Here is a 56,860-nt window from a genome sequence, read left to right on the forward strand (position 1 = left end):
GCCAACTACAACTAGGTCTGCAATTGATGTGACAAGTCAACCTCTGGAAATCAGTACAACAGAAATAGTTGTACCAACATCACAAACATCTGTTGCGCAGACCTCCGTTCTGACAATTCCAACTTCTCCACCTGAAGTTAGCACCACTGGGAAAATTACTACAGAAATTATTAACACAGGGGAGACCAGTGTTAGTTTTGGACCTGAGCTAACTACAACTAGGTCTGCAATGGATGTTACAAGTCAACTTCTGGAAAACAGTACAACTCAAATAGTGGTAACAACATCACAAACATCTGTTGAGCAGAGCACAGTTGTGACAAATCCAACATTTCACCCTGAAGTTAGCACTACCAGAAAAAGTACTCTAGAAATTATTAACACAGAGGATACCAGTGTTAGTCTTGGACCTCAGCCAGCCACAACTAGGTCTGCAATTGATGTTACAAGTCAACCTCTGGAAATCAGTACAGCAGAAATAGTGGTAACATCACAAAATCATGTCCACCAAAGCACAGTTGTGATGAATAATACAACTGAGTCTGCTGTTACAAGTCAACCTCAAGAAACAAGTACTTCTGAAAAAAGAACAACCAAATCTGAACTTGAATCTAACACACCCAGTACAGTCTCTGCAGTTGTTACTGTAACAAACACATTGTCTTTGACAAGCACATCTGGGACCACTACCAGTACAACTTCTGGACTGGGGTCAGCTCAAACTTCAGTTGAAAAGACAACAACCCAAGAACCCCAAATTTTTAGCACAACTAAACAGACTACTCCACAGCTTGTCGGTTCTACAAGTACAACGCAGATCACCAGTAAAACTAGTCCAACCACTTTCATCACCACACAGGCATCCACAACCCCTACCACCATGACTAACAAACTTACTACAACTATATTATCTACCACTACTGCTACTCCTGTATATACATCTACAGTAACTTCGATGGGAATAATGAATACTACATTAACAACAAACAAACATATGACAGCATCTAGTGAAGGAAATACCACTTTAGGCACTAAATACACAACTATTACTACAGCTTTTAGGCCTTTAAACTCTACACCATCCTTGATAAACTCCACCACTTTGGCCCTAACAACACAAGGTATGTTGCATTTTACATGACTTGAGACATATGGGTTGATTTACGTAATGAGTTTAGGCTGTCCATTTAGTAAAACTTTTGTTAGTGAATGATCCCTTACAGAGTATTAATTAATTTTTCTAGGTGAGCATCATAGAGTCTTTTTTGTTAAAATAAACTGCATAGTTTTAATAATAAGTTGAACTATAGACAGATATAAAAGATATAAAATTAATACATTCATAAAGCGTATATCAAGCCAAAAAACATTTTTCAAGTTTTGGATGAAACAGGAAATGGTTAAAAAACATTATATTTTTTATACTATCTTAGGGTTATTATTGGAAGAATATCACTTTACTTCCTATTCTGGTGGCAATTATTTCACCAGACACTAAGTAAAAAAAAATACCATTGTGTCCTCACTCGTGCTACTAAAACAATTAATTCCTGTGTTGCTGTTGCAGTTTTTCTCTCTCTCTCATCTGTGATAGCAGTAAAAAATTTAGAAGTATATTAGCAGGAGTTCGATCCCTTTCCCATTTTATTTAAAACTAAGAAAATGCTTTGGCTTGCCATACACTTCACACATTTTTTGTAGTGCAGCTTGTATAAGTATCTGAATTGCTCTTGGGATCAGCCTCTTGCAATCACTGTATGACAAAGCGCAGGTAGAGAGAGGGAGAAACTGAAAATAGAACCAATTAGTTGTGCTACAGTGCTTATGTGCTTATATGGTACCTGGTGATAGAAGGAGAGACGGGTGAGCTGATCTGTTTGCTGATCAGTTTACCAGTCACAGGGAAGATGTACAATAGCTATTAATAGCAAAATAACTATAGCAGAAAAAAAAATTCCTGTAAGCACTGGTTTTAGTGAGGAATGGCTTTCTAGCTAACAAAGATAACAGCATACTTCTGATAGTCTCTCCTTCTAGATAGGATGTCTCTGTTTGCAATTTTAAAATGTGAGCTGATGTGCTTTGACATATAGCCTAATTTTTTAAAAATGCTTCTTTCACAGCAATTGTATGCAATCTACAATGTACCAATGGTTATTGCTACCTAAGTTCTGGCACTACAAACCCTGTGTGCAAATGTAACAGTGGCTTTACACCTGATCCTTCACAGTATTACAGGATGTGCAAAGGTAAGTTTAAATGCATGGACAAATTACTTGTTTTGTTTGTTTGTATATATATCTCATGCAGACAGATTGGAACTTTTTACAACATTGTTTGTGAACTGCTTATTTTTATCAGTGGTTATTCTGATAATTGTCTATTGTTTTATTTTATTTTCTACTATGTTTTGTGCTTGCACTTTTATTTATGTATTTATTCATTTATATTGTTTTTAACATTTGATATTTAGTTAAACTATGTCATGAATATAGCCAATTGAATACCTGTATGAAAATGGTTTAAATTCTTCAAATGTTCAAATGATCTCCTCTTTTGCAGACAAATGGGTGATTGGAGCTGTAGAGGATTTGTGTAAAAAATTTTTCCGTTAAATGTCTGTCCTTTTTGTAATGTATTTAATATAGTATTCAAGCCAAAATAATTATGTCTTACAGATGTCAATGAATGTGATGAAAACTCATCAGGCTGTCAGCAGTTGTGCTCCAACACAATTGGTGGATACACATGCTCCTGTCAGGATGGGTATTCTAAAAACCCAAACAACCAACACCAATGCATTGGTAGGATTTTTTATTTTTACCGTCCCTTTCACTATACAAAAAAGTAATTGTTTAATAAGAGAATCTACTACTGAAAGTACATGACCTTGCGATTCCGACCCCAATCCTTACACCAAACGGTGCAGTTCACAAACAAAGACAGCAATGCTTGCAGCAGTGTGTTGAAAAAATGCACTATAGCACAATGCATAGGTTGCCTATCAAGTGAATTGCAGCGAACAGCACATAATAGGAACAAGGCTGTACAATGGCACTACCTTATATGAACTAACCTACTGTGCTAAATGCTCTATGTTTTATATAGCAAAGTATAACATAATTCATATTAAAATAGATTGATGGTAAATCCTCAAAAGGCTTATTACTTAGCAGCCAAATATTTAATACTAAATGTTTTGAATATTATCAATATGTAATCTTAAAATGGCTAGAATCACACCAATATGATTGAAAAAATAGCATTATCTACCATTGTATTTTTTTTAATGCTTATAAGTCAACATTCAATCCATATACTATCATATCTATCTAATCACAACAATACATTTTGAGCATTTATTCAGATAGCTGGATCCTGATACTTTGTCTAAAAAGTGACAGTCCAAAATGAGCTTACTTAATGGTTTAATACAAAGTATATTTTAGATCTTCAATTTAGATCTTCAGTAGTGCTAAACACGAATTAAGCGTTTGGTTATTATGTACTATTGATAAGTTGAATCTACCATATATATATATATATATATATATATATATAACTATATGATATGTAATTTTTTTTTCAGAGAATGATTATTGTAAGGACTCCCTCTGCAAAAATGGACAGTGTCTGAATACCCTATATAACTATAAATGTCTGTGTAATACTGGATGGGAAGGAACTTTGTGTGATATAGGTAAGGCTCAGCAATCTTTTTTTAATAATTTAGATACTGCGTTTCTTGAAAATATTTTTTTTATATGGTGAAATATTCATCATTTAGAAACATACTAATGATGACAGCAACCAGATGTACTTAGTAAAGTATTTAGAGTAATTGTCTTTTAAATTTGTTTAAAGATGCAATGAGAGAAAAAAAGGAGGTACTCACAAGGGACAGTATAATAAAATGACCAAGGGAAAAAGAACAGGTAGACCTGTTTTGTGCCCAGCCTAAATATATAAATCTCCTAGATAGGGTATAGGAACAGGACAGAAGGCTTTTCAGTGGCACTTAAAGAATACTTTCAAAGTGTATACATTTTTACTGCAACGTCTTCAAATCCTGTAAAGACATTTGAACTGTATGCTTGAGAGTAAGTCTGTCTTCTAAAAAAGCACAAAATATGTGTATAACCAGTTAATATTACTATTACTTATTCCATTAGATATAAATGAATGTGACAGAAACAATCCCTGCAGCTCGCACAGCACTTGTATAAATACCCAGGGCTCCTACACCTGTTTATGCAAGCCTGGGTGGACTGGACCTGTATGCAGCATTGGTAAGTTTTAAAAAAGAACTTGTCTTCTCTGACCTTAAAAATGTTCCCATATTTCCCATGTCCACATATGGTGAAGCAAAAAAGTTCCTAACCCCCTCACTTCCCTGCTTCTCTGTTTATTTGCCTGAAATGAAGGGAAATATCTAGAATTATCATAGAAATGACAGACACAATATGAAACAATTGTCATCCCTCAAGATGACGCTATACAGGATCTCTAACACAGGCTGGGTGACAGATATATTGCATGCTTTCTAAATCCTAGATTAAACCTAAACATGACCACTTCTCAGTTATGTTCCTGTTTAGGGGAAAAAATCTTGCTCATATTCAGTAAAAAATAGGTCATGGATCTTGCAAATCTATAGCATTTGGCTGCACGGTTTGCAAATAAACTGTTGCATGTTAAACTGTTGAATAAACTGCATGAAAGACAGCCTGATTTGTGTCTGTGTAATTGTTGCTTGATACATTTGCTCCTGTTTGGATGATTTTGGCAAGGAAGTTATTATATAGCAAGCACCTGCCTTGCTACAGATATTTTTTTAAAAATTGATTTTTACTTGATATATTTGGACAAAGTTAGCTGAGTTTCACCTTCTTCCCTAAGCTAAATGACTGTTTTACCATTTCTGAACATTCAGTTGGCAAAATGTCTTACACCATTATTACAACTTTGGTATATATGAATATATTATATTAACATATTTGTCATTTTAATAATAAAAATAATTGTATTTATTAATTATATATAATATTTTTATTTTATTTTTTATTTTCTGTTCAAACTGCATTTATTCTTTATTTATTCCTTTCAGATATTGATGAGTGTCTATCTAAGCCGTGTGGCAGTAATGGAATATGTTACAACACCGCAGGAAGTTATGTATGTTCCTGTTATCCTGGATTCACTGGGGTCAACTGTCAAACTAGTAAGTAGATCAAAATAATCAGTCATAATAAATGGACATCTCCTGCTTTGTATATAAAGTTTTATCTCTGCATTGTTGTGATAGTTTTTGTGGGTTTCTCTAATATTTATTTCTACACCAACAGATATCAACGAATGTCTGAGCAACCCCTGTACAAATGGGGCCATGTGCAATGACGGCATCAATTCTTTCTCCTGCACCTGTGCTCGTGGTTTCACTGGCAGGTTCTGTGAAATAAGTGAGTAACACATATTCACACACTTATAATTGTTTACAGCTGAATTGTTTTAGGTGGTAAGGTACCAACTATTTGGCCCCAGATAGGTAAAGCTTATCCAGAATAGATGTGTCCAGCTGTGGGCATGGTTCTATGGTGGCATGCACAAAGCATGGTTTGAGTGGGCCAAGACTTAATTCACCTGTATATTGCTGTCATGTATACAAATTAATTACCATCATGTCTTACATACATTAATGTCTGTTGTTTTTTAATTATAGATATCAATGACTGCACCCCAACTTCATGCAGGAATGGTGGCGTCTGCATTGATCAGATAAATGACTACAATTGCTTCTGTCCTTCCAACTGGCAGGGAAAGTCTTGTACCATTGGTAATAATATACCTAATATTATTATTGTGACGTTTGTTATTATAATCCAGATGGCGACAATGATAAAACAAAATGAATGAGCTCTTGAACACTTTTATGTTTCAGATGTGAATGAATGTGAAACTGGACAAAATCAATGCAGTGTCTATGCAGACTGTACGAACAAAATAGGATCATATGATTGTACATGCAAGACTGGATACATTGGGAATGGATTTACCTGCAGAGGTATGCTACCTGTTTCTTTAATGCATATTTTATTCTTACTTTCTACTTTTATTTATTTATATTTCTTATATTTACCAATAGTTGAAAGTGGCTGTCTTCTCATTTTTTGGCATTTAAATAGATCCATTACTTGGGGCTGGGGACCCTGCAATAACTTTTTTTTCAGATGCATTAACCCATTTTATCTAATCTTACCTATGGCAAATGACTAATCAATACTTTATTTTATTTCAGAAAAAGTATACACAGTATAGTCATGTCCGTAACAAAGTATATCTGTATAGATAAGTTTTAGTCTCAGCATCTCTCTAAATTAGGCAGACATGTACTTCTTGTATGTGTTTATTGTACATGCAGAGGAATGATACTGTTTCACATTGACAATAAAACTAGGAAAGGGGGAAAGGGGGAAAATAGTTATTACAAACTAGGTATATTTGTAAGTTACATTTGTTACTGATTTATTTTCCTTTATTTTTAGAGAACAGACTGTTTGAATATCAGGAAGATTACAAAGTAACCCAGCGCAGACAGGATTTTGTATCACCCTTCATTAATATCCCAATGGGATTTCCATTTGGTGGCTCCTTTTACAACAAATTATATGTAAGTCATGTATTTTTAACCACTGGTATACCACGAGTTTTGAGTCTTTCGTTAGTAAATCAGCCCAATTCTTCACACTTTCTGTTTTAACACAATTATAATGTAGGTTTAGAGCTCTTCTTTAGGATTTGTGATCAATAGTATACAATGGTTAAAAGAAAACTGGAGACTCAGTTCTATCTGGTAACCCATTCTTTAATGCTTGGCTGCCAGTAATGCTAGAATATCTTAGATTTTGTCATCAACTCATATGTACTAAATGTATATAATTTATAGTTTAAATGTAAGTATGTACTAAATTTATAATTAAAACTGAAAATATTTTTTTTTCTTTACCACAGTTCACGGACAATGGTGTAATCATATTTCAGCGTAATTCTTATGACCCCATTTACACAATGCGTTACCCATTAGGCAGTTTCTACAGCAATGACTATTATACTCCTCCCATGATCGCTGTTTTCTGGGCAGATGCTGACTTCTCCCGTATGGGGGAATTGTACTACCAGGTAAGATAAGTCAATATTTTAAGTTAGCAGTGTAATTATAGGGCTTTAACATAGAAGAATCAAATACAGCATTAGGGTATGTTCAGACTTCATTTTTAGGCTTTTATAAGTGATTTACATCATGCATACATTTACAAACCTATGTAAAAATAGTTGAAATGAAAACAAATTGGTCTGTTTTTTTGTGAAAGCTTTGGCAGACTTTAGACATTTATAAGCATTTGTTCAGAGGCTCTATGTATCTTCTGGGGTAGTTTGCCATCCAAATGCCTCCATAGACTGGCTGCTTATAAAAGCACAGTTTTCTTTTATTTGTATATAGATTTTTTTCTAGAGATGAAAGATTTTCTATAATTATACTATATTTCCTATTTAGTAAACATTTGTATGTCCATGCTTTTTTAGTATCAGTTTTTCACCTCTACCCTACAAAAATTGTATAGCATTGATGATAATTTTTTGTGGCTTTGAACTTATTTCTTACTGTTCAAACATCCCTGTGATAGGCAAAGAAACATTGTGTATAACAATTTTGTGTTTTTTTTAAGACTTATGACTTCCAGGCTTCACCAAACCAGTTCAGTGATTTTAAAACTAAACTTGAAACAGAAATAAAATCGTATTTCACCCTCCCAACTTCAAACTTCAAGGCTCTCTGGGCAATAAAGATAACTTGGGAACGAGTTTTACCATATCCTGCATATTTCTTCAGTTCCACAGAGGTAAAATTGTACTGTAATGCATGCAAGATGGTATTATATGTTATAATGGCCACAGATTTCATTTGTTGGATTAAAACATTATACAGAAGTTTATACCACACGACTCTGCTTGGAAATAACGTGGACAGCTTTATATATTTTCTAAACAGTTAGAATATTCACTGTTGACTGCATATTAACATGTTAAACTCCCCATACTTTTGTACAGCACAACAATTCCATAGCACTGCAAAGCAAAAAAAAAGTGACTGGATTTGTAATAAAATATGACTATCTCTGTGTGCATTTCAAGCTATAAGCAAAGAAACAAGGTTTTTCAAACATGACTGTGGCAGAACAGATTTTGCAGACCTCAAACCAACCCAACCAAGCCCCCATACCCAACTTTAACCACCTCCCAACCGAAGGCCTTTTATTACAACACTTTATAAAATACTTATATTTTTTATAATTTATAAATACCATGACAAATTGTTAACAAACTTTGTAATAAACATAACTTAAACAATAACCATTAACATTAATTTAACATTATTTAACATTAACCTTAATCAAACTGGTTGCTGGTCCTCGAAGGCACCCCAATTACACATGTAGTCTGCTTCCACTTTAATATGAATTGCTCCCAGCTGCCAAACCTCACTGCTTGGGAACAATGTAACTTCCTTCTTTCATCATTGACCTCCACCACCATATGTTGTCTAACCAAAACTTTTCCACAAACCATGGATACTCCACACCAAGATGGGTCCCCAATTCCACTGTCAATATGTATCAATGAACACTACCCCTTGAGGACCTTAGCCGCTTGACCTGTATTCCATAAGCCCCATAAATATAACAAAATACTACTTCAAAAAAGGGGGGGGGGTCAGGAAGAGGCACTGCTTTTTCCCGACCTCTCACACCTTAATCCCTTCTTCACCTCTGCCCCCTAAACCCAACCCTTCTAGCTACCAAAACTAACTAATTAAACCTATCCTGTCTGCTCCCTGTCTGCCCAGTTATGATTCTACTATGCTCCCTTCCTATCTCGCTCCAGGCTTGATTTTACCAGCATTAATAATCCTATTTACATGTATATCTTAACAAACATTGTACCTACTTTCTCTTCCTTGCACCTATAACTTTAAGGTGGTTCTACCATTGAGAGATAATGTAAGCTACTGTGCAATATGTCAGCATTATATAATAATAATAATAATTATTATTATTATTATTAATAAACAGGATTTATTTGGTGCCAACATATTACACAGCGCTGATTTTCAAGTTAACAATAATAAATATCATAATTACAATTACTGAATGCATTGTAAAGAATGCTAAAAATGCCTGGATGTAAAGATAATCTTTTGCTCTTAGTAGTATCATTAGCACTAGAAGTGTCACAATTAACTGTAAACATAAGCTGTATTCTGGAAGTGATTCTGAAGTTATTAACCCAGAGGAGAACAATAGCCAGGCAATCTGTATTGTTTAGGATAAGTTAATGAATGGCAGTTTACATCTCAGCAAAATGTCCACTTTAAAGGAGTTTACAATAGCAGATACCAGGTTTGCCTGGCTAGTACAAGAATGTAGGTACTTTATCATTCCCAATCTAGTAACACCAATTGCCTGCATGCCTGTCCTGTTTTATCATTTGTATTTATGTGTTCCTTGTAGACAAGCACCTATCAAGCTGTACTGGTCACAGATGGCATCTACTCCTTCTGCCTTATGCGTTTTGAAGATGGAGGAATGAAATGGAATTATTACTCAATTCCTCCATATTACTTACCCAAGATGGGCTACTTCAGGTATTTCTCTGTTTCAGTAATTATGTCTAACAAAGGTGTATGGAAATGTCAAATACTTTATTAGTGTTTATTATCACAGTGAGGTATACATATTCACTTACAATATTCTCAGTAGTCTGTGTATACAAAATAATTCAATTATTGTAGTAACACTGTCACCAATCAAATTCTATAACAACCAATCAAATTTTATGGGTATATTTATAAAACAACAACCAATATATTAAAAAATAATTTGCAGATAAATGCTTTTCGGACTGTTTGACATAGTTACAGTAGTCCTGTATGCTGAACACTGTTTTTTGGAAAACCCAGATCATGCCTTTCTATAGATCATCTTTCATTCATTTCCTATAGTTTTCCTAAACATATGACTGAATTTAAAATGTATCATGTAATACTGTTTTCAGAAGAACTATAATGAAAACTATTAGAATTAAAATTAAAACTTGGCACACACAACTTGGCACACAAGTTTTTGCCTATTATTTGAAACGTGAACTTTTAAGGAGCAGCAGTGCTGAATAAAATTGCTCAATGAAATAGTAACTAATGGTGATTCCTATTGTGCTTTCTGTGATTGTGTTTTACTTGTAGTGGAGAACCATCATATTCCAGTTTTGATTCCAAATTCCCAGCATACAATGACCCACAAACAGATAATACTGCTAGTATCCATAAAAGATACACTCCTGATCAGTACAAAGGACAATTCACAAGTAAGTTCATTGATTTTTATTTGAAACACACCGATGTGTAACCATCACAAATCTGATGAAGTAACCATTAAATAAAAATGGACACTATTTATGTCATATGTTATTGTGTTGCGTTTACCCCATCTCTTAGATTGTAAGCTCTTTGGGGCAGGGTCCTCTCCTTCTATATCACTGTCTGTATCTGTCTGTCATTTGCAAGCCCTATTTATTGTATGGTACTGTGTAAAATGTTGGTGCTGTATTAATATTGTTTATTTATAATAATAGTAATAATAATATTAATATGTTTAATACTGTTGTGGGAAACAAAGTAATTTTATGTACTGTATGACCTAACTAAAAGTCATGTTTTTATTTTTAATTTTTTTTGTCTGCAGATAAAATTGGGTATTGGGCATATCGCCTGGAATATAATACAGCATTCACTGTGAATTACAAGCAGAAATGTTTGAGCTGGTATTATAATGAAATGAACCCAAATGAAAACCCTTTCTGGATGTATTATTCACGTCCGTGCCCATGCTCATACAGACAGGCCATATTTGATTCTTCCTATAGACGGGCAAGTGATCTACAAAACTATGGCATTCCCCAGAAATACACAGGTCAGTGTCTAGCTGTTAGAAGTAATAGTGCAGAAAATAATAATGATAAAGCAGAAAACTCCAGATCTGAAACCTTACTCCAAGAAACATCACACCGTGCAAACAAGTCTGTCGGTCCAAGTTTTTTTCATCTTTCTTACATTGTACTTTGCTCTTCTGTTTGATTTAGCAGCCTGTTCATAAGAAATAAAAGCAACTCTCTATAATTTTTATAGCCTTGCTAAACATTTCTTTCATAATGTTTAATGTTTCTAAAAGCTGTAAAACCACCTGTATAACAATTATTTGGGAAAGAAGGGTTATTTCATCAACCAAACAACTTGTCTAAAAGTATTATAAGGGTGTGTGTGTATACATATATATCATTTAAGATTTATTTGTAAGAAGTACTGTGATTGCCTCACACTGGGTTCTCCTGATGATCATGGTGCCCTATGGGAAATGCCCCATGGAAGGCTGCTAGGACAGAAATTGGCATGTATGCTCAATTTAGGGTTTAGGGAGTTATGGTGTTTAATATTAAGAGGTTCCTTTACAATAGTGGAGACAATACTGACCACAATATTTATTCTGCTTTTACCACCAAAAAACTATTAGTGTTAGGTTTCTATGTATATATGGCAGATGTGAAATTTATTATCCACATGTGTTGTCTTTGCATTTATTACTTGTTTTTTTCCCCCTCTCAGATTCGTATAGTCAGTACTACACTTTTCAGACTGCATTCTCAACCTGGTTTGGAGGAGGAACACGGTGCTATTACAATATTTGGCAAAGTTTGTCCTATGGAGAGAAAGAAAGATACTTACCAACTCCCTGGGACTATGAGAACAGCTGGCTTCGGTGGACAAATCCATATTATTACTACAACTCGTATTATAGCTATTACTGGTCACAGGTGCAAACCATTAGAAGTCAATACCAAGGTAACCAAAATTATTCACAATAAATAAAATTCTACAACAAATTACTCTTTTATATAGTATGAATTTCCTATGGTATATATTTTTATTGGTTGCTCTAAAGCTTTTGTAGGATCCACTGATCCCTATGAATTTGTACATTTTTTTTATGACCTAAAATGTTATTATGGTTTACACTGACAAGTCGATGCAATAAGTATACCAGATAATACCATAGCTTTCTCTTTATTTTGTGCTTACAGCAAATGAAGTGGATCCATATAATAACTGTTGTATATACTCTGGTTCTTCATACCTCTGTTCTTTATACCGAACTAGAAGGCCTTACGATTTCTGCTCTGGATATATTCCACCAAGTCTTGGTAAGCTATTAATAAAACCTCAAGTTAACGAGCATTTCAAGCCGAAGTGAGATAATAGAAAATATACAAAAAACATGTTATATCAGCATTTATATAACAAGTGATGTATAACATTGCATTTCTAGCTCACAGCAGAAATCAGTGCCAGGACAATGTCTTTCAGCACCCAAGGCACAAAGGCCCAAGTTTGTTTCAGCATGAGCTGAGAACTAGTCCAAAAGCTTTGTATATTGTTAGAAACACAAAACAGGTGAAACAGGCTCCTTAATAATGTGATTTTTAATTCATTAATTTTCTCAGGATGGCTGTTTGGAGACCCTCACATCAGCACACTGGATGGTGTTCAGTATACTTTCAATGGGTTGGGAGAGTTTACATTGGTTAATGTTAGAGATGAGAACAACACACTTATGTTCACACTCCAAGGACGCACAGGCAGAGCTGGCAATGGCACACAGGCAACTAATTTTATTGGATTGGCTGCAAAGATTCAAAATCAAACAACGGTAAGTTATGTGTATTATGTGTTGAAGCCTTTTATGGAGTTGTATGTGGTAAAAACAATAACAAATGATATAGTAAACTGTAAACACTGCATAATCTGTGGACTGTGATGATGTTTTTAGGTGGAGTGGTTACTACAGGACACCAACATAACCATTGTGAGGATTAATGGTACCACGTTTACTTTACCAGGTAAGGGGCTTCAGTAAATTTTAATATATAGGCTGTTGAATAATCATGCTCAGCTAAATGTGACTAGCAACTGCTACTAACTAAAGCATGAGCTAGATAACCTTCAAAAGGTGGGCAAGGGGGCAGAATCACCAAGCACCCCCCTTCACTTTCATTTTGGATCAGACAAATGGGTGGGGATCAGTGGAGATTCTTTCCCTTTGCACACCTCACCTTCACAGACTGTGCGCCTAAAGTATGTCCTTAATTTTCTACTTCTTAAGAGTACATATTTTATCTATAAAACTAATTTATCTTTTATTTTATACGGGTATAATTGTTAGGTAACATGATTTCTGCAGGTTTCCCTTTTAATTAATTTAACAGAAATTAACACAAAATGAATTCATGAAATGTTGATTACACATGTGATCATTATATTTGTGTATATGCATGCAGTTTATTTTTCATCTTACTTTTTCTAAAGATAATTCTACACATCTGGATAAGATTACACTGGAGAAAACAGAGAAACAAGAAATAATGGCTTCTTTTGATGGTGGGATCTCAATCACAGTGTCTGCTAAGGTGGGAGCTCTGAGCTTTACCACAATGCTAGATGTTACTTACAAGAACAAAACAGAAGGTCTTCTGGGTAAGCTATATTTTATCATACAGTCCTGATAACTGCAAAAGAAAAATGACAACTAATCTTTCATGTAATGGGAAGCAAGCTCAACTGTGAAAATAAACCTTAACAATGATTGCTTTTTAATTAAATGTAGGTGTGTTTAATGATGATAAATCTGATGATCTCATGGCTGCCAATGGAACAAAACTGGAATTTAATGGAGTGAAGCTCCCCAATGAATCTCTGATTTTTGAAATTGGATTGACATGTAAGTATTTGTTCAAAAGCTTTGGCTACAACTGAAATATAAAACCTAAATACATTACAACAAGCGATTTTACTACCTGACTGTGACCTGATACCGGCCTCTTGTAATGCTTGTGCAGTAAATAGACTAAATTAACTTATGTCCTGATAGGAAGATAATATGGAATGACAGAAAAATAAGTTGAACACTCTGCTGCTTCTTATTTTACTGTCCAGTCACAGATTAGGGCCAGTCCAGAAACTAGAGTGTGAAGTAAATGATGCTGTTCATTAGGTTGATAACTATTAGTAGCAGAAAAAGATACTGTAGAGGAAACCTCTGGATTTATAGCAAATATTTCAGCAAAAGATGAAAAACACATTTTATTTATTTAAATATAATATTTATTTAATTATTTGATGGGCTATTTGTTTTATGTTGGATATGCAATTTATCAAATCATTATTTTTGAATATAGTAGTAGTAGTAGTAGTAATTAATGTTTAAGTCTTACATGTTTTGAATGTGTATCCCTTACACCACTTCTCATCTGTTTCTCTTTTACATCAGTGTCTATTTTCATCCCCAAAAATCTACTATGCTTTGATTCCGATGCACATCAACACTCTATGTCTCTTGTGTCTTGTCTCCTCATTTGTTTTTACCTGGAGCATACATTGCATGGTATTTATTGTACTGTATAGACATGTATAATATATTGTTGCCTTATAAATGAAAGGTCTTTTACTGGTATTTACTGGTGTTCACTTATAAAACGTAGCTCACAAAAAAACTTGTCTTGTTATTTTTGCTTTACTCAAGGCTTTAAATGTATTTTTTTACTTTAAAGGGAAAACAACTCCATTTAGCAGCATTTTTATGTACAATGAGACAGAAGGAGAATCTTGGTACACCTACAATAATAACAGTTTTGTACCATTGTTTTATGATGAGTTGCTACTGACTAGTGACCCCGATTTTATCAAGAAAGCAAATGACACTTGCAAAGGAAATGATGAATGTATCTTTGACATCCTAAGTACTAAAAATATTGAAGTTGGACAAGCCACGCTGGGCAGCGTTGTTGAAGCCAAGGAACAGAGCAGCTCAATGAGTAAGACATGACTATATAAATCTTTACTATTCTTACTTATTTTAAATCTAAATGTTTTACTTTTTAGAATTGGCCAAAGGTTGACATGACTTGCACAGTATTTGTACATATTATGTTTATTATAATTATATATATATATATATATATATATATATATAAAGATATGAGGGTATGCCCAACTTAAATAAGTTGTAGATCTTTCATAAAGATCAGGTTTGATCAGGTTGCCCCTTGTGTGGCATATCTTGCAGTACACCTCTTTTAAAAAGGCACCTACCTTCAGAAATCTTTAGAAGTACTGTTCCAAAAAATTGATCTGAAATCAGTGAGAGACTGGGACTACTAAAAGTATCTATGCCTTCACTTTATTAAACATACAAACATTTAAATAAATATTACCATTCTTTCATTATCACACGTACATTTACAATTAGATTTTATGAAGATGATGGAAACTAGAAAAAAAAAAATATATGGCAATATATGTTGGGAGTGCATATTTAAATGGTTTCTACTTCAAATTGACACATAATATTAAGCTATTTAAACTGTTAGTTTAATACGTGGTACTATATTGTGGCAGGTCAGTTTGCATATGCTAGGTTGTATCTTCTCCCAAACTATCCATTATGTTTATTCTTTTATACATACTTTTAGATTTATTGGTTCTATATTTGGTCAGACAATGATTTTCTTTGTTCTTTACAACAACCTAAACAATATTTTTTCTGCAGATAACTTCCCCCCTAATGTGACTGGACCAACCACCCTCCACACAAAGCTCTCTGAACCTTTGACAGTAATTTACACAGCCACAGATGAGAACAATGATGTAGTGGTCTTTTCTCTGCAGACTGACTCTTCTGATATCAATATAACAGGTGAATGTATTGCTTTTCACTGCCATGTTTTTTTTTTTAATTCATTAAATTTTTTAATTCCACTTGCATTTTGCTTATCTATGATGATGATTTTGTGTATGATGAAATTTAATTTAGCCATCCAGCTAATGAAATTGGTATGATATTCTATACAGACATCATTACATCCTTCACATTATTCTGTCTAGCAATTCACGTACCTGATGACTCCTTACTGATTATGTGTCCTTTCTGTCCTGCAGCGGATGGAACGCTGGTATGGCTTCCCACCAGTTCATCTCCTGTTAACGTCTCTGTCATAGCTAATGATTCCAAGGTCGCTACGCAGGTTGTCCTGACTTTGGTTCTTTGCAAGTGTACCAACAAAGGCAGCTGCCTGTATAACAGCCCATTAGGCCTAGGGAACAAAACCACAAACTTCATGGTAAGAAGTTTAACATTGTTTTGTGACATATATATTTGTTACTATATTTTTATATGTGCTTTAAATTACAATTTATTCATTTATTTGTAGGTTGCAGGATGTAGCTGTTCTGCAGCATGGACTGGGATGTACTGTGAACAGGATTTCAATGCTTGTGAAGTAAACAACTGTTTTGATAACAACACTTGCAAAGACCATAAAGCTCCAGAGGAAGGATATGATTGTGGACCATGTCCTTTTGGTTTAACAGGAAATGGGGTAACCTGTACAGGTAAGAAAATTTATCTGTAATATTGCAATGAATGAGTCAATTTTTTATCCTTTTTGTCGTAGGGTAAGTAAGTTGGTTGCCGTAGTTTTTGCTGTAGATTAGAATGTCTATTCATCAATGGATTTAGGAAAATAATGAATTGTTCATGAAGCAGAATGCATACACATTATAGTAAAAATCTAAAATACTATCTATTTTTGTTTTAGATATTAATGAGTGTTATTTAAATACTTCGAATTGTCAACAAATCTGTAACAATTATGTTGGAGGATACACCTGTAGCTGTAATGAGGGCTATACAGTAGATGCACTGAACAGTTCCTTGTGTGAAGGTAAGTCCATGAGTGTAAATAACTAGTTCCTAATAAAGGCAAAATTAAAAAAAAAAGCACTTAGATACTTTAGATGTGAAATATTACCTTGGTGAACATTATTATCAGGAGAGTTTTGTTATCTTCCTTTCAGACATTAATGAGTGTGCCAATGTCACATCTCCATGTGGTGTAAATACCAACTGTACAAATCTCCCCGGAAATTACTCCTGTGATTGTTTGCCAGGATATCAGGGTGATCCAAGTTGGCTGTGTGTAGGTAAGTAAAAAAAGTGTGCATCAAAATGGTCGGGAAAATCCCCATACCCAATATAATGTCCTGCAGAGTAATTTGTTTAAAATTCAAATTCAGTCAATGTGCTATTTGTGTTGTGTAAATGATCAGCTTTTTTTAGTGTATATACATAAAGGAATTCATATTTGCTTATCCTACATACAGGCTTTGCTTGATACTTGATAATCTTGCAAAATGGATGTTTTGTACTCTTAATATTTCTTATTGAATGTTTATTATTCTAAACCAACCAATTCACATAGACTCTCTATGTTTAAGATGTGATCTTGTGGATTCTGATCAGGGAGGTCTGAAAAATTACAGGCAACCTTCTACTCAACCTGTATTATTGGAAAGTGTCCCTTCATGTCAATTCACCAGTTGTCTTTTTTAATTCAGTTGGAAAAATTACATCATTGTGTTATTGCAGATATCAATGAGTGCGCAATGAACATAACTATGTGTCCCAACCAATCTCAGTGCATTAACACAAATGGTTCCTATGAGTGTGCTTGCTTGAAAGGATTCTATGGAGCCAATTGTGATGGTAAGTTTGATCTTTAAGGCCATTATTTCTTGGCTATTCAGTATCATTATACTTTTTCATGTAATCGATATGATATGGCACAAAAAAATACAAAAGCTGGAGAATGAGCTTGCAGAGAGGCAGATACTGTGTTTGTCTAGCAGGCCCAAGGATAACAATTATAAATAAGGCCATGAGTAATAGTACAGAGGAGGGTTGGAGGGGAAGGGAAGTTACAGAAGGGCAGCACGGTGGCTCAGGAGTTAGCACTCCGGCCTTTGCAGCGCTAGGTCCCAGGTTCGATCCCCAGCCACGACATTATCTGCATGGAGTTTGCAGGTTCTCCCCATGTCTGCGTGGGTTTCCTCCGGGTACTCCGGTTTCCTCCCACATCCCAAAAACATGCAGTTAGGTTCATTGGCTTCTCCCTAACAATTGACCTTAGACTACATTAATCACATATCACTATGGTAGGGACATTAGATTGTGAGCTCCTTTGAGGGACAGTTAGTGACACGACTATGGACTTTGTACAGCGCTGTGTAATATGATGGCGCTATATAAATACTGTGTAATAATAATAATACAGAACCATTACAAATTTAAAGTGTTTTATGTTTATGAATGTTGCAGATATTGATGAATGTCGCAATTCCACGGCCTGTCCTGCGGACTCAACTTGTCATAATACCTTTGGCTCATTCTATTGTGGATGTAATGCTGGATTTAGTGGAGAAAACTGCACAGATATTGATGAATGTTCTCTTGGTATAAATAACTGTAGTGCTTGGGCAAACTGTTCCAACATTGTGGGATCCTATATATGCACCTGTAGGAATGGATACTCTGGTAATGGGACAGATTGTGTAGGTAAGTGTCCAATCTTGACCTCCATATTACTGTTAATGAAACATACCAGGCTTTATTTAACAATAAATTACCTAGAATATGTTCCAATAGCAGCAATCAGAACTCAGTACAATATGAATAGGCTGTTTTACTAAAATATTTAAGAAAATTTATTAAACAATTGTATGAATATTCACTTCAATTATCCAGTCATGTGAAATCAATGTTCACACAATGAGGGCCTGATTTATTAACATTCTCCAAGGCATTAGAGTATACACCTTATCCGTGAAGCTCGGTGATCCAGCAAACCCGGGATGGATGTCTTAAAATTCATTTGCTATTTGCTAGCAAATGTTTTGAATCCTGGACCAAATCCATTCCAGTTTTGCTGGATTACCCAGTTTCACTAATGAAAGCTTATCCTTTCCAGCCTTGGAGATCTTTAATAAATCGGGCCCAATTAGTGTGTATAGGTTTTTTAAATTTGTTTTTAGTCTTAATCAAAGAGATCTACACTAATATTGAAGATGTCAACCTGGTTAGTTTTACACTAGAACTTTTTACTATGTCTGTTTTACTATACAGACATATAACGCATAAACTATCTTTTCAGTCTTACTAAGATTAGTCTAAATATTAGTCTAAATAATCTATTTCCTTACTACTAGCTTCTTTAGTAGAGCAGTTAAAGAGCAGTTTATTTCTGCTCTTTTTATCCCCCCTTTAATATCTCTAGTAATATCTATTTGCATAAACTCTAAAATAATTAGTTACTATAATTTTTCAGATATTGATGAGTGCCAAACACATTCTTCTATTTGTGGAAAAAACGCCTTATGTAACAATACGATTGGCAGCTATGATTGCTCGTGCAATGATGGATTTGCTTTTGTAAATGGGACCTGTGAAGGTATGTATTGTTCAGATGGATGTGAGGTTTCACCTCTCAAATCCCACCAAATCTATGTAGCAAGCATGGAGTTAAAAACAAAATTACATATTCTTTAATGCCTTAAAGTCAGTGTATGTCTAGATTACCTGGCTTGTATGTAAGTGCATCTGATAAAGATTTACATTTTTTTATGGGCACATGCAGACAAACGATTTAAAATCTCACCTGTGCACCCTTGGCGTGACTCTGTTATAATTGTCTTCTTGAAATTAAGATTTCATGCCCACTTCCTTGACCAAGGCCCCACCCACCATACCACTATGTTCTTTCATAGCCACAAATACCACTTTACTGGATAGCTAAATGGTGAATGGATCTGAAAAGTGCATAATTGTAAATTAAAGTCTAAGGTATTGAAAAAAAACAAAAAGAAGGTTTCCACTGCAGGCATGAAAAAACAGCAAAATATAGGTGTCATCTAAAGACTGCAGCAGCTTATGTGTTATCGGGTCTTGTACTCTCTGTGGACCATGGAAACTCTGGTTGTATTTGTACTTAGCAACTAAGTAACCAAACCTAACTTCTTCTTCCAATTTGTAATTTCCCCAGAAAACTAAAAAGGAAAAGATAAATGGTTATCAAGACAATACAACTGCAATGTGTACTATAGAAAACTGATGAAAAAATTCCCATCATATGTTTTATGAGATATAACATTTTTTTTTACCATACAGTGCGGTCCCACAAAAGTTGTGTTTGCTTGTGTTGCAGATATTAATGAATGCGCCTCCCGCCAGTATTGTACAGGTGCAGGAAGACGTTGTGAAAATACAGAAGGGAGCTATAAATGCCTTTGCCAGGATGGTTATAAGGAGGTTAATAACAGCTGCATAGGTACGTAAAAGTAATAATAATAAACATGGTATGAAATCACAGACCATTTCAGATTGTCATAGAGTCCGCACCTAAGTCAGTTGTCTAGTATGAACGATACTCATGGTAAACTTACTTTAACATAAATATTTAAGCATTTTCTGAAGACATTGGGGTTTGTAGTATTGGTGGCACACTGCACAACTCAGAATGTCTGTACAGAACAGGAAAATATACCTAATCTATTGTCAGCCATTGGTAGATACGACAGAGTACTGTATAGTAGAAGAGATACTAGAAACAAATAGTTTCTGATTATTTTTAACTAAAATCGTCTGTAAAGTTTCAAGAACAAGATCTTGCTAGCTCTATTTAGAGTATGCATTAACACTATAGTAAGATAGATAGGAAAGAGAATAAATGCTTTGTTACTACTTGTAGGTTCAACATAATAAATCTCCATGCCTAAAAATGTTTGTATTAAATTTAGAATCTAGCAATGATCAAAGTTCAGTTAAATAATATTCACATTGATTATTAATGCAACTGAAAACTCTAATATGTTTATTCTGCGTATAATATTAGTAATTATGGGTGTTATTCCAGATATTGATGAATGTTTATCTCATGACCTTAACTGTTCTGAGCATGCAATCTGCTCCAATGTGGCCGGCTCTTACCTATGCGAATGCAAGGCAAACTACACAGGAAATGGTGTTAACTGCACAGGTAAGTTCCAGTATTTATTCCAGATCATGTACAACTTTTATCCAGTAAAAATTAGAGAGTGAAAGATCTGTCTAGAACACTGGATATGTGCTAAAATTCTGAATGCTTTCCATGATCTAATGCTTTCTGGAAGCCAGCTATGTATATAACCAAGCTGGAGTTGTTTAACACAAATATTTTATTTAATGAAATATCTATGCGTAACATGGTTCCTTTGGGTATTTATTCCATGCATATAGATTTGATCAATCCATTATTCATATTAAATCCACAGGACTTGTCTATTTTACATGGGGATACGCTAGAAAGCTTGAAGAGGAATTTTATTTTCATTCTGAATATATAGTATTCAGAATGAAAATAATGTCAGTTATCATTATGATTATATATTATATTAACATGCAAAATGCATTGATGATCTTATCATTTTAAATACATATATATCAGGCACATTATGAGAATTTTATTTTTATTTGTAGCAATACAGATGACAACAGTTGCAACTAGCCAACCTATAACAATGGAGAATATAACAACACCCTCATCAACCATCACTACTCTAGTTCCTGTTACTAATGCCAGCACTGTTACACCTCACCACTTCAGTGCCTGAGACAAACACAACTTTTGTCACTTCTGGTGTAAATGTAACGGATCTGGGAACAAGTACAAATCGGACAACAGCCACCACTGCTGCACCAACCGCAAATAGTAGTACTACCACAACAAGAACTTTTACTACTACATCAACTCAAACAACATCATCTACTACCACAACTACTGTGCATACCACAAGTGGAGTTGCAGCTGCAGGTAAGCAATACTAGCAGAAGATTTTTAGCGGTTCTCTGTATGTTTTGGTAATATATCAGTTTTCTTGTGTTTACTTTATTATTTCAAGCTAAAGTTTTGTACAGTTATGTACAGTTTCTTACAGTTGTGTAGTTTCCTATGCCAGAGCTGACTGTTTCTGGCCTGCAGTTTTTCGACCTAACTTTAGATAAGAAAACCTACACATGCAGATACTGCCTCTATAATATGCATATATTTTAATATCCACATTTTTAAACACAATAACCTCCCTTTAAACATGATTATGCATTGTAAAATATTTTTGATTGTTACAGCAGTAGATCTTTTTCCTTATGGATCAAAAGCTAATGATACTACTTACCTCCAAAGAAGCACAGATTTTACTTCTCCATTGTTCCAGCCATTGATGGGATTTCCATTTGGAAACCAATTAAGGAATTTGATTTATGTAAGTACTTATTATTTAGTTAAATTCTAATTTTAAATGTATATACTTTACCTAAAACATTTCAATGCTATCCTTTCTTCCTAGTACACGGACAATGGCCATATCATCTTCCCATTATCCAGAAATGATATCTTCTCATATACAAATCCTCCAGTCAATGGATTTGGTACAGATTGTACCTTGGCCTCAATAGCTGTGTTTTGGAATGATGCGGATTTCTCCAAAAATGTGGGAACTACCTATTACAACGTGAGTCTACCAAGATTAATGCTTTTATTCTTTCATTAGCATGCCCATATCTTCAGTATATTTGTGGAGTTTTCGTGATTACTATATCATTCAGAAAATACATCAACAGTGTGGAGAAATGTAAGGCAATTCTATGAAAAAATTTAAATAGTAAATAATAAATAACACATATTTTGAAAACAACAGGAATATCAGGCAAGAAATAACTCAGTAGTTCAAACAGCTGAAGATTTGATTAAGAATTATACAAAAACTTCATATACTGCCTAATGGATACTTTCAATAGCATGCCGACACCTTCATTATATTTTCAGTGCTTTTATGGTTACTATACGATTCAGAAAAAATACTCCTATAATTTTAAAAAATGTGAGATGAGAAAGTTGTATAAAAATGTTTGTACGTTAATAAATTATAATAAACACATATTTTAAAAACAACAGGAATATCAGTCAAGAAATAACTCTATAGTTCCAAAAGTTGAAGACTTGATTAAGAATTATACAAAAACTTCATATACTGCTCAGTGGACATTGAAGATTACCTGGGAAAATGCTCCTGCTTATCCAGCAACTGAAAATGATGTCAAAGTAAGTTGCATATAATAAATTTTACAACAAACAGAGATAACATAACTTCAGAAGGTGTCTCATTGTGATATTCTATCATTTTGTACACTTGTAGACTAGCACATACCAGGCTGTGCTGACCACAGATGGATTTAGCTCCTATGTGCTGATGCTATATAAAGATGGTGGAATGAAATGGGATCTAACTAAGCGCTACCCAAAACCATTGATGGGCTACTGCAGGTACATTTTAATTACCACTGATTAATTTGATAATGTTTCTTATCTCTCTTACATAAACATCTAAAAAGTAACAGTGCAAACATCTTTATAATAATGTCTGTTTTCCTTTTCTAGTGGCAATATGGATGGTTTTTTTAGCAGCAAATTTATCGAAAGTAATTCAGGTATGAACCATTCAAATACCAATCATGGCCATCTTAGAACATGTGTAAATTTAAGTCAGGAGAGCAGTACAGGTATTCTAGTTATACTGTATCTAATATAGCACAATAGAGGCATAAGATCTCCTCATCAGTGTGCTGCTGCTTCTTGCCCATGCTTTTGTGCATACTGGATGTGGCTTTACTTTCTGTCTCCTTCTGACTGGCTAAACAGACTATCAAACCTTGAACAGTGCCCATCTTTATATTTCGTTTGTGTTTTATTTATGTTAAGTCGAGTCAAAATTCTACCTATTTGTTCTGCATAAGAACATACAAGTTCAAAAATTTAATTTGCCTATCAGTGTTAACCTAATAATTCAATATCAGAATCAATATTTTAGCATTGAAAAACAATAGAATTATAGTGCCACATCCATGTTGTGACATTATATTCACCATTTGGCATCATTTTTTTTAATAAAACCATGTACTATTCAAACATTAAAAATACATAAAAACATGCAATACAATTTGAAAAAAAAGTGAGTAAAAACATATTCACGTGGTATTTTATGGTCAATGAATTAGTTTTAGTTTTGTTTCCTTGTGTTTTACTGGTTTTATTCCTCAAGAAACAATTGAAAAAATTGATATACTGTATGTCTTCCAATTAAGAACCATCTGGACTAGTCAGTCCATGTAAGTTTATTTGAATGGGTTTTGTGAAGCATGTTACAATGAAGTATTAGAATCCACAGAAGTAATGCACTTAGTAAATAAAAGGCTAATGTATTCCTTCATAGATACTTGTCTTCCATTGTCTGTCTCATTTAGTCTTCATCATGAGAATCTTCACAAAATCATGGAGAGACACAAAAGTATACCAAGGGGTAGCGACTAGTGTCAACATAATACAACTACATCATGCCACTTCATTGTGACTATTTGCACATTATTAAGTACTATACCCCCCCAACACCCACACTCCACGCCTACCCCTTTGTACAGATCTATTTATAGTTAATTTCAGAGCATTTTCTATGGGCCACTTGCTTTCAGTTTATGTTTGTTTCCCCATTCTATTACATTAATTATCTGCTAAAAATGTGGCTATTTATAATATATTATTAATAAAATACTGTGGAATTTTATTATTAGTGAGTTTTTTTCAACCAAAAGTTCTGTATCTTTGTTTTCAGAATTGCAAGGTCTCAAGTTACTGAACAGTACACTTTTAGATAACAGTCGTATGAAATGTCTTAACTGGTACAATGCTCAGCCTTCACCATCATCATGGAACTCAGCTTTGCTCTCCTGTCCCTGCTTATACAGTCAAGGGATCTCTGATTCCCGATACAGAGCAACAAAATCAGGTACAGCATTTTTATGCAATGCATTGGTTACTATTGACTGTTATAGGATTATAAAATATAATATTAAATTGGACTTTATGATTATCTTGGACAACATCAAAACTTTAATTAGTGTTTTTATTCAAATGTATACATGTAAATCCAGTATTTTATATATGATATAAAGGTAATTGATAAAGAGAGTGGAGAAATTCCTGGACAAAAACTGTTCCCCTCATCTTTTTATTTACCTTCCTATAATTTTCCTCTCCATGCCCTTTCCTGTCACCTTTACTGTTTGTTCCCATTACCTTCTACTTACCTTCCTATTCCCCACATTTGTTTTTTATTTTCCAATCCTTTTTCAATGCCCCCCCCCCCCCCCCATATTCCATACAGTTTATTTCCCTCTCCCTTTCCCTTTCCCCATTCTCATTTCTATTTCTTTTCCTTTCAATTGCCCATCTTTCTTTTGTTTTCCTATCTTTCTTCTCATTTCTCTCATTTCCCTTATGTTTACATTGTCCATCTTTCTTCTGCTTTTCTCATGTTTCCTTCTTCTTACACATAAGGAAGCAGAGAGATAAAATGCATGTCATATTTTAGGTATTATTAAAACTAAGGCTGCATTGCTATGTTATGAGTACCATTTCCTTTTGTCTTAATTCAGTCAGCAGTAAAATATCAGTTTGAATTCTTAAGTAGTCTGTAGCCTATAACAAATGACCAAGATTCCTGACTTGCTGAAGTCAGGTAATGCATAAAGCATTAGTTTTGTTGCTAAGCTTAAGAGTTAGCAAATTGGCGCTTGCATCTGTTACTAATTTAAGGCTTTTTGCTTGTTTATGTTACAATTTGCAGCTGCTGTAGTGTAATGTCGACAATATATCTACTTTTCAGTATCTTAAATTCTATATCTTGTTTGGGGCGTATAGGTGGCAGCAGCATGATCAGCTTGCTCCGTAGCACATTTTCCAATAACAATAATGCTGGTGTAAGGTGCATGTACTATCGTAAGAATCAGTTCCTGGAAGGGTTCCAAGAAAGGGTTTGGATCTCTTCATCTTCGAAATCTGGTAAGTGAAAATACTGGGGTTCACTTAATAAAGATGGAGAAAATGTTCATCAATCAAAGTGAAGCTGTATTTGCTTTAGACATTTAGTCGTATCCAAATAAAAGGACAATATTGGTTATTTAAAAAAAAACAGTTAACACTCCTTTAGTATTTCAGTGCCATACCGTCTACAATAATTAAATAAATGTATTATTTGCAGATGTGTGAAGAAAATAATCATATGTATTTACTGAATACCCATATTAAAGGTGTTATTTTAAAGCGTAACTCTGGCTAGTAATTTTAGTTGGAGCTGGGAAGAATTAGACCTTTTGTCAGGTTTTATTTGATGTCCCCCTTTGGTGATGTCTCATGGGGAGGGGCCCCAATGTAGTAAACATAGTTCGATTGTTAGCCCATGGTCTGTTTCTATCGCATGCCTAAGTTTTGTAAATATGTATTGATATATGTAGAAAAATCAAGTGGAACAACTGTGGTGATCAGGTACAGACAAGCAGAGCTTATTTACAAAATGGGCAAATATGGCTGCCAAGGCAATTATGTGCAATGACCTATATAACCAGTAAAGGCACTGAGTTCCTTTATCATAAAAAGGTGCATTCCAAATGTAATATATATTATCTATAATTTCTATTTGGTACTTAACTCTAAGATAAGTTCTCCAGAGCATCCATATTTATTGACACTCATCTATTTATTAACACTTTATTTTGTGTTATATAGAAATTGTTAAATATCCCCAATTTTCTTTCCCCCAGTATTAATAGCTGAGTGTTAATTTGGTTTGATCTTGGGGATCTTTGATGTACATATGGCACTGCAAACTGAATGAAAAAATTCCAGTATTTGTCATTTCACCATTTGTGAAAGGTCAGTTTTCATGTTCAGCAAACTTGTATCCTAGACTCTGAACTGGATGCATATGACACATGCTGCAATCAAGTGGAAGATCCCCAATTCTGTTCAATGTATATGCAGAAGAGACCTGCAATCAGCTGTACTACCTACAGACCTTTAGCTCCAGGTAAACTATATACTGTTTCTTTATTACAGTGTCAGCCAGCATTTCAGTATATCTGGTCTATTTTGCTTAAAGAAAAATGCTTAGAGAAATACACACTTTCTATTTTAGAGGGTGGATGTTTGGAGATCCTCACATGACATCTCTGGATGGACTGAGCTACACGTTCAATGGACTTGGAGATTTTACACTTGTTCAAGCATGTGCTGACAATATCAACTTCACTCTACAAGGGCGCACAGAGCAAACTCCTGGTGCACAAGCTACAAACTTCAAAGCATTTGCTGTACAGTACTCCTCCAGCAATGCCACTATAAAAGTGAGTGTAATTTGAGTGAATCTATTACATTTCAGTTTTTAAAAACAAAAAGTAAATAAATCAAAGGGTTTAGTGATGCCCTGAGAATATGTTAACTACAAACCAATACATACATTTTGTTTAAAGATAAGCTCTAAGTAAAAAAGAAAATATCAGTAACTATCCTGTCAGAAAGTCTGCCTATTTATATTGAGTAGAGGTTTATCTAGCGTGTCTGGGTGGAATGGCCTCTTGCTGTGGAGAATCAAACCAAATCCAGACTAATATGTCACAATTTATTTAAAAACCTAATATCATTGCTGTTATTTTTTTTACAGGTGGAGTGGTACCTTGAAAGTGATAATAGTACATCTACCTTTGTGAATGGTCAGATTGTGTCATTCAGTTACTCAGAAGGTAGGTACATAAATACCTCTGTGGACAGTGTTAAAAGAAAAGGTGTCAGTTCAATATAGATTTAATAAGGTGACCATTATAAGTATAGATTCTTTATCAATTATCAATTATTAGATTCTTTAATATCATGATTATAATATACAGGTTAGAAAGCCTTGGCAGGCAAAAGTTCAGACAGTTCCTTACATCACTGACCAAATTCATAGCTAGAACAATGGGCCTGATTTAATAAAGCTCTCCAGGGTTAGAGAGTATACACTTTCACCAGTGAAGCTGGGTGATCCAGCAAACCTGGAATGAATTTGGGCCAGGATTGAAAACATTTGCTAACAAATAGTAAATTACTTCTAAGAAATCCATTCCACGTTTGCTGAATCACCCAGCTTCACTGAGCAAAGTGTATCCTGTCCAGCCTTGGAGAGCTGAAATAAATCAGGCCCATTATGTTCAATTTTTCCTATTTTAGCTTTGCACTGGGCTGGCATTTCTTTCCTATGTCCCTTGCTGGTTGAACTACACATTTAAATGAAGTAACTTTATCACAATATTTTACTCTTTAAAACTTTAAACTTACTTCCTACAATAGTAATCACGTGGAAAGTCTAGGTTATATCTTCATTTCTTGATTTTAAAATTAATCTTAAAAACCACTAATTACCCCTGTCAAAATTGCCCCTTTTCTGTTCTCCCTAAAGTATACCACATCTACCTTTGTAAGACATATAATAACACATTGAACATATGTTTAGTGACGTAATTTACTTGACCCTGTTGTTCATTAGAAACTTGTTTTTTGTTCTATATAACAAGTAACAAATTGTTTTTTTATGATTTGTAGACATGGATGCCAAGATTAATGACAGCAACCCAGCTGTCTTTTTACTGAAAAATGACTCTATAACTGCAACCTTTGAAGGGGTTCTGTCTGTGTCGGTGTCTCAATATTATGGAATGTTCAGTGCTGTGTCCAGCCTTCCAAGTCAGTTTTTAGGCAAAACAACAGGATTGTTGGGTGAGTATCTCTCATCTATGCCCTGACCATTCTGCAGGCACAGCATTATAGGGGTTCACATTAGTTTTCTTATGCATTATGTGTGTGTAATTATTTCTTGTTTACCTACATAACATTTTTTAGGTACCTGGAATAATAACCAGAGTGATGATTTCACTAGACCAAATGGCACAACCATCCCCATGAACAGCACAGAAGAAGCCATATATCAGTATGGATTGTTATGTAAGTGTTTTGTTACACAATAAATCAAGGCACAGATAAGCTTGATTTTAAGAATCCATAGCAACAGATTTTGATATTTGGACGATATATATTTAAACACATTGTAACCTTATTTATTACAAATTTGTTAGTCTTTATGTCATACTTATTTCTTACTTAGGGCAAAGTATATTGTTTTTCACATTAGCTAAAAGAAGTAGCACTGAATTTATAATCATCCTGCTCAGCCACGCAGAGAATGCATTGATTTCAATGAGGGGGCCTATTCATATTCTTCAATATTAGAATTTAACAGGAAAGAAAGCAAAACTAATGCAAAGCACCAATAAGCGGGATTCGAGGTTGTATTTAATGACAAAATACACACAAAAACACATTTTTAAACTTTAACACATGTCCCTTTGTATTACTCCAATCTTGTCACAAATATATCCAAAAACATTGAAATGAATATACTTCCCTTTCAAAAAGTACATAAACAGGTTATTTTCTTTTTCTTTGCTGATTTGTAATGCTTGCACTTTTTATTTTAATTATTAATATTTTTAATAAATAATAAACAATATGATTATAGCGGCAACATATTATACAGCGCTGTATATTAAATAGGGGTTATAAAATGACAGACAGATACAAACAGTGACACAGGAAGAGAGAACCCTGCCCAGAAATAGCTTACAATAAAAGAGAATAACTTACTAATATTTTAGTAATTAGTACAATTCAGACATTAGGGATGATTTAAGATTTATTATATTACCACCACTGCTTACTTTATTTAATAACTTGCTCCTGTAATAGTTGCAATTTTTTTTAAAATTGTTATCATTCAGTGAGTGTGTTACAATTTTTCACCCATATTATTAAACTGAGCCTACAGTTTTAAAATAGCACAAGTAGTCGTTAAATACCATTATATTAATAGCATAGTAAAATTCAATTGAATTAAAATTCAATGTGAATTGTACATGATGAGGTGAAATATGTAGCAATTATTCCAAACGCTATTTGTTGGGTTATGTGGTAGCCATACTTGTTTAATAAAAACTGCTAAAAGTTTATATAGATACAAATAATCACACCCATCCTGAACTTATTTTGCTTTATTGTTGTGCTAAAATAAGAATAAATCTTTGTGCCATGTGTTCACTATACAGTTATGGGTTTCTGAATAACAATAACGATTTTCAGCATCTAATCAGTATTCCACAATTGATTTCATAGTTTGAATATTCTGTTCTTTTTTCTTTTACAATATAGGGAATGCCACAAATAATACCTTATTTACAAGAATAAACACATCTGGAAGAAGCTCATTTACGCCAATGTTCTTAAGTGATCTGATAACTAAAGATTCAACACTGTATGAAACGTTGCAGAAGAAATGCAATAACAAAACCGAATGTATCTATGATGCTATGAGCACTAACAATACCAATTTGGGCTTAGCAACAATGGCTGTTTATAGAAACTTGCAGCAAATCAAGGACACACTAAGTAAGTATCTTTATCTTGAGTGAGTAGTTTAATTACTTTACATCTCAGATTATACTGTTATAGCTCAGTAAAACTTGCCTTTGTAGTTTATACAAAAGCAAAGAATAAATGTCAGTTTGTTTCCCCACAACTTTCCAGTAATTCTGGAGAGTTTCCAGTATCTTGGTTATCAATAATGGATATACACTTGTTGTTTCAGATGCTGTACCACCTTATATCAACGGCATTAGAACCATTCAGACCTTCACAAAGACTGCTATCACGGTAAATTTTACTTCCAATGGAACAGGTGTGACATTTTCAGCTGACCCCAACACAAACCCAGACATTCAGTTGTTAGGTGAGTAATCACATTTGTAATAAGAATACACTGCTTTTCAATGTAAATGTTAGTATATAAACTGTTAAATTTTATTATTTTGATTTTTACATTTTTTTTGTTAAATCAGACTATTGATCCCAACAAAAAGCCTATATATGCTGAGAAACATGGCTAAGCAGGCATTTGTTTCACATTTGTTTTCTTTATATATTCTTCTTAGTAAAATGTGTATTAGTCAAAACAAGTAAACTTTTAAAAACTTTCTTTTTCATAGTTCTCATATATATAGTTGTTATGGTATTTAGCAAAATTTGTATTACTTCCAACATTTTCTTTTTTTTTAACAGCAAATGGATCTTTAACATGGACACCAAAGAATACAGAAGGATTTGTTTTTACCCTTGTAGCTACCGAGTCCAAAGGCTTTTCATCTACCCTACAGCCCAGCTTTGTTATCTGTAACTGTACACTAAAAGAACAGTGTAATTACAACATGACAAGGAAAATTAATAGCAGCTCTCTTTCAGTAAGTCAGATACATGTATATTACCCATGTACAGTGTTTTGAAAAGTTAACATATGAAAATGATAAAAAGAATCATATCCACAAAACTGATCATTTAAATCTTTACCCATGGCAAATAATCCCCATTGTGTTTTATTAGTTTTCACTTTGTACCAGCAGGTGGAGCTCTCATCTTCTTTTAGTATGCAGGGAAGCCATCTCTCTACAGTCAGCCAATTTATCAGTACTTCACTCCTTACCACAGCTTAGTTTAAAGTTTTAGGCTATGTACACATGTAGGATTTTGGTCACTGGAAATAATCTTTCAATATCTTTCCAGTGTGCTGTACACACAGCGCCTGTTCTATAGAAAGTGAGGAGGACGAGCTAGTGGCACCCTCCTGTGCTCTCTTCTCCATTGGCATGCATGGTGGTCGTTCCAGACTGACATTCATTGGTCAGCTGTGGCAGATTTTTGGCTGAAATGAGCAGGACCTGGGTGATGATTATCTGACATGTGTATATAATCTTTGTCACTATACCTGGAATTAAAAGTATCTAGGGTATTAAATATGAAAAAAAATGAAATGACAGATGAAAAAATTAAATTCATATCAATCTGTTTTTTATGACACACATTTGTGCACAAAATTGCTTTTCTAGTCACCTCTCTGAAAGAAGTTCTTGCTTGAAGAATGTTCAGCAGAAATATTAGGTTGATATTTATATTTGGGAACAATGTTTACAGAAGATAATACAAAGTATAGTTTACTGTACAGTCATAATGAACACCATTTGAAAATCTAATTCTTCTCATTATCAGATTGCTGGATGTGTCTGTACAAACAACTATACAGGAGAATTCTGCCAGAACCCACCTAATCGCTGTATGCAAAGCTGCTACCCTAGCGTGCCATGCGATAATGCGAATGGATGTGGGCCATGTCCAGCTGGCTTCACAGGGGATGGACTCCATTGTACAGGTAGGTATTTTATGTTTGTGTTCTTCTAGTATAGACTATACTAAACACTTACTAATAATTTTCCTATGTTTTTATTTATTTTATACTGTATATATTATACTCTAAACATCTATACTGTTACTCTTACATCAACATTTGCTTAGAAGTGCTTTGTCCCATGTAGGCACAAAATTAGAATTCATGTATTTTTCATGTATTCATTAATTTTTACCAATTTGAAATTGTTTTTAAAATGTTACTTTTTATATAGAAATAGGCATTAGAGGACAGGACATTAGTATAGAAACATAAGAACATGAACTATCAAGAAAAAATCAATAACATTACCAATCATCATCGGCGCTGTACATAATATAGAAAACACTAAATACAAATACAAAGCAAATACAAAACAAAAAGAAAGCATTTTGACCATAAATAATACCAACATTGGCCATAAATTAACTGTTTTTATTAGGCCTCATCCCTGAGAAATTAAAAAAAACAGAAGGACTACATGACTGGGTTAGGAATTATTATTATTATTATTATTATTATTATTATTAATAAACAGGATTTATATAGCGCCAACATATTACGCAGCACTGTACATTAAATAGGGATTGCAAATGACAGACTAATACAGACAGTGATACAGGAGGAGAGCACCCTGCCCCGAAGAGATTACAATCTACTAGATGGGGGAATTTACACACAATAGAAGGGGAATATGTACTGGTGGGAAGTAGTGATGGTTTCAAAAGACAGAAGAAGATGGGTAGGCAAGTTTGAAAAAATGTTTTTTGAGCGCTCTTTATTTAAACAATTAGTTGGGCTAATGCATGATATAGAAGTCTTACATAATTTGGGGTGGACGTCAAATGGTAGGGAGGATTTGCAGGGGAAAATGCTGTGCTCATTGCTGAGAGATCATTCTGAAAACATGGATGAAAAAACGAATGTTGGATACATTTTATTTGGTTATAGTTATGTATTTGTTTGTTGTAGTTAAATAAAGCACTTCTGTGGCAAGTTCAAATCCATGTTGCAAATGGTGTAGCTTTTTGGGTACTTCTTTTTTTATTGGGGTAGCTTTTTGGGGACTTGTCAAATCCAGTAACTATGGCATTTAAATCTATTATCTAGTACACGGCCAGCATAAACATGTTCACATATACTTAGAAATCTGAATAAATGGGACACAACATTCAGCAGGGTCTCCCCAGAAAGATATTTTGTATGTTATATTCTTTCTCTTTAAAGAAGCATAATCATACTGAATTTACTTTTTTTTTAGACTATGATGAATGTTCTACAAAAAATAATTCATGTAGTGAATATGCATATTGTAACAATACAATTGGAAGTTACAACTGCACATGCAAAGAAGGATTTATTGGTGAGTATTCATTCCTGCCAGGACCATATGGCAACTGCGTAAAGTGTTCTGTAAGAGTATGTAATTCATTGTATTTGATTGTTCACAGTCACAATCTGTTGTGCAGATTGATCACTTTTTTATTATCATTATTTATTCTTTATTTTTTTGCCAGAAAGTGTCATATAGCTTAATTATTGGCTGATATTTTGTTCACTAAAACCATCCAATCATGCAAGCGGAATCATGTTTTTTTTTTAATACTTTTTATCTTGTGATTTTGTATTATTGAACATGATTTTGGCTGGTGATAACTATCGGGGCAGAAATGTCTTTAAACATGGGAATCCTGCTCACATTGTATGTTATCAACAGGTTTCAGGTGTTCCCATTCAAATAGTAAAAACAATGAAAGTGTAAATATGTTGTTTCATCTCATCTACAGGGGATGGCAGATCGTGTTGTGGTGCATGTGATTCCAGTTTTTGCAGCAATGGGGGAACATGTACAAAAAGCCCACCATTCTGCACTCCTGTATGTCAGTGTCCTGATGCCTATACTGGGGATTATTGCACTGAAACAAAGGACAGATATCAAGCACAACTACCCTCAAGTAAGATTACAACTTGGTCTAAAAGTATATTGTTTTTGCTTGTAACCCCCTTTAGAAAATCTTCCCAACTGCTACATAGACCGCAAAGAAAAAAAAAACTGATGAAATTTAGTTTTGTTGTTAGAGTTTTTATAAAATAGTGTCTTCTGCAAATATAAAATAGTGCGTACAAATCAACATGTTTGACTCTGTTCTGGTTAGAAGTTTAACATATAAATTTCAAGCTAAAAGCAACTGAGAAAATCAGTGGAGAAGACACCTTGGGCTCTGTTTATAAAACATTCCCTGTTGGGGATATTCCAGAACCATGCGTTTCAATGGCAGTAATTTTTTTCCACAAGCGAATGTTGGAAGGAATGTCTCATTCCATGTTTTATAAATAGAACCCCTTATTTACTACTTTTATTGTTCCTGCCAACCCTAAAACTATATATGCTGCTTTGAGGGAGGAGAGGATTTTGTCTGTAGGACCATCTCTTGAAGAACCTAATTTTGTGTATACTGTGCTCCAAAGCTTCTGATATCTCTGAGTGTTATTAAACTATTATTTAAGGAAACATTATGACAAAATAAAGGACAACTGACCTTAGTGCCTCAGATAATTATTAAAATCAATTATAATATATATATGCAACGCTTTGTTATTTGATGTCACAATCAGCTCTGTATTGAATGATCTTTGATATTAGATACTTTTTTTGAAGCCTCTCATTATTAAAACTCATTAAAACTTTTAATCAATAGTTCTGTGGTGACATTTTAATGTGTTTATTCCTATATATATATATATATATATATATATATAGATATATATTTATATATATTTTTTTTTTATTATTGTTAAAAAAGAGGCCCTTGGTTTAAACCTTATTTTAGTAAGCTAAATTGTTAATGCTAAATATCCAATCTTATACTCTAACTGGTAATTTCTTGTTCACAGATACAACAAAAAAGTCTGTGTATGTAACCTTTGAATCTACAGACAAATTTAATAAAGAAGATGTGTACTATAAGGTATGTGTATTTAATAGTAATGCATAATATACTATAAAATATTAAGCGGAATGTTTAGCTAAATCGCTGAAGCTGTAGCACAATAATATAATAGATAGACATAAAACACTGTTAGACAAATAATAAATATTTGTGTGTGTATTTCATAGGTGGTAAAAAGAAATTGGGAAACAAAATCTTACACTTTGTTACTTACAGATTCTTTAATTTTGGTAAAATATCAATAAAACGATCAAACTAAAACTCCTATTTTTACAAATCGATAAAACTCAATACGTGTACTGAAAATATTGCTTATGATATTAGAAAAGTTCTTTGTTGTATGTTAAGAAAAACATATATTTCTTTTAAAAATGGTTTTAACATTTTGTCAGGTACAAGTGCAGAAATACTAATTTTGTTGCAGCATGGGTTCTTCTATACATATAACAGGTCTGAAACAGAAGAACTCTCATAATTCTTATATTTTTCTTCCAACTGTGCTCCTTATGAAATAATGTCCTTAACCATGATGTAGTATAAGACATAGATACAAACACTTTTTTTTAATGGCGAGGGACCAATTTATTAAAGAAAATAAGACTTCTTAAATGATTATTTGTGTGAAGATTTACTTTAATTATTCAATCATGTGTAAATGAAATAAATAATCAGGAATTCACTTCACATTGTTGGATAATGAAATATTCACAAAAATATAATGTAAGCATGCTTAATCCTTTAAGTAAATACTCCCTACTATGTTTTTTTTTATTAGTTTTACATTTTCTGATTCTCTAAAACAGGGGTGTCAAACTCAATACACAGTGGGCCAAAATTAAAAACTTAGAAAAAGTCGCCGCCCAAACTTGAAACTGAAATAGTACTGCTACTCCAATTCCCTGCGTCAAGAAAACAGTCCCATGCGCGGCTTAATGTTATGAGTGGCTGGAACTCCCTCTTCACTGAAATAGCACCGCTACTACAATTCCCTGCGTGTATAAAACAGTCCAATGCGGAGCCACGTATAGGCGGAGAGGCTGCTGGTCTATAGATGCTAGTGATGCCGGGAATTGTAGTAGCGTCCCTATTTCAATGCAGCAGTGGGCCAGCTGCAATTCATATCTAAGATTTCTTTGGGGGCAAAAAAAAAGTTGCAGCGGGCTAGATTTGGCATGCGGGTGAGAGTTTGACACCCCTGCTCTAAAAGGTCAGATTGTGATTAGTATTAGCTTAATGTGTTACAATGGTAATAGGACATCACCAACGCTACAGGTGCTCCCTTGATATTAGATCTATAAAAAAAAATCATGAATGGTAATTATTCAGCAATAGTTGAGGATCCTACTTTTCTGGAACAAAGGTTATAATATGATCCTGTAAATAAAAATCTATATATGCTTTATATGTAAGCTTTCTGACTTTAACAAGATCATCAAGCTATATAAAGACTTGAAATAGAGGTTGGCAGAAGATATGTACACTTCTGCATCAGCCTAACATATGTTTATATCTATAAAGAAGAATAGCGAAGAGCCTTGACCAATTTGACCAATCAGTTAATTTCATTTGCCCATCAGAAAATACCTGACAAAACTGGGAAGTGTACACAAACGTATAATTGCTGCCTTTCGTGACTGGTGGAATTTGGTACATATTCCTCTCCTAAATCATAGGTTGATTCTCTTCTTGGGATGTGAACATGTCATTTACTTTGCTTTAAGTACCCTATCAGCACTTTTATTACTCACAGTAGAAAGGAAGAAAAAAGAACTAAGGTGCTATTTTAGCCAAATGTATGCTGTTAGGATATTACTAAGCGGATGTGAGAATGGCTTAGGGAAGGACAGATAGAACAGTGAAAATGATACCGCTTTATGCATGTGTCTTTACTATCTATGTGACTTAATTACAGGTTATAATTACTTCCAAATCAATGATTACTGTACATAATCTTTAACAAAAGTGCTGAAACCATCTATCTCATCTTCATGTTCCCATACAGATAGGAACAGTTCTAGAAAAAACTCCACTTTATGTAATGTCTTTGTTTGATAAAACAACCAGTGTGATGGGGAACCTTACGTAAGTGCAACCTGTTTTTTGTTTTGCTTTGCATTAAGAAAAGTTGTTTTCTGTTGTATTTAGTTTAAGGTCTGTGTTTTTTTAGAAGGTTTTAATACAGAACACAGTTAACCTATTCAGGGAACTGCCATCTAGTATTTGTGATGAACTTTCTCTCTCTCTCTCTCTTTCTCTTTAGTTATAATTAATAGTTTAATAGATTTCTGCTATCATTATTACTTTTGGCCAAAAGCACCACCCAGTTTTAGTTGGTGCAGCAACTTCAAGTAATGTTGCTTTGTTCAGTTTATTATATTTTTGCTTTGTCTTGTTGCTGTTTCTTTATACAAAAAGCAGATATGTGAAAGTCGAAGGTTTTTTTTTTTTTTTAGTGAGTATTTTTTTTTGTATGTTTATGTTTTTTTTATTTTTCTTTTGCAGGAATAGTACTAATAATTGGTCTACAAATTTCACAGCACGTTTTACATATAAGGCAAATAGGACAATAATTACATTCCTTAATGAAGACCTTTTGAAGTATTTTTCCCAAAAAACACAAAGAAGCAAACGCACAACACAACTAAATATAACTGATGTACAAAATGGTGATTCGTGTAAGTGTTTTTCATTCTTTACAATTTGTGATATTGCTGTTAACTGTTATCACATACTTATATTGGTTGGTAGGAAATTTAGCTGCTCTGTAACTTCCTGACGTAACCCTAACTAGTTATAGTGGCAAACACTTACTTAAACCTGGCTTGCCAAAGTGTGAATGAGCATGTAGACTTCCTGTAGCCAACTAAAGTAGTAAAAACTGTATTTAAAGACCTGGATTCATCCATGCTAATACCTCGATTTTGAATTAAGTGTCCCAAAATCCTTATAGTTTAAAAAATGTTTCATGGATAAAAACACTTTACAATTCCAAAATGCATCTTGAACTTCTTAAATTCACATTGTATACAACAGAACCCAAATGTCATAATTGAGAAGACATAATTTTCTTTAAAAATTGTGATGACCTTGCTGTCCAGTGGCAAACAGAATAAGATGTAGGGGAGATGTTGAGGAAATTTAAGATGCTTTTAATGAACACATAACACAACTAAAGTATGTGGATTAAAAACCTGTGCTTAAGAGATGGCGTCTGGCGAAGGACTGACTGAGAACTAGGTGTCCACAGATAATGCAGTACCAAGATTCCTGCAGAGACAAGATCAGAATACAGGCTATTGACAAGCAATCTGTTCACCAGACAAGGAATTTAAGAGCATTTCGAAAGCAGAGTCAGGTCCTAGGCAAAATGTTAACCCAGACAGCACACACTGGCAGGGTCAGAAACAGGCAAGGTCAGCAATGGTAAATCTTACAAAATCAACATAGCCCCAGAGTGTGTGCTAGGGATGTTGATAAAGTACATCTCAGGCTGAATGGCTAAAGGGAAGCTGCTATTTGTTTGTTCTCTTTACTGCTGCAAGTGACATGGATGGACAGAATAAATTATGCTTGATAGTGTGATGGCACAACATGGGATTGCCAGGCAGATAACCATCTCCTAACAGAAATGCAATGATATATGAATCAGTCTGAATATGTGTGGGTTTTCTCATTTTTTTTTCAATACACTTTTATCATTCACCTGACTCAAGGTGTATGGTAGTAATGTTGTAGTGTCTTTTAGGAAAGCAGCACAAATCATTTAAAGTAATAAATTAATTAAATAACCCTTTTTTTTATTTAGTGAGTGCAGATGAGCTGGCGAAATTAATGTCATGTGAGCCTGGCTATGTACTGGATAGCAAAACGTTTGAATGTGTTTCCAAATGTAATTCATACTGTACGGAAAACGGAATTTGTAAACTGGTTGAAGGCAATGCTACCTGCACGTAAGTAAACATCTTCTCCTAATAATGTTGTCTCAAAGCCTGCACCTATAGCAATAGCCTACTATCCCCATCCTATATACTCCAACACCCTCATTAGCTCTGCCTTCCACTGCTCTGTCCATTCTACATACAAAGATTATTGCTTTGCCTGTGATATTTTTTGTCACTGATAAGAATAACGCATATTACCTAAGATTATGTGGGATTTAGCTGCGTGACTTTCCTAACTGGAAAAGTGATAGCAAAGGATTACAGCTATGGGTCATTTTGAATTCTCTCATTAGGCTGATTATTTTGCAGTCTGCTGGAATATACAATCCAATTATTTAAATGTATTGAATTATAATTGTTTAAGAATAATGCCCAGCTAGGCTGTTTTCCTGTATATGCACATCAGGTTTGTTTTTCTCTGCTGAAGATTTAAGTAATCTAGTACCCATAAACCATGAGCGAAGGGTGTTTTATTTGTTTTGATATCTGCATATAATGTGTTTTCCAAATTTTAATAAATCAACAATTGAAAAAATGGCAAAATATAAAAAGCAACTGTATGTTCTTCATTTTGCATTTTGGTTTATTTCAGATGTAAACCATTTTCTATTTATATCACTTCTGGTGAACATTGTGAGAATATCTCCATGAAACTTAATGCATTCTTTGGAATATTATTTGGATCTCTGGCCTTCCTCTTCCTGCTGATGCTGGGTATAGTCTTGGGAGTATACTACTATTGCAAGAGGAAAAGCAAGAATGAATATGACGATACAGATGAGTGAGTGACAAATACTTGTTGTTTGCTGTATATGTTCCCAAAAAGATGCCATGTTTGTACTAATATTGAACAAAAAGTATATTAATAAAGCAACAGACAGTGGATCAAATTGCAGAGATATGATACTGCAGGGACAAAGTATGATACAGTGATAAATGTATATACTGTGAAACTACAAAACAATGAGCAGAAAGCCAAACAGATGTTTTAAACTATTATGTTAGTTATTCTGCAAGATTGTTTTTGAAAACATTAATCGGTGGGTTATTATTCTACAAAGATGTAATTTTCTCAAGTTCTATTTTATTATAACAGGGGAAAAATCAATTTCTTAAATATCATACATTTGCCCTTGTGTACTATATGTAAAATGTGGTATTCTTGTGATTTGGGGTACACCCAAATCTTTTATTTTGTTTTTTGTAGATCTTGAAGAGGTAACATATCCCTTCTGCCTTCATACTTGTTCTATAAGTGATATGCCTTATATGTATGTTTTTTTCAGGTTGTACCAAACAAGATTTAGCTGGAAACCATCATTCCTTCCAGGTGAGCATATCTTTACCACCAGGGTAGCTCAGACATTGCCCCCACCCCTTTACCATTTCCATGTAACTGCCTATTAATTGTAAATTGTACTTTTACAATTTGTATATGAACTGATTTTATTGATATCTACTGCTCGGAAAGATATGTAACACTTCTCTGTATTCAAATGTCTAGCTTTTGAAAAACTAGGAGAAAAAGAGATCCCATCTTTAAACACAGATAAATCTCCGAATTTGATTACCTGGAAACCACACTTAGAGAAAGTCGACAGTATGTCAGAGGTATGTATCACTTACTGTGTATCTATTGATATACAGTCCAATTTTCATCATTATTTGTGTATTAACATTTGGTTTATTACTGCATATAAAAAGAGTTTGCTCCTGTGGATAAATTGCTTCTGCACATAATCTGGTGCCTGTGTTGAACACAAAAAAATGTGAAGGGAAATTTAACAAAATGTACAGATTAATTTCACTTAAATGGGAGCTTCATTCTTAGTAAAGTTGTCTTTAAATTTAGGCACCACCTACTCGGCAAAAAGTACATGATGGAATACTCACCTTCTTTATTGTTTTTACAATTTGCATGGTTTGGCTCTGCCCAGTGTTGCAAGTTTATGCAAGGAAAACAGTATTTTTTTTATAGAGCATATGCTATTTATTTCCCATCCAAGAAGAAAATTGTGTAGGGCAGTTGTTCAATGCAGGAAGATGGTTTAAGCCAGTTGATTTTTATATATTTACTTGAATATGACCTAGCAACCAAAAAAACTGACCAGCTTGGAAAACAATAAAGTTCCTAAGAAAATAACATTTTGTGCAATTACAACCTCTTTTTAAATACCTCAGTATTTACTAAAGTAATTCACATGAAGGTACTATTTTGTTATTAGCATTTCATTTGGTTGCTGGAAACCAGAGAAACTCATTTCATGTATGCACTACAAGGCACTAAATATGTACATTGAATCAAATTTCTTATTTTTTCTTTACTTTTTCCTAGGTCAAGATAAAACGTCCAGAATTTAATACTAATGTGAACAATTATGGATAAAAAGCTGAATTAAACTTAAGCTTTTAAGTTTTCCATGATGTTTCCTTAAAGTGATATGTACAGAGAAGAAACAGACTGTCTAATAATTACCAAATATAATGAAATGTTAATGGAACTGCATCCCTTTATAGTTAGGGGTTGTACATCTTCTGTATTAAAAATATTTATTAAATAATAACCCTACTCTAAAAGAACAACATGCTGCCTATCTTACCTTGTGTTTTGTTACTGATGAAATCACTATGCTAAGTAAGGATGTATTTCAGAGGTAAGCCTATACTCTCATTCTGCTCTGAATAAAAAGCTCTATAAGGTTTCATAAAGCTGTACTGTAATGAAGGGAAGTTTTATGGGAATAGGCTGATACCATGTTAATTTTTATAGTTTTTACACAAAGACCTGTCAATATATTTTAGTACTGTAAAAACAGTTTTTTCGATTTTTAAACTTGAATACATCTGAACATTAGGGCTTTCCTCAGTTTATATTGCCTGTTTGTCTTGTTACATACTGTTAAAAAAACTTAAGAGTATATTTTTGTATCAGCCTTGTATAGCATTTGATCTTAAAGGTGTAATTTGTATCTTATAAACTGTATTAATTAATCAAACTATGTAATATTCCACCTAATATGCAATGCACCAGAGCTTCTAATATGCTAATGATTTTGACTAAACTTACTGATAAAGTATTTCTTTCTATTGAAATGCTTGTCAGTTTTAATAAAAAAATATTCATGTTCCCTCTTGGAGTTTAGTTTTACTTTGTTGGATCATGGTGTATCAATTTTCTTTTACTTAAACTTTATCCTGTAATATTTGCTGCAAGGAATTTACTGCACAGTTGTACCCATCACAACTGGAAACTACAGTATTGATATTTGGCTAAACTCATCAGACAGTATATGTAAAACTAAAACCCTAACTGCAGCCAATTTGTATATATATAATTTTTTTTAACAAACATGAGACCAAAATGAAAAAGCCATGTGTGAAAAAGTAATGTCACCCTGTAATTTATTAGACTGGGGAACCACCTTTAGCAGCAGTAACTTGCGGTAATAGTTTTCTGTATGACTTTATTACATCTTTGCGAACCCTATGTGAACCCTTTTTTTTACAACGTTACTTCAGAGGTTAGCTCTCCCATCACAGCATTTTAATTTGGTTGGAGGGCTGGATTACAACTACTTGAATTTTTTCTTTTTCAGCCATTCTGCTGTATATTTTTTGGTGTACTTGAGATCATTGTCCTGTTTCATGACCCCTTTAAGTTAAGTTTTAGCTGTCATACAGATAGCCTCACATTTGACTCCATAATAATTTAGAGTACATTCATGGTTATCTACAAGACCCCCAGGTCCTGTGGCTGCATAATAAGCCTAAATAAGCCTAAACCATCCTACTTGACAGTTAGTATGAGGTGTTTGTGCTTATATGCTGTGTTTAGTTTTAATCAAAAACACCAAAACATTACCACTCACATGGGTACAGCCACTCAAACAAATATGGAAAAAATGTCATTAGCATAGTCTCTGAACAATGTGGCATGCATACATCACACAGCAATGCTTTCAACATTTGAAATTTATTTATGGTATTATCATCAACATTTATCAGTACCTATACAATAAGAAATGTAAAAAAGTATTACATGTATGAAATTGCCGAAGGTTTTCTTGATGCAATTTTCAATTTAATGATAGAAATTGAACTTTGGCTTCAAACATTTCAGTTGTATTGAAATTTATGGCCACCTATAGAAGCATATAGGGTTCACCTAGGTTCCACAAAAATGTATGTCCATCCAAGCTGAATACGAACATTTGTTTATATGTTCACAGGGTCACATTGGAATTTTTAAAGGCCTCTCAAAAACAATACAAATAAAAACAAGAAATAAAAAAATGCAAGTTCCTAATTTACATCAAGAGTAAAAAAAACATAACTACATATAACCATGAAACTTAAAAGCAACACAGCATGTACTTATGGATATCCACTAACAGTACTGTAATATAAGTAACAGAGGTACAATCCCCTGAAAACCCCTGTGAAAAAAGGATGCGCAATGCAGCAAGGAAGTGGGAAAAGCAATCCCTTTGCCTTGTTTAGCTTCTTCAGGAATAAGGACATGTTATAAATAAAAAAGTGTTAAGAGCTCTGTTACTGAAAAGCTAATGAAACCAGATGTCAACTGAAAACCCAGCCACATTGTGGGAATGTTGAAGGTACATCATATGTTCAGCTCCAGAGTGGGCAGAGCAGAACCCACAATAGGCTATTAAAAGGAAGCCAGCCAGGCTGGATCTAGTGAGAAGATGTACACATCCACCCATGCGCGCTGTATATGTGCCCTGCTTGGCCTAAATTTTTAAACAACACTTCATTAGGGTCCATTGTTGGTGAGCTTTTTTCTTAGCTGGTTGATAGTCATGATGCTGGTGGTGACCTCAAACTACAGACACCTGTGTATGGTAGATACATGGCCACCAGTAAGATATGAGCATAACCCATTAGGTGGCCAAAACAGGGGATGAATCTCATCCTAAAATCTCCCAACTGTCTGATGCCTTTATCAGCATTGGTATAATCCATATTAGTGTTAAGCTATTACATAGGACACAATTCTCTTTCACCTTTATATTTGAAGCTTATCCTATTTCCTTTCCTAAACTAAAATTCTGTGTTAAGACATTTTGTTACTGTTGCTAGCTGTTTAGTTGTGGTTTTGTTCTTTTAACAAGACTGGAAGAATTCATGTCCACATCCAGTATAGTACTGGCATGAAATATCTTGATGATGTTGTGCAAATGGGTGCTATTTCTAGAATCTCTGGAATATAAATGCCACCTAGACCCAACCTAATGCATTAAAGATTTTTTTACTTATTAAGGAACCTTAGCTTAGAAAGACCTTTTATGAGTAGTCCATACGTACGTATTTTCGTGGTATTGCAGTAGTGGTTACAGGTTCGTCTAACCTGCTCTTATTTTTTTTCCTTGTTGCCTCTTTTTTTTTCCCCAGAGTGTTTTCCTATGCTCACGGACTTACTAACTATTACCCCCAATAGGATGGGGGGTTTTCTGGTTTCAGTCTCTGTCTATTTAAGCTGGATAGAAGCAGGAGTAAAAATAGAGAACTCTTTCTTCCTTCTTCAATGCAGACATAAATAAGTAGCAGAATGTACACAATTTCACTGTAGTTCCCAGGCTATTAGAATCAACCACACAACCAACTGTTTGGGAATGGTTCATACAAACTGATCAAATAGGGGATGTAAAAATTGATTTATTCCTCTTGGGACAGAATGACAAACTACTTGGGTACTTGCTGATTGAACTTTCATACATCCTCCACTTACTGGTAATGATTAGCAAATTCTGGATGAGGGTATGCTTCTGCTGAAGGGAGCCCCCCATCTTTTTTTTCTTTCTATCTTCTTGCCCTTCTTTTCTTTCTCTTCCCCCTTCTCTTTCTTTTCTTCTCTTGAAATGGTCTTTGCTTTGATGCTCATTAATGAACAACTGAGCATGCAAGGCTTGCTTGTCAGAATGTGTGCAATTGAATCTATTATTCGCTCATACAGGTGAGCATCCTTTTCGACTTCAGTTCTTATACGCATTTTCATTGGGTCACACTGCACAAGACTGTAACCGTCTTCACTTGTAAAGAATAACAGACAATAAGCATTGGTAACACTTACCTAATTCTGCAGAATGAATATTAGAACTGGCTTGTTTTACCAACAGTGTTCCTTCCAATGCTGTGTCCTAGCAGCACAGAGCAATAGAAAACTAGAACTGACTAGTAAAGTCCTGGCAGAATCACCTTCCCATCTCTGTAACTTGGGCAAAGATGTCTGGCTTGTAGGCCATCATCCAGACATCATACTGACAGGCAAGGGGGAAGAGCACTTAAATTGAGGAATGGGGCCTTCCCTCCCCTGGTAGATGGACTCTCCTGTCTTGCTTCAGTTGTTGGGATGCTGCACTCCTTCCAGACGCAAGAGCACATTTATACAGGAACACAAACAAAGCTCATATTATATTTTGCAGCAGCTGCATCTTTGCAAGCTACATGTAGATTATTACAAACGTGAGATACCAAGAGTAAATATACTGCTATAATAGCATGAAGGACAGTGTCACCAGCTACCCACTGTTACAGTAATGACATAAAAATGGCCATATGATCCTCTTCTCAGTACCATAGCTTCCAAATGTCCCGGCCACTTTCCAGCTGACAGTCCCGCATCCTGGTGAGACCTTGTATTTTCACAGAGCTGTCATGAGATGGCACCAATCACCACATAAAGTATAATTGTAGGTAACTGTTATAGTAGTTGTTTGAATGCTATGTTTCTGCTTAATAATGTCAATACTACAGTGATCCCCAAAACACATTTTTTTGGAGATGTTTTTTGCTTAATTTCAAGAGTAGCAGAAAAAGCATAACAACAAAACATAGTTTTTAACATATAAAAAAGTACCTTATATGTCGGTCAGAAAGCATAAAGTAATTGGCGGGTAATGTGACGAAGCTTAATAAAGTAGTGATTTCACAGAAAAATTTCCTGCATCAGACGTCTATTTGGATGATGTAAAAAGTTGAATTAAGCAGATGTTTCGGTGAAATGCGTGACTTTTAGGAAGTTGCAGCAATTCACATCCAAATTCTTCATCCTTTCTGATCAACAATCAATGAACCTACCTAACCTAAAATGTTGTAAACTAAATTTTGTTTGTTTTTTAAAATGATTAAACTTGCTCCTTCCGCTGCACCACACCTGCCATTAAGCACGACGGGTGAAGATTGCCCTTGCCTATGTCATTGTCATTTTTTTGCCCTTTTTAAATGTTGGGAGGTATGAGTACCTGCTGAGTTAATGACAGCAGGACTGCTGGTGTCCCCTGTTGAAAGTAATAACATGTTGATTTTATTATCAAAAATCTGTATGTCCAAACTGTTTAAACTGCCTAGTAAAGGGGAACTCACCCAAATAGTATACCAAGAAGCTGAGCTGTAATCGCAAATAGCATACCCTCAGGTCATGTAGACTTCTGAGAAACATTTATCATGTGCTTGTAACGCTTTGCTGAGAACAGCTGTATCTGTAAGATTTCAGGGTTAAACAATATACTTTGTTATTTTGTAGTTGAGAACAGAACAACATGTACAAGATGTAGCTTTGAGCAGCCAACTACGTACCACACAGCTGAGAATGAAAGCTGAATTGTATAAATGCTTGTATATCTCTACCATACGGCAGATTCTCCTTCAGCGTGCTGAGGCACTTGTTAGCTGATTGTGTGAATCCCGTGCCGCACGTAAATAAAGAACCTTCTGCTTCACTGAACTTCAAGGTCTCCTGGTGCTTCGAGATTGGGCGAGTTGCCCTCCACACCCCCATCATGCTCACTTATGTCAATATCGCAAAAAACAAAACAAAAATCTCAGATTATAGTGAGGTGTATGTGATAATCATTTTAGCTGTATATTTAGAGGGTCTGAGGGACTGCAGATAGTAAAGGAACTTACATCTACATATTTTCAGTGGTGCATGTTTAATTTGTGATCTTTGCTCCTCCAAATTTTTGTGATATGTGAGAATTTAATAATGTTATCTCTTGTTAACTCTCCCTCTTGTTTTTTCAGAGTGCATTCCTAATTTTGACTATAAAACACCCTTCCCTCCTCTCCTCTCTAAAATATCAGGGGTTCTGTATTTCACAGGTAACTTGGGCAGGGCATATAAGACTTAAACTTTCATTGTAGCACTGTTAGCTTACTACAGAAAGGTATGAGATCGCTGCATTTCTGACAGTCAAAACACAAATACCCTGCATTTATGTTAAACATTTTATTGTATGTCATGCTGCATGTAGGCTATCGTTGTATGTATGTAAATTATTTTGCACTTTGAAATTATGACCTATTTACTCCTTAAGATGTCAGAATCATTCAAATATATTGTCACTATCTTTGGGGCTTACGTTGATATTTTATTGGTTGATTTATATAGGTAAATAAGTACATGGATTTGTCTTTGGGTGACAGTGCCTAAAGCGGTGTTATATAGGTCCGCTTGCTATTTTATTCTCCATCCTATGAGTTCATTTTTTATATGTTACCTCTTTGAAAAGTGTAAGAGATGCCCCAGTACATTTTTTTCTGTAAGATCTGTATGCTTTAAGTAAGTTCAACCTGATGTCACATTAAACCCCCCTAGCGTTCTAATTCTGTCAGTTTTTTGATGCAAAAAGTGATTCTGATTTTTTCTGCATAGAAATTTTTGTTTATATTGTGGGACTGTAATTCCTAGGATTAACTCCCAGGTATAATTATATTCATTTATTATATTATAATCATAAATTATAATATAATACATAATTATAAATCATTATTATAAAAAATAATCAAATAATAGACCACAACAGTGTAATTTAAAAAAAAAAAAAACAAGGGTGCAATATTATTGATAAATATTAAGATAAATTAAATGCAGATTTTAGAAAAAAAAAATATTTACATTTTTAGTAGACATACCGGGTGTGGTAGATTTTGAGGCAGGGTGCTGCACAAAGCCCAACATCACAGTAAGGACAGTAGAACGATTACATAGTAATCTGCTTTTAAATTTCCCGCCCCCAGAATTCTTCACTCCCATCGCATCACCCGGAAGATGTCACACATCTTGCTGGGTGATGCGGTGGGGATGTCCCCGCCCCGCTCACCCGGCTGATCTCCGGGTGATGCAAGTAGCTGCATTAGATTCTGGGGGTGCTGCCAGTGGGAAATCTCTGCTGGCATCACTCCCTGGATTTACTATTGGTGATCGCATCTGCAGTTAGATGCGATGCACCATGCAGAAATCCTGCATACTGCATCGCATCTAACTGCAGATGCGTGCAGCGGGGTGGTGGTGACCCAGGCGGTATTTAAAAGCAGAATACTCGGTAATCTGCTTTTAAATTTCACGCCCCCCGACGGGGAAGTGCCCCGCCATCACAGTGAGATCGCCGCTGGAGCGTGGGGCTAAGGTAAAGGGGACCCCCAAAGTTACCCTGAGTGTGACTCGGGGTTACCGCTTTTTGCTTTGTTTTCCCACCCCGAGTCACACTCGGGATTACCGCTAGGGGGATAAATATTGTTTAGGCCAGCGAGGAAGCAACATAGTGGAAACAGGTCAGTAAAATTAGTAAATCTCTACTAGCTTTTAGCAAGTTGTCAACATTGACAGGATTGCAAGTATAACCTAGTCCTTCAAAATGCTGTGTAAAATAAAAAAAAAAAAAAAAAGTTTACACTTTAATAACCAACTATCAAACTTAATAAGTGAAGGGTTAAAATAGCTGATCTAGCTGGGGTCATTGAAGGGAAAAATTGCTGATCTAGCTTGAGCCATATATCTTAAGGGAGGTGTATTTTCTTTTCCTATCTAAGTAGTTTAAATGTAAACAAATGTCAGGAATTGTACTTTCTTTGAGATACGATGTATGTCCTGTTTTCGTTACAATGTGTCAAATACCATTATATATGTAACTAAAGACCAACCTTCTTTTGTATAATTATCTGTATAAAAAGACCACTTCGTTAAGTAAACATTAGAGTATATTCCTAAGACCATACTGTGTGTGTGTGTGTTATTGGGATATCTCTCCAGACGTCTGTCTCTCTGGTGCAAGAGAAGTTAGAGTGCATTCATTTGTGGAACCAGAAGTAGAAGCAGATCCTTTCAATAAGCTTTCAGGTGTTTGTTCATCCATTTCTTCTCTTTTCTATAGTTTTAAAATTTCCTTTTCTGCTTATAGGTAAAAATAAAATATCCATTGGTTTGTGTTTGTAGTGCTAATTTTAAGAACATACTTGGTAAGAATAATTCTGACATTTTGACTCTGTTTATTTTTCCCTATGATTAAGGGCCTTTACCCATATTTTCTGGGGAAACATGCATGTTCCACTGCACATTACCCCAAAGCACAGTAATTTACATAATGCATTATTGTGCGATGTGGAGCCATACATACTTAAAGTCATTTCTATGCACCTTCTCTGTCACTAATGCGTATTGCTAGGAATGGTGTATATGTGGTTTTACATGGTCTTTGATGAGCAAAAGGCCCCAGCACGGGATCACAATATGTTCAAATGAACTCTTAATTAAAGAAGTTAAACCCATTAATTCAGCACGCCCCATCTAATTTATTATTCTATGAACCAAAAGGCAGTGATGTTAGAAAATTATTTCCACATCCTGCCCTGGCCACTCTATCTTCAGGCATTAAAAGTAGAACTCCACTTGTATTAAAAAAAATATCATACATATTGCTAGGCAAGGTACGCAAACTATGGATTTTAAGGTTTCTAAAAATTACCTTTCCTTTTCAAATTGGCAGCCACTCTCAGTTGCTAAAACCAGTAATGCTTAAGGTGATTATAGGCATGTGGGTGCACTTGCAACATCAGATATAAAATGGGGAAAGGGTTTTAGTGTTGTTGCATTTGCAACATAAACAGAGTTGAGTACTCTCCTACATTACTGCTTGGACCAGAGAAGAAGAGAGGGTAGAACTCATCAAAGCTTGTCCTGAAAATTTGACAATGTCAGTTAGTGTTAGTCAGTGTCAGTAACCAACTCTGTTGGTAAAAAATGTTAAAAAATGCAATGCGTTATGGCATCCCGGAGGCTTTCTGTACATCCTTGTATGTAAAGCCCCCAGAAAAGTGATTTGTTCTTGCGTGATTGGTTCACTGATTTTACATGACTGTGATAGGGCTGAGTTCCCGCATGCCGTGCCCCCACTCCACCCACCCCACCCCTTTACCCCAAACACACACTGAGACAACAACTTGGTTAAATGGCCCCTTTGGGCCATTTATTAACAAACAACCTTAATATTACCTCTTTTAATAAATAACCATAAAATAACCATAAATAACAATATATAAACACATAATCAACAAATAATAATTGTACACCCCCAGGATATGTCTGTGCTGTACATATCCTGGGGGTGTACAATAGATTGACTCACATTCTTTGAAGAAGTCAGGTAAATTGGGGAGCCAGTTATGCTGTAGGGCGGGTACTGCCAGAAATTCACCAGTACACTCAGTTGCACAGGTCTCCAGACATTGTGGTGATCCAGCTGGAGGGAATGATTTGGGGTTGAGGGGGTTGGGAGTCTGCCCAGTTGCGGCAGTAGAGAACTTCAGGGGTGTGCGTTCTGTGGAGCCGGGACCATTGTTGGTTCACGCAGATGGTGAACCAAGAATGGCCCCGCCATTGTCCAAGAATCAATTTGTTGCGCTGTTCAGGAAGTGTTTGAGGGCAATGGAGGTGGATCCTGGGCATTTTTTTAATCACATTTACTTTAGTGGGGGGGGCGGAGGAAGCTGCTAGGCGGGGTTTGGGGAGCGGGTTATCGAACAGATTGGGGGGTGGGAGTAGCAGCATTTTAAGTTGTACATGCGGCCTGAACTGGTGGCGCACAGGTTTATGGGAAAAGGGAGAGGGATTTTCACTTGGGAGTAAAGGATGGGAGTTTGCAAGCTCAGAGGTTGGCAATTATTGATTTCTTTTGTTATAGGTGAGGAGTGTTCCCTTATCTGGATTATGTGACATTCATTTGTGTTTTGGGAGGCAACAAGAGCCAATGTGCGGCCAAATGGTAGCAAACGGGGGGTCCTGTGCTATCAGGGGGAAGTCAGGTGGATTGGGGAGCCAGTTATGCTGCAGGGCAGGGTAGTGCCAGAAATTCACCAGTACACTCAGTTGCACAGGTCTCTAGACATTGTGGTGATCCAGCTGGAGGGAATGATTTGGGGTTGAAATCATCCCTGGAACTGATACGAGACGTTATGTGGGACTTTTGCATTTAACTACAGCCTTCCTGGCGTTATTGATCGTTTGGTCGGACATTGTGGAAAGAACATGTTGGAGGCTGGCGCACTCACTGGACCGGTTGGAAGGGGACACATGGTGTTATCCTAGAGATAATAGGGTGCACCTGAATGCAGTGGGGACTGATTTGTGGGTGTTGGGCATTTGGGATGCCATATAGAGGACTCTGTGAGTGTGGGAGGGTGCGCGGACATAAGGTGTTACACCTGAGCACTGCGGCGGATGAGGTCCTCGGAGGTGATGGTTAGCAGTAAGAAACAATGATAAAATGGCGGAGTTTTGTGACTGAAAACAGGGTGCCAGGTGGCACCCTCAGGTGGAGTGAAACTATGTTTAGGCCTTTGAGGATCTGCAGCTTGTTGAGGTAGTAATGTTGCACTGTTGTGTTTGCATTTCTAATAAAAAGGGTTATAGTATGTTTTAAGAATCTATAATAAAAGTGTTATGGTATGTTTTACAAATTGAAAACTTCAAACGTTGTTGTGAATAAACGTTCTGTATCGGCCATTTCACTCCCCCTTTCTTTGTTAGTGTCAAATTAAGGGTGGAGTTGAGGGTGGAAAGGGTACTTTGGTCAAGTACTGACCAGACCTAAACAACTAGGGGAAGTAGGCAGAGGGAAGGCATGATGAAGGACGACAGGGGAGTGGAGTAAAGACTTTGAAAGTGGGGTGTCAGGGAGGCTGGTCAGGGATTGGTAGAAGTTTAGGTGGGAGAGAAAGGAAGGGGTTAAAAGGATGGGCAAGAAAGGGGGAGATCAGTGGATTCATCGCTCTCCCTAGTTGTAAATTCTTCTTGGGGGAGGTAAAGGTGGTGGCTAACGTCCTCGGAGTTGGTGATTGGCAATAAGAAATGGTGATAAAACGGGGGCCCATCAAGGTATGGGGTCTCCTGAAGTGGTGGAAGGTAAGGATGGTGTGTGCAAAGAAATGGTGTTCCCGAGGTGGAGTTTTGCGACTGGGAACAGAGTTCCGGGGTGGCAGCCTCTGTTGGAGTGGAACAATGTTTGGCCTTCAAGGATTTGCAGCCTGTTGAGGTAGTAATGTTGTACTGTTGTTGTTGGATTTATATTAAAAGTTTTATAGTATGTTTTAAGGATCTATAAAAAAAGTGATATGGTATGATTTAAAAGTTGAAAACTTTAAGTGTTGTTGTTAGTAAATGGCCAGTATCAGCCGTTTAACCCACCCTTACTTTGCCGGTGTCCAATTAAGGGGGCAGAAAAGGTAGAAAGGGTGAAGGCTGAAGAAGGAGCGAACAGCCTTGCTACTTGGATTATGCAAAGCAGGGAATAAATATTACTGAGACATGGATGAGCTTGTCTGTTAATAATTCCTGAACTGTACCATAAAGTAGGGAAAGGTTAGATTCTCTGTCAAGTTTTTATCTCTGCCCCCTTTAAAAAGATTTATACCCTTGTTTGTGTCAAAAGCCTAAGGCAAATAACATTTAAGTTATGTTTTACTTCCTCAATATAACTAGAAGGGCAAAGTTACCAATATCAAAGGGAAAAACTGAACTGATCTGAAATAAGTTTCTGTCATACCTATATATGTAAGGGTAGAGGAATAATGTATAAAATGTGAGACTAACTAGCAAACAATAGAAAGATTTAGAACAATAATATTGCAAATAAAGGAAAGCTGCAATTACTGAAAAATACTTCCTCCTTCTTGAACCAGGTAGGTCAGTCTGCATTCAAAACTTCCGCGACAAGAGAAAATGAATGCTCTTTTTATCTGTCTGTTTATTGTCCTAGGAGTGTGAAGATTCAGTTTTTTATGACGAATAAAAAAAAAAAAATTGCCGCCAGTTAAAAAGTGCCTGTGCCCTTTCCATGAAAAGTATGAACCTCCTATGCTTGTATGAATGTACCCTTCTTTTTATGAACCTCCTTAAGGCTAGTTTTGCAGCTTACTGGGTTAATCTTTTGCATGCAATGATGACACACCTTTTTTTTGCGTTTTGGTACTTGTTTTTGAAATGAAAGAATTTATTAGAAGAAGGCACATGTGTGTAATACAGGGGAGTGGCTTTTTGCAAAAAATGTACTTAAAACACACATTTTGTGTGCTTTCTTGGGCTGCAATTTTATTTCAATAGGGACTTCAATGCACAACACCCCACTAAAAATGCACCTGCACTATTTTAGGCAACTCATAGCAACTTAGAACACAGCTGTGAACTAGAGTTACTGAAACTAATGGAAAAGCTGTGCTTTTGTGTTTTTCAACTTTCATTGCAAAGGTGTGAGCATGTCATTGTTAATTTTAAAAGTGTTTTAGGGTTTTATTTTGTGTTAAATGTAAAAATGTAATTAAATGTAAATGTTTGTGTAAAATGTTAAATGTATTAAATGTAAAATAGTAAAAATGGAGTGTTTTCACTCTGCATGTGTAATGTACCATACATGTATGAGTTTTTGTGGTTGAAACATTTTGTATGGCACATTTAAAAATACAATGGTGCTGTAAAAATGAACCACAAGCCATTTTTTGAGATGTATTGAAGGCCATTCATTTTAAATTATTTGCCTTGTGCAGCACACCTCAATACCACTCAATGTATGAAAATGTATCCATTGCAATGCAAGGCTGTTTAGTGTAAATGGGCCCCAATTTAAAGATTTGAATGTCTCTGGCCACCTTCCTAAAATAAGAAAAATATTTTCAATGAATGCATAATAAAATTGAATAAATACTTTCTGTATTATGAAGTTCTTTATCATCATATAGTACACCCTATTAAGTGACATTATAAAAAGATAATTCATATCTAGCGGGCATATTTGTTTTAGGGCCTTTTATAACTTTATGTCTTTGTATATGATATCTTTATCTCTTCTCATATGATTGTGTGGTATAAATGTTATTACATAGGTTTTTTTATTTTACCTTTTCCTAGTCATATACGTGAGCGCCAGAAAGAATTTGTTTTTAAAACTATTGATCATCAGTAGTGATAATCAAGTCGGTCAGGGTTTAAGCTATTGTTAATGTATGGAGTTGGTCTTTTGTTAAAGGTTGTAAAAAGGTTTGGAAAGACAAGTACTGTCAAGACAAGACAAGACAAGACAAGTGGAGTGCATGTACAAGTGAGTAAAACAATGCTGTGCACTAAAGAAAGAAAATTTCATTTTTAAAAGGTTTAGGGAAGCCTTAAAAGCTACATGTGCTGTTACATAATGTGTTTTCATGTAGGGAAATTAAGGGTAGGGTTGTCCTTGGGAAATTAAGAGACTGCAAATAAAAAAGCAGTGTTAACATTGGCCAATAACAGAACAATTTTAATGAAGGAGGACTGTATAAATGTGCAAACACAAGTAAATTTGTAAACCATAACAATGCAAATCTTAACAATACAAAACTCTTATTTGCTGCCTTCTGTTGCCATCATTTTGATATGTGCATACAAAAAAAGAAAACCTGCAAATTTTGTCATAAAGTCAGTGCTATCCTGTGTCTTCTGTACACTTCCTGTGTAATCTGGAAAAATCCTCCTATTACTTATTTTAGAGTACAGAATAATTAGGTCTTATGCTGTAGGGATTTGAGAGTTTTGCATAGGAAATCTAAGAGGGGTTCACAACATGTGAATGTATTGCTTAGGCCCCTTATTGGAAGCCTTCTGGTCATTGATTTCATTCCATACAAAGCTTTATGGTATTTAAAATATGTTCAAAGAATTTAGGGACAGAAAATTTTGAACCATCAGAAATAATCAGAACCACATTCTTACTCTCCAGGTCAGTTGTATACATTCCACAGATTGTACAATAATCCCTACCTTTTAATTTTAGGAATGCAGGCACATATGTCTGAGCCAATTGTTCCCAAGTGCTGTTTTCACATGATCAATGTTGTAGTAAGAAAAAAAATGATGCGAATAGTAGTGTTCTAATTGCTACATGTGTAGGAAAATAAATTTTGTGGGCATTCTCTTAACCCCCAAACCCTTAATCTTGCCAAATTACCCTAAGGGCTGTATTTTTATTAAGCAGGAAATCTGACATTCCCTCAAATATTCTCTAGTGAAGAATCTTCCAGATCCATGTGTTTGATTGGCAGCAAATGATTCTCCACCAGGGAATATCAGATTCCCTGCTTTATAAACAGAGCCCTAATAAGCAACATTTTAAATTGTTTGCTTTTGGAGGAAATACAAAGGCTATGGATATAAATGAAGTATAGTTGTAATATAAATATTATATGTAGTATCACTCATATAAATATTTTAACATAAATAAACATATTTTTGGTATGGTAAAGGAATTGGGCCAATTAAGGAAAAGGTATTCACACTTTATTGGGAACTTTAAAAAACGTTCTGATTATATATATCCTATGTACATTTGAACCTAGAATATCACAAAATAATGAAATTGGTCTATTGAGCTTTTTCCTCATATCTCATCCATTTTCTGTCTTTACCAACATAATTTTATTTTAGTAAGAAAACTAAGAATGTGGGATTGTCTTTCTATTTATTTTAGGATAACATCTGAAGCTGCTGAGAGGGGATATGGCTATGCTAAACAGAGGGAGGAAAAACTGAGAACCAAATTGGTAACTAACATTTTGAAAGAAGACATCACATCCTATATTAAAAAATGCTGTTACCTTTACACAAATCAGGAAGGGCTTGTGACAGTTTAATACAGTTTTCTGGTAGATACATTAAAAAAATTGTAACACTGGAATTTCCCATTTACATCAGCAGACTGATAGCAAAAAGATGTACATTGCATTTCTTAGTAAATTGTGTATTTTCTTTTCATTCATTATCTACAATAGCTTATAAAGTTACAATATCCATGATGCAATGTTCCTTCAGATATGCCTATCATTTACAATGAAGCTACAATCCTGTAATTAACTTTTAGTAGTGACACTGGTAATATGAACTTTTGTTCCCCAAAAATACAACGTTTGTAGCAATACCAAAGTAAACATTGTTTGAAGACCAATACTATTTGAAAATAAAATTAAATGCATATGTATGCATTCAGATGGGGAAGATGTTTCCATGTCTTCCCCTGACATGTTGAAGATGCCACAAAGAATCTGCTACACTCCTTTACATTTTTTGGAGCTGCCAAGTTCTCTCTTTCTAGTCCAAGGTCTCCGACATCATCTTGAAGCTTACAGATGTTTCAATACGCAATAGACCTGAACTGGCGCTTCTGCAGATCTCTTCACTGTTCAGGAGTTTCTGCTGCATCATCTATTAAATGCAGTCCCCCCTCCAACTCCTGTAGTTGTTTAGTAGAGTTAAGCTGCGTACACACGTCCAATTTTTATCGTTGGAAATGAACGAGGAACAAACGACGAATGACCGATTGGCCAAAAATCGTTTGTAAAAAAAGTAACCAACGACGCCGACGAACGAGGATAGTCGTTGGAAATGAACGACCGGACCGGCGGATCGGATTGGACGACGATCGTTGACCATCTATCGT

General features: G+C 34.9%; 1 protein-coding gene across 1 annotated transcript; it reads left to right on the forward strand.

Annotated features, from left to right (window-relative positions):
• The first annotated feature begins 6,814 nt into the window (after positions 1 to 6,814).
• Positions 6,815 to 42,239, forward strand: LOC140329775 (uncharacterized). The gene is made up of 49 exons (XM_072410167.1): positions 6,815 to 6,850; positions 7,009 to 7,176; positions 7,725 to 7,898; positions 9,567 to 9,700; positions 10,298 to 10,419; positions 10,797 to 11,024; positions 11,714 to 11,950; positions 12,190 to 12,309; positions 12,610 to 12,815; positions 12,936 to 13,005; positions 13,472 to 13,639; positions 13,770 to 13,883; positions 14,713 to 14,976; positions 15,711 to 15,857; positions 16,100 to 16,281; positions 16,372 to 16,552; positions 16,759 to 16,884; positions 17,589 to 17,705; positions 18,318 to 18,452; positions 19,324 to 19,446; positions 20,200 to 20,322; positions 20,908 to 21,030; positions 21,613 to 21,843; positions 22,158 to 22,291; positions 22,376 to 22,540; positions 22,984 to 23,130; positions 23,225 to 23,352; positions 23,467 to 23,516; positions 24,695 to 24,868; positions 25,783 to 25,923; positions 26,828 to 26,947; positions 27,058 to 27,263; positions 27,581 to 27,659; positions 28,498 to 28,671; positions 28,795 to 28,896; positions 30,157 to 30,393; positions 30,593 to 30,733; positions 31,063 to 31,241; positions 32,044 to 32,203; positions 33,480 to 33,581; positions 34,006 to 34,173; positions 35,114 to 35,187; positions 37,172 to 37,251; positions 37,672 to 37,844; positions 38,975 to 39,119; positions 39,703 to 39,891; positions 40,397 to 40,440; positions 40,615 to 40,721; positions 41,446 to 42,239. Exons 1-49 carry the CDS (start codon positions 6,815 to 6,817, stop codon positions 41,494 to 41,496), a joined length of 6,999 nt encoding a protein of 2,332 aa, XP_072266268.1. The 3' UTR covers positions 41,497 to 42,239.
• Positions 42,240 to 56,860: the final 14,621 nt, after the last annotated feature.

The sequence above is a fragment of the Pyxicephalus adspersus genome, chromosome 4 (genome assembly GCF_032062135.1).
Source record: "Pyxicephalus adspersus chromosome 4, UCB_Pads_2.0, whole genome shotgun sequence".
Taxonomy (NCBI): Eukaryota; Metazoa; Chordata; class Amphibia; order Anura; family Pyxicephalidae; genus Pyxicephalus; species Pyxicephalus adspersus.

Excerpts from the sequence above, each read along its gene's own strand:
- LOC140329775 (XM_072410167.1), top strand. The coding sequence starts at position 6,815 with ATGGTTAAAAGAAAACTGGAGACTCAGTTCTATCTG. Across the intron at positions 9,701-10,297 it reads CCCAAGATGGGCTACTTCAG|TGGAGAACCATCATATTCCA; the intron begins GTATTTCTCTGT and ends TTTTACTTGTAG. Across the intron at positions 40,722-41,445 it reads AAGTCGACAGTATGTCAGAG|GTCAAGATAAAACGTCCAGA; the intron begins GTATGTATCACT and ends ACTTTTTCCTAG.